The 60,059-nt window shown below is 40.5% G+C and overlaps 3 protein-coding genes and 2 pseudogenes across 3 annotated transcripts; 3 read left to right on the top strand and 2 right to left on the bottom strand.

Moving 5' to 3' along the window:
• The first annotated feature begins 12,265 nt into the window (after positions 1 to 12,265).
• On the top strand, positions 12,266 to 13,257 carry LOC138093188 (olfactory receptor 4C5-like; annotated as a pseudogene).
• A 7,692-nt stretch (positions 13,258 to 20,949) lies between these two features.
• On the top strand, positions 20,950 to 21,869 carry LOC138092626 (olfactory receptor 4C45-like; annotated as a pseudogene).
• A 9,126-nt stretch (positions 21,870 to 30,995) lies between these two features.
• LOC138092407 (olfactory receptor 4C3-like) lies at positions 30,996 to 31,907 on the top strand. The gene has a single exon (XM_068988271.1). It carries the CDS (start codon positions 30,999 to 31,001, stop codon positions 31,905 to 31,907), a length of 909 nt encoding a protein of 302 aa, XP_068844372.1. The 5' UTR covers positions 30,996 to 30,998.
• A 6,774-nt stretch (positions 31,908 to 38,681) lies between these two features.
• On the bottom strand, positions 38,682 to 39,611 carry LOC138092515 (olfactory receptor 4C45-like). Its single transcript, XM_068988498.1, has one exon. It carries the CDS (start codon positions 39,609 to 39,611, stop codon positions 38,682 to 38,684), a length of 930 nt encoding a protein of 309 aa, XP_068844599.1.
• A 5,683-nt stretch (positions 39,612 to 45,294) lies between these two features.
• LOC138092432 (olfactory receptor 4C3D) lies at positions 45,295 to 46,203 on the bottom strand. Its single transcript, XM_068988321.1, has one exon. It carries the CDS (start codon positions 46,201 to 46,203, stop codon positions 45,295 to 45,297), a length of 909 nt encoding a protein of 302 aa, XP_068844422.1.
• Positions 46,204 to 60,059: the final 13,856 nt, after the last annotated feature.

The following is a 60,059-nucleotide window of genomic DNA, read 5'->3' as shown; positions in this document are numbered from 1 at the left end:
TTAACTTTCATCTCTTATCTTCAGCAATATGTGTCTTGACTCTCTAAGTGAAAGGTCTAAGTCTTAGGTCAGGGATGCAAAAGTTCAGTTATAATGCAGGGACTACATCCACTTCAACAGAAATAAGATCTTGCCTGGTTAGAAGATCCAAGAAAGTTTGAAAATAATCAGAATAAAAAGTGCCTCAGAACTTGGGGTTTAATGTGCATCCCCAACCACAGCAAAGGGTACATTTTCCTTTGTAAATGCTATAAATTTATACATTCTTAATTTGGAATTGAATATGAGCTGACAAATTCCTTCAAAAAACATAATCTAAATGCTGACATTCCCCCTCAGTTCCATGCGGACTTAAAAATTGTCTTCAGAATCCACAGATTGTAATCCTATTCTGGATAAATTATAAATAAATGCATATACAGGAAGGAGAACAAATATTTCTGCTAAAGATCCCAGGGTATCGAAAAGTAATCCCCCATAAAATATCAGAGAATAAATCTTTAATGATTTTCACTGTAAAAATCCCTTGAAAAAAAGCAGCACTATAAAAACTCAATTAAAAAAAACAGCAATTCTAGTTCACTTACCGTGGTTTCCTGTAGTTAAGAAGAATGCCCAGGGTATTTAGAAATACGAAATAACCATTACTTGTAATGTCAAATCATGCATATTTCTCAAGTCCCCAATGCCTGGATAATTCTACAGAAAGCATCTCTGTCAAGATGATACAAATTTATTTAAATACATTCAGCATGCTCCAATACCTTGGAAAATCAAGTCAAAAGAAAAGAAAATGCTATATTGAATTTGAAACCTAAAGTCTTAGGTACTACGAGGAATCTTCTGATCTTCAGAACCTAGTCTATGGATATAGAAGAAAAGACACAAATATTTCTGTTACCTAATAAGCCCTTCTTAGGCTTCTCTTAAAACGAGGAAACATCGTCTCCATGAATCTTAGTGTTTAGAGAGGATACTGAGAACATCAAAGAACCAACCTTTGTATTTAAGGCATTATCCTCCCAGGAATTAATTATCTCTGTTTTTTTAAGATTTTGCCTAGAAGCAGATATTTGGGAGAATTCATCCATGAACAACACATTTTCACCTGATTGGGTCTTTCCCTGCATTTTAACAGCCTGCATTCTTGGTCTGGAAAACTATGTGATAAAGTGCTCTTCATGCAAGCCCTCGGGTATCAAGAGCTGAGGCACGAAGGACTCTAAATGATGCCACTATGGTGTTTCATCCAGGTGGAATATCCCTAAGAAAATGTACTTACTGACCGAGGTCACCAGAGGAGGTTGAGATACATATAGGTTCAAGACTATTACATCTTGAGTAACTGACTGCTTAATCATTATAAAATGTCTCTTGGTCTATAGCAACAATTTATGGCCTAAAGTTTATTTTGTCCTATATTTGCATTGCCTGTTCTTTCACCTCTCTTTTTGTTACTATTTCCATAATATATATTTCTTGCCACTTTCACTTTCCACTTATCTGTGTCTTTGAATTATGAAGCTTGTAGAGAACATATATATGAATCACGATTTTGTCCATTCTGCCAATCTCTGCCTATTAGTTGGAGTGCTAAACCATTTCTATTTTATATAATTACTGGTAAGATAGGATTTACATCTTACATCCACTCCTGTAGTCCTTTCCCCTTTCCACGCCTTCATCCTCTCTCCTGTGCCAGGTCTATAAAATTCTGGGAAACTTTTGCTCAGGGCTCCCTCAACAATGAGACGACTCCCATATCCGTGCTAATCCACCTGACTCTTGACTACATAATGTTTCATGGGGGATAATGGAACAGGGGGAAGATGACACTTACACTAGTTTTAACCTGTCACTTATACTATGTCAGCAAATGATTAAGGCTTCTGCTTTCGTTTGTGGCTTATTAATTTATTCACTCCTCTGTCATCTGACAACTCAGTTCTCTCTTCCGCTCAGCCGAGCCCTGGAGTCTATATATAAAATTATAATATCTGTGAATAACGATGGTCTTATATTTTACTTCCCCATCTTTATACCTTTCATCTTATTTTCCTGTTGTATTGTACTGGATGGGCTTCCCAGACGGTGCTAGTGGTAAAGAACCCACCTTCCAATGCAGGAGACCCAAGAGATGCAGGGCTAATCTCTGGGTCAAGAAGACCTCCTGGAGGAGAGCATGGCAAGCCACCCCAGTATTCCCGCCTGGAGAACCCCATGGAAAGAGGAGCCTGGTGGGCTATAGCCCATAGGGTTGCAAAGAGTAGGACACGACTGAGGCGACTTAGCACATTATATTGGATAAGACCACCAATACTATATTAAATATAGTATTTAATATATCCAATGCTATATTAAATTTCTGAGACTTTTCAGAAAACCATGCCCCAGAAATCCACAGATTCTATCCCTCTGACTCCTGGTCAAGCCATTACATTAAAATCACTCATAATTATTCATCTCCTGCATATATCATTTATAGAACAGAAAAAAACAGATGGCCACCTGCCAGACTGCTAATACATGGTATCATCAAATGAGGTGTAGTCATTTTTAAAAGAAGCATTTCAGTTAACCAAATATTTCACCACACACTTGTTCATAAGGATGCATGAGTTTGATAACTGTTTTATCTCCTGCCACAACTAAAGCTTAAACTTTATGAAAGGTATCAATATATTGATTATATAACAATTCATAGATTATTAACTAACTCTAGTCCCTCTTCTAACAAATCAACTATCATCAGATGAATATCATGGTGAGATTTTAATCGAATGTCCTAACATGTTTGATTATCAAAATCAGTATTGTCACAGACTTCACTGAAATCAAATTAAACCTACCAGTTATTCCTCTATTAACCCAAAAAACAGGTACATTATGATTTATTTTTTGGCTCCCTTTTTAGCAACAATTTTAAGATCTGGCTAATCAAGGCTATGGTTTTTCCTGTGGTCATGTATGGATGTGAGAGTTGGACTGTGAAGAAGGCTGAGCGCTGAAGAACTGATGCTTTTGAACTGTGGTGTTGGAGAAGACTCTTGAGAGTCCCTTGGACTGCAAGGAAATCCAACCAGTCCATTCTGAAGGAGATCAACCCTGGGATTTCTTTGGAAGGAATGATGCTAAAGCTGAAACTCCAGTACTTTGGCCACCTCATGTGAAGAGTTGACTTATTGGAAAAGACTCTGATGCTGGGAGAGATTGGGGGCAGGAGGAGAAGGGGACGACAGAGAATGAGATGGCTGGATGGCATTACGGACTCGATGGTTGTGAGTCTGAGTGAACTCCGGGAGATGGTGATGAACAGGGAGGCCTGGCGTGCTGCGATTCATGGGGTCGCAAAGAGTCGGACACGACTGAGTGACTGATCTGATCTGATCTTTCTGTTGAATTAATTTTCACTCAGACCCCCTCATTTGATATGATCCAGGGTTCCCCTTATCTTCCAGTTATCGTAAGGCCCATTTTGCAGACTCTATTACGAATCCATCGGATACTTAGTAAAAATCAGTACAATCCATCTGATGCCACTACCATTATAATCCACTTCTCGTTCCACAAAGAACAGCACTCTTAATTCTATTTGTTGAGTAGATTTACATTTTCCTCTCCAGTGAATTGGTTTCTATGCTGCTACTTACCAGACTGAGAGACGGCTTTTCACTCTTGAGCCACCATTCGTAAATAATACTGATTTGGGGCATCCTCCAATAACTGATCATAGGGAGGGACTCCTTCAGCCATGAGGTTTCGATATGCTTCAGGAGGCCCTAATGTAGGGCTCGAGGGCGAACCAGCCATTGCTCACACATGCAGTGACTGCTGCGTTCACATAGTCTTACATTTGATTTCCTATCTGATAAAATGACTCTTCTGCTCATTTCCCAACATACTAGAATGATTATCTGACATAATTCGGGGTATTTTAGATCTCAATAATGCATGTCCTTCAGTAAGAAAAAGCAGTTTCAGGTGAAGTTCAATTACAAGCTAGCAAATCACCCTTCAGTGTGTTCTTTTTAGTGTTTTAGCTAACTGCTCAGTCCAAAATCCCACTGATTACCCGTAACTGGCAATTCTGGCATTCCCCTGCGAAAAAGCATTATTCAGAAAAGAAAATAAATTGCCTTCAAGACTCTTATTAGGAACAGAAAAGCAGCACTCTGAAGTGTACCCACCTGTGGAGAAAAGGGAGCCCTCCTACTAAGTTCCTGGGAACGTACGTTGGTGCAGCCACTGTGGAAAGTAGGATGGAGGCGTCTCAAAGAAACACGACTAGAGTTGCCACAGGACACAGCAATCCCACTTCCGAGCATATACTCAGACAAAACGAATTCGAAAAGATACAGGCTCTCCTACGCTCATAGCAACACTATTTCCAACAGCCAGTACAAGGAAACAGCCTAAATGTCCATGAACAGAGAAATGCATAAAGAAAGATCTGGTACATATATGCAGCAGAATATTATTCAACCTTCAAAACGAATGAAACAATGCCATCTGCAGCAACATGGATGGACCTAGAGATTGTAATACTAAGAAAAGTAAGTCAGAAAGAGAAACACAAATACCATACGACATCACTTATATGTGGACTCTAAACTATGACACCAAGAAATGCGTGGGTATATGTATACGTATAATTGCTTCACTTTGCTATACACCTGAAACTAACACAACCTTGTGAATCATCTATACGCCAATAAAAATTTTAATTAAAAAAATTACAGATGACACGAATGAACAAAACTACAAGACAGAAACAGACTCAGAGACTTAGATAACAGAGCTGTGGTTGCCAGGGGGGACGGTGGGTAGGGGAGGGAAGGAGCAGAATGGGAGTTCAGGATTAGCAGAGGCAAACTGTTATAAACAGGATGGATAAACAAGGTCATACTATTTAGCACCAGGAACTATATTCAATATCTTGTGACAAATCATAATGGAAAAGAATATATATATATATATATATATATATATATATATATATATAGCCACTTTGCTGTACAGAAGAAATTAACACAATATTGTAAATCAACTAAATTTCAATCAAAATATTTTAAAAGAATATCCATAGCTTTTTTTCTTAGCTATAATTATGTCACATGCCTATCCCTAAGTTTATCACTAGAAAGGAGAAAAACAGTCATAATTACTTAAACTAATTCAGATTCACACTATGAACTGGGGTTGGACCACAGTTTCCCCAAACACATGGCCACCTGGCACCAGAACAAAGGGAGCTTTGGTTGAAAGAAAGAAGATGAGAAATAACTACTCTGTGGACAACTGTCTGCCATACCTAATACGCCTCTATTAATTACTCCCTTCTCACTCCTGTATTTATAACTTTCTCTCTCCTTCCCTTCCCCCTCCCATTCCCTTCCCTTCCTCCTTCCTCTTCTCTTCCTCTCTCCCAATATCTCACCCTCCCTCATCTCCTCTCTTTTAGTTCTTTCCACTGGTATTCAAATATGACCAACTTTCTCCCATTTTGAAAAACACTCATCTTCAATCCCATATCCCAAGATATTACCTAAGTACCTAACTTGATTCTAATCAACCTATGAGGAACTATTATTATCTCTTTATAAGATAGTGGAAACTGAGGCACAGAGAAGTTTAATAACTTACCCAAGATTATACAGCTTAACCAGGATTCAATAAATGATGATCAATAGTATTATAGTAGTGGAGAAATGCAAAATTTTCTCTCAACTTATTTCAGGAAATTTTTTTATGCATAAAGCACTAATGGATAATTTTATATTCTATTTTTTGGTGTTACTCCCAATAACCCCTATTTATTTAAGCTGTCCTTAAGCTGTTTCGCAGGTTCTGGTAAGTTCAGTGATAAGCTGAAATCTTACAGTAAATAGAATTGATTATCAATACCCAGGTTCGTGTCTTTGGTATATTATTTCTCTAGGACTCCACCATGTCCCATTGATATAGAGAATATCCCTGGTCCTAGGTATGAATATCTGCTCAGTCTTTCCCTTCTACTCTGAAAGCATCAGGAAATTTCCAGAATGAAAACTCCCAACCGAGTGCTTAGGAAGACATCCCAGATAGGGGCCAAATGTGGAAAGGAAGATGGGAAATATTCTCTTTTCTCAATGGTCCTTTCTGATCAGTGCTACACAGGGGTCTGTCTGAGGAATATGTCCTTCCTGCCGCTGGTGGTGAAAGCAAAGCCTCAGAATAATGCACAGCTGGTCTGAATCACCACCTCCTCCCCCACCAATCCCAGTGCATGAAACTCATCACGGAATCAATGTCCAGTGCCCTACAATAACCTAATTGTTAGAGCTCAAGCTTAGAAATTAGACCAGCTTGTATTTCAATCCAACGTCTACTTATTAGCTTTTAGATCTTGGTCAAAAGATACTCAAAGTAAGCATCAATTTTCATTTACATAAAGTAGGGTTAATATATCCCACATGGAGATTATGTGAGAATTAGATGAAATACCACATGTAACACTGTGATGTAAATGCAGAGTGCTCAGTATCTGTCAGTTCTCATTGCATCCACATTTCCTGAATCTCCTACAACCTTTCTAGGACTCAACTACACTGTCAGATTTTTTAGTGAGAGATGGCTGAACATCCATAGATTTCTGAACTATAATGACTTATGAATCAGTATTCAATACTTTAAAACTTAACTTTCCTTCTTTCTTAATTTCTGCATTAAGAAATTCTACCAACCAGACTCTACCAACCGTTAAGAATAAAGAAGCCATGTACGTGAGTTGAGACAATTCTTTGCAGAAACTTGAATCAGTCAAGCTGTGTGCTCTGGTTTCCTATACAGAAAGTGACAACAGACACCAATGAGCTTTTGCTTTACACCAAGCACCGTTGTAAGCACTTTACATGTGCTAACTCATAGAATCCCCACAATATCCTGTGACAGGTACTCCTATCGCCCTCTTCTTACAAGTGTGAGAACTCAGGTATAAAGAAAGAGGCTGAGGAACTTGCCCAAGATCACACAGTTAGCAAACAGAAGAGGCAGCAAAACTCTTACAGTTAATCATGATTCACTATTCTATTACTAAAAGCAGTTTCTCTAGGCTGGCAGTTGCTCAGTCGTGCCTGACTCTTTGCAATCCCAAGGACTGTAGCCCCCTAGGCTCCTCTGTCCATGGAATTCTCCAGGCGAGAATACTGGATTGGGTTGCCATTCCCTTCTCCAGGGCACCTTCTCAACTCAAGGACTGAACCCAAATCCCCTGCGTTGCAGGCAAATTCTTTACCATCTGAGCTGCTCTAGCCTACATGCCTTTATCTACAGGGCATTAGATATTTCCACATGTTGTCTTCCTCAATCCCTCCTCCAACTCTGTGAGTGAAAGTGAAGTCGCTCAGTCGTGTCCGACTCTTTGCAACCCCGTAGACACCTCCTCCATCCATGGGATTTTGTGAGACAGGTATGAATAAGACTGTTTTGCTGATGGACAGAGGCCTGGCATGCTGCAGTTCATGGGGTTGCAAAGAGTTGGACACAACTGAGTGACTGAACTGAACTGAACTGATGAACACTAGGGAGCTCATGCATCCATTATCCCATGACTAGGACCTCTGTGCCTTGGGTCCCAGAGTCCAAGATCATTTTCTAAACACAGTCAGAGGGGCTGCAAACCCAGCCCAGATGCCTGTCCCTCGTCTCCTTAATCACAGATGCCATGGCCACAAGAGAGAACAGATAAACTGGTGTGGCTGCCATCTTGGTTGAAGCTGCTAGTTCTAAACCTCTGGGAGTTGAGAAATCAGAGATTCCCTAACTCCTTGCACTCGAGTAATACTTATTTAAATATTTCCCTGTCACCACACTTGAAAGTGTTGGTAAAGGTGAACCCAGGAAGACCATATAAGCGTAACCATCCCCAGATCACAGAAGCTGTGTGGTTTTGAGCCTCCAAAACATTTGGATCCAGACTCCTAGGAACCAAAGAAGATATCTATAGGCTGAGCAAAGGCTTGGTGAGAAAAAGATTTGAAAGAGCTAACCTCAGAGAACTGCTACTTCTAATCAGCTTTTATTCGTTGCTGATTTTATGGTGCTTGCAATTCCTAATTTTTCTACTTTAACAGAGTGCTATTTCGAGGGCTTTAAGTCAGGATAGATCTCAGGTCAAGTGGCTCTTTTTAATACACTTCCTCTGGGCACAAGAAAGACTAACAAATGGCATAAATGGAAATTTCCTCCAATGGTTAGGCTTTTTTCCCATCACTTTCCTTTGAAGCCTAACACTTTGGAAGGTCTCAGAATAAAGAAATGTGTTATCTGAGCCAAGATGTGTGTGCCTCACTCACATAATGGTATGAGCCAATAAAGCAAACCTAAAACCCAGTCCATGAACTCAGCATTATTTAAGAATTCTCTTTCAGCAGTCATTTTCAAATCATTAAGTAAGGAAAAGGAAAATTCCATTTAAGACAAAAAGTGAATAAACCTTTAAAGCAGCAGTTGTTGATAGGTCAATGATCGCTCTACAAGTAACACCTCGTTGTGAAATGAGCGTGTCACTTATTTCCCAAATGGATCTGGAGAGGTAAGTACAATCTGTGGTCTCTCGATCACGTTTTCTCAAGGTGATACCTTGTTGTTGCTGTTCAGTCACCATGTCCAACTCTTTGCGACCCCAACGAGCACGCCAGTCTTCTCTGTCCTTCAACATCTCCCAGAAAGTGCCCAAGTTCATGTCCACTGAATCGGTGATGCCAACCATCTCATACTAGGGAATTCAAATTACAGGTGAGTTAGGTTTAAACACTTCGGTATTCATACCTGGAGAATCCTATGGACGGAGGAGCCTGGTGGGCTGCTGTCCATGGGGTCACACAGAGTCGGACACGACTGAAGCAACTTAGCATGCATGCACGCATTGGAGAAGGAAATGGCAGCCCACTCCAGTGCTCTTGCCTGGAGAATCCCGGGGACAGAGGAGCCTGGCGGGCTGCCGTCTATGGGGTGGCAGAGTCGGACACGACTGAAGCGACTTAGCAGCAGCAGCAGTAGGTTTAAACATCTCTTTTTACTGTCACAGACTTTTATAAATAGTGACCAACATACTGAGAAAAGGAGTCACACAGAATATTATCTCTTTTATTAAATTATTTTTCTTATTATAAAGGTAATATATTCTCTTTGTAGGAAATTCAGATCAGAAAAATTTTAAAAGAATACAAAATTTATCTTAAATCCATAATCCAAATAAGCATTACTAGTCTTTAGAGCATTTCTTTCAGGTACTTTTCTATGTTTATATGTCATTTTGGACCATTTAGATCATAATAAAGAAGTTGCCTAGTATCTTGTGTTTTCTACTTAATATTATGGTGGAAGAATTTTTTCACACCATTAGTTTTTCTTGTAAATAACCTCAATGTTCACCTGATATTTCATAACTATAATTGGCTTCATTGTTCCTCTTTATGTAGACACTTGAATTGTTTTCAAAGTTTCATTATCATACAAAATATTAAATATAGCCTGCATGCACAGTTTTTGTCCATAATCTTTATACAGAATAGAGTCCGAAGAATAAGGAGTACCGGATCAAGGGGCATGACCAATTAAAAAGCCCTTGTTATACAAAGGCAAACTTCTTTCCAGAATATGTTAAATCAACACAGTACTAATATAACTATCATAAAGTTTTGCTCATTTTCCAATTTAAAGTATTTCACTGTTTTTAAATTGCATTTCCTTGATGGCTTATGAAATAGGGATTTTTTTAAGGGATCTAATGTTCTTTTCTAAGAATTTTCTTTTTATTAAAAACTTTTCGTACTTTCTATAATTGTGTAGGTAGAACTTTTTTTGTAAAAACTACATCTATGATAATGGTTATCTATCATACTTGTTGCAAATAGTTTTCCAATGTGTTCTATACCTTTATGTAGTTAAATCTGTTAGCTTTGTCCTAGTTTTTATAGCACTGAATTTTGCTTAAAATGCTCTTCCCCACCTAGAGATTAGATATATATATATATATATATATATATATATTTGTTCTTTTGAATTTCTGTTTTTGAAGAAATCTGTTTTATTGAAAGTCTTTAATGCATGCTACCCTTTTTTCTCTATCTCTTTTTATTTTATTTGATGATGGCATAAAAGATAGGCTTTATTTGAAAATATCTATTCAGTTGTTAAAAAATCTTTTATGAACTACACATAATATTTCTTCAAATTTTCTTTAAAAATAATGGCCTTTTACAGTTTGACCATACTTGCCTCTTATTGAGCTTATCTGCTCATTTATTTTATTCATATTTTTAAAACTCTAAAAAACCATTTGAATTCATTTATAGCCTACTAGTTTTCTATTATTTAATATATTGATTTCTGCATTCAACTTTTTCTGAATACAATTAGTTGCTTTTCTAACCTCTTGAGTTGATTACTTAATTCACTTATTTTCTCTCTTTATTTGTGTTCTCTCTAAATACTGTAATTATCAAGTATTTCAAGGATAAGAATAATGATATGTCTGTTTCTTCACTTTTATGCTCATCAAAAATTTGGAGTACGTGGAAAGTTATGCATTTTACTTTTAGTTTAGCATTTTGACCTATATAATAATAATATTCAATTCCTCCATACTATCTGTTATTTTTCTCAATTTGTATATGAAAAAGTTTAGGTGCAGTAAGAGTAAGGTCTGTACATAACATCACATAGCTACTAATCAGTGAAAACAGAATTTAGAAATACCTGACTGCACAGAACACATACTGGTAAACAAATTATAATGCTTTAGTTTCCTTACCTTAAGAGTGCCAGTTTTCTAAAGAGATCTAGAGAATTTTTCATAGTCCTCCCTAAACTGAGCTTGATTTACAAAATTCTTCTGAAACCTAAACATGATAAAAAAAATTCTCCAACTATAAAGAAAGCTGAGCACCGAAGAATTAATGCTTTTGAACTGTGGTGTTGGAGAAGACTCTTGAGAGTCCCTTGGACTGCAAGGAGATCCAACCAGTCCATCCTAAAGGGGATCAGTCCTGGGTGTTCATTGGAAGGACTGATGTTGAAGCTGAAACTCCAATACTCTGGCCACCTGATGCGAAGAGCTGACTCATTGGAAAAAAACCCTGATGCTGGGAAAGATTGAGGGCAGGAGGAGAAGGGGACAACAGAAGATGAGATGGTTGGATGGCATCACCGACTCAATGGACATGGGTTTGGGTAGACTCCGGGTGGTGGTGATGGACAGGGAGGCCTGCGTGCTGCTGTTTATGGGGCTGCAAAGAGTCAGACATGACTGAGCAGATGAACTGAACTGAGTGACTCATAATGTTTCAAATAAATCTGGGGGATATTGTGTTCAGCTCAGTTCAGTTCAGTCACATCATGCTATTTTATCCATTTCAGAATATTCATTTTTCTTCTTGTGTGATGGTATCTTAGAAAGTTTGAATGTAATATAAATTCACAAATATAACTGCCAGTTATACCTCGAAAGTGAAAGTACAGTTGCTGAGTCATGTCCAATTCTTTGTGAACCCGTGGACTGTAGCTCGCCAGGTTCCTCTGTCCATGGGAGTCTCCAGATAGGAATACTGGAGTGTGCTGCCATTTCTTTCTCCAGGGGCTCTTCCTCAGCCAGGGACTGAACCAGGGTCTCCTGCATTGCAGGTGGATTCTTTACCACCTGAGCCACCAGGGAAGCCCTCAGTTATACCTTGTTAAGAAGTATACCTTAGGTAAAGAAGCTATACCTTACTGGAGCCTTAAGGATTCAATCAGTTCAGTTTTTTCTGAGGTGAGACTACATTACCCCTAATTTTGAGTTGAATTTACCTGATGTTTTATATTCATCCTGGAACTAGTTAAAAGTAAGAATAATAAATTCTGCAGCTTAATCTCAGCACAAGTGACTAGCGAAGGGAAACAAGGGAGTAAATTCTCATGAACTCAAGCGTCTGCTCCTTTGTACGGGTCCTCTTTTTATTCCTCTTTTCCTGCAGGAGAAAATACATGGGCATTTTGGGGGGAATACCCATCAATGTACAATTATAGAAAGATGCCTGGAATGTCAACAGTGATGAAACTGTGTTTGCATGTGTGGGTGAGTAGGGCTGTGTGTGTGAGAGAGAGAGAAGACAGTTATGTGTTCATTTTGTGGCTAATAATAATATGGCCCAAGTTTAAGTCTTGGGTTTATCTACTTCATGTTTTTATAAGTCTTACAAAAAAGTAATTCTGAGAAAATTTACTGAGATTGGTCTAAATTGATCCTCACAATTGTAACCCCTGTGCTATTCTCAGAGAAATCAGTTATCTCAATGCCAGACTGGATTCATGGAGCAAATGAACAATGCGACGGAATTCCTCCTGCTTGGCCTGACACAGAGCCCAGATGTACAGAAACTCTTGTTCGCTCTGTTTACCCTCATCTACTTTTTTCACTGTGGCCGGCAACCTACTCATCATTGTGACAGTCACCACTAGCAGAGCCTTAGGTTCCCCCACGTATTTTTTTCCTGTCTTTCTTGTCCTTCATAGACTGCTGCTGCTCTTCTACCATGGCCCCCCAGATGATATTTGACTTACTTGCTCAAAAGAAAGCCATCTCCTTCAGTGGGTGTATGACTCAGCTCTTTGCAGAGCATTTCTTTGGAGGAGTTGAGATCCTCTTGCTCACGGTGATGGCCTATGACCGCTTTGTGGCTATCTGCAAGCCACACAATGAACAGGCAAGTGCGTGGCCTCCTGGTAGCCATGCCTGGGGCTGGAGGATTTCTTTATGCTCTGATCCAAATTCTTTTTATAGTCTGGTTGCCCTTCTGTGGCCCCAGTGTCACTGACCATTTCATCTGTGACCTTTTCCCTCTGCTGAAACGCTCCTGCATGGACACTCACATCTGTGGTCTTTTTGTTGCTGCCAACAGTGGGCTGATGTGTATGCTCATCTCTTCTATTCTTATCACCTCCTTTGTGCTCATCCTTTGCTCTCTAGGAACACACAGCACTGCAGGACAGCAGAAAGCTCTCTCCACTTGCACCTCCCATGTTACTGCAGTGGTCCTGTTCTTTGTACCCTGTATGTTTGCATACCTTCGGCCCATGATCATTTTCCCTATTGATAAAGTGGTGGCTGTATTTTATACCATGGTAACACCCATATTAAACCCTTTCATCTACACCCTCAGAAACTCAGAGGTGCAAAATTCCATGGAGAAGCTCTGGAGCCAAAGAGTAAGCTTGGGTAACAACTTTTGTGAGTAGAGAAGATAAAACAAAATGTATTCATAGCTTAAGAACAAGTGTGACTAATAGGAAGGGTAATGATTTTGAAGTTAAAATGTGTGACTTTAAGGATATTATTCACCCCTTGCTTTCTGGACCCTTTCTGGTTCATCTTTCATAAAATGTCACAGTTTGATTAAATGATGACTACAGCTTTTTAATTAGAAATTTCTTTGCTTCTATAAATTACTATTAATCAAGGGGATGGTGTTTTAAAAAATAATTACTTTTTAACTTTATTTTCTCAGGTTTTTTTTGGCTACACCAAGTCTTCGTGGTTGCACGCGGGCTTTGTCTGGTAGCAGCGAGTGAGGGCTTCTCTCTAGCTGAGGAGCTCGGGCTTCTCACTGCAGCCACTTCTCTAACTTCAGAGCAGGGGCTCTGTGTGTGAGGGCTTCCATGGTCATCATGCATGGCTTTTGCAGTTGTGGCACACAGCTTTAGTTGCTTCTTAGCATGTGGGACCTTCCCGGATCAGAGATTGAACCCATATTCCCTGCAGTGGCAGGTGGATTCTCAACCTCTGGACTACCAGGGAAGCCCTCAAAGGGGCATTGTTAATGAACTTAAAGAATCACAGAGGATGGGAAAACTTTGAGTTACTGCATTCAGTAGAATTCTCTGTAAAGCTTCAGATATAGAGTGTATAACCAATAGGCCAAATAATTAAAATATCTAAACAGTAAGTCCTAACAACCAAAATTTTTTTAATGAAGTTTTAGTCCAAAGTGCTGTAGGCAAGGTAGAGCTGTTATTGTGAGAGATAACGACCAACGAGAAAAGAACGAGTTATGAGAAATGAGAGTGACAGAAAGACAGGACTCGTTCCAAAATTACTACCAAGTGCTGCACAATTCCAGGGGCACCCTTTAGAGTGTAATCTGGGCTCTCCTCAAAATGAATTATTTTCTATGTCTAAAGCCAAGAAGGGATATAAAATTCTTCCAGGCACACTGTAGAGCCATCTTGCACACAATTTCCCAGGCAGTGTTTCGTGGAGCACTGTTTTTGTAAAATATATTCAAAATAGTTTTGGAGGATGCCGATTTGTGCTTTAGCTAATGGATAGAGAAGTATCCGGCACAAACAAAAATGAACTTGGTGATAGGTGAGTAATCCAGTCAGAAAGTGTGCACATTCAAATTTGAATGGGAAATTTTAGACCAATTGCAAACCAATGAGATGGAAAATCATGTGAGATAGAGACACAGAACAAGTCTAAAGGAAGGAACCCCGGTAAAAGAACCCAAATTGGGGCCAGGTCCCAAGTCCTGCATATCCTAGAAAGCCCCTCCTACCTTCAGAAGGATTTGATTTAACCCAAATGACTCCACAGGCATGCCTCAGGTATTCACTGCATATATATCAGTATTCAATGGTTTAGCGAGTAACTTATTCCAAATGGGAGACTGTGCTGTCGCTCAGTTGTGTCTGACCCTGTGACCTCACAGACTGTGGTCTGCCAGTCTCTTCTGTCCATGGGATTTTCCAGTCTAGAAGACTGGAGTGGATTGCCATTCCCTTCTCCAGGGGAAATTCCCGACCTAATGACTGAGCCTGCATCTCTTGTGTCTCCTCTGTTGGCAGGTGGACCCACTGCACCACCTGGGAAGCCCCTGAAATGGGAGATTGGTTTCTTTGCTGATCACTAAGAATCCAAATGTTACTACCATATTTTCCAGCCCCTTTGTTTTTAAACAGGAAGTGATGTGTGTCACAGTTAGGCTGAAACATTGAGAAGTCAGTATGCTCCTCGCCAGGACTTTTTCAGTTTCCTTTTTCCTGCTGCAGCAAGCCTGGAAGACACACACTGAGATGGCAGGGCCACCCAGTGAAGCAAGCTGCGTTAACGAGTAGCTGTCTGGAAGAGCGCTGTCCTAGAGGAGCAACTATCTCTCAGTGAATTAGGCCTGGACAGAACACGAAAGTGTGAGTGTTGAGCCACTGAGAGTTCAGGATTCATTTGTTGCCCAGCAACATGGTCCTATCCTGACTAGTTACATTGAACCATTTCATCTTTTAAAAGACTTATAAATATCAAGGAGAGAAAAGGTCTCCACTACTCTTGCAATTATCTTCATCCTCTAAGCACAGAATGAATAAATGTCAATCTTTACAGAACCAAGTCTAAACAGAGCATTTTCTTCAGTGCAATGCATTACATTAACAGAAGCTTCTAAACCAGAAATTCATACCCCATCACGTCTTTCCCTCCACCTGAAATACAAGGTGATCTTGGAGAAAATTATTAACTAGCTATTGCTGCTTTGTCAGTCAGTCGGGTCTGACTGTGAACCCATGGGCTGACTGTAGCCCTCCAGGCTCCTCTGTCGTGGGATTTTCCAGGCAAGAATACTTAAGTGGATGGCCATTTCTTCCTCCAGGGGATCTTCCCAACCCAGGCATCTAACCTGAGTCTCCTGCAGCTCCTACGTTGGCAGGTAGATTCTTTACCACTGAGCCACCTGGGAAGCCCATTATTAACTAGGAGCGCCAACAAAAATTTCAACTCTTAATGTGAACTATGTCTTCAAAACTTGTTAAGCAAATGTTCTGGCTGTTCCAAACAGTTCCTTCTTCCAACACATTCTCTTTAGTATATGTTCTAAATTTTCACTGATTTCTACAAACTTTATCCCCACAAAATTTCCATGCATCTCAGGAGGATGCTATGCTCCCCACTTCTCAGGAAAAACCAGGACCAAAACAGAATCTTTCTCTTAATCTCAAGCCTCCTCGTCAATAATTGTATCCATATCACCTTTTAGCCCTCTGTTGCAAGCTATTAATAGATATGCAAGGGTTCCTTTTTAGTTTTAATGTAGCTATGTGTGTTCTGCATGTAACTGCCTTCTCTCTTCTTAGAAATCTTAGTTTGTTCACTATCAAAATTTTAACCTTTGGTCATTAATCTTTATGCTCTAACCGAACCACCATTCACACACAATCTGGGGTCAAAACAAGGAAACAGTACCTTTGGCTCCAATCTATGGGATCACTTAAATCCCTTCTCAGTTATTCCTAACTTCACCCCTACTCCTCCTTCTCCCACCAAATTCTCATTATTAGTTTATTTCCCTTTCTGATACACCCTTCCTTCTATAAATTAGGAGACCAGCTCTTCCCATTGAATGTGCCATCTCTTCGCATGATTTCACCGTTCTATCAACTATCAGATCACACTCAAAGTGTCCTGTTGTTGTTCAGTCACCAAGTCATGTCCCCCTCTTTGAGATCCCATGGACTGACCTGAAGTATGCCTGGCCTCCCTGTCCCTCATTCTCTCAGAGTGTCTCTGGGTCTTGATAAATCTAAGGGATTGGGTCCCAGAAGAAGAAAAAAATAGGGATGATAACAAAAGCAGTTCCCTTCTGGTCTTCTCAAAATAAATTATCAATCAGAATTATAATTATTCTGTGTCATTGCTAGGAAGCTCCCACTATGGGTCAGTCATCCTGTGTCTGCTGGCATCCTCCTCCCAGGACAAAACCCCAGCCAACCAGTCAAGCTGATGGAATCCATGTTCTGTATATGTGAATAAGTGCTTCTCTAAATCCCAAGGACTCTGACATTTTCCCCAAAGATAGTCTCTCAATAGGGCATTGTTCTGTGGATAGAGAGCATAACCATTCCTGCTCCTGATCAATTCCTCAGGTAGAGGAACATCCTGAACTCAAAATGCCCAGTGAAATACATCACTCCAGATGATTCTTGGCAAGGTTGCAATCAACTCCACATCAGAGTCTGAAAAAGAGGAAACAGAAGCAAAGCTCTCCTACTTACAGTGTTTTTCTTCATTTGTGTACAGGGGTATTTTACAACAAGTATGGCTGAGTGTGATTTTCTCAGTCACTTCTGCACAGAAGCATAATCCTTTATGTCCTCAAGATTCCCCATCACAGGGTAGGAAGCAAACTGCTATTGTCCCGAACAGATTATAATAGATTGACACCTGGTTTGTCATGAAAAAAAAGTTATATAATGATGACCAGGACGTGGAGGGAGGGAGGAATGAGAAATAATTATTTAATGAATATGGAGTTTCAGTCTGAGAAGCTGAAACATCATGAAGATGGTTGGTGAGGTGTTTACACAACAATGTGAAGGTATTTAATGCCACTCAAGTGTTTACTTAAAATGGTAAATTTCATTCTGTATGTATTTTATGACAATTAAAAAAAAATCAGAGAGTGGGACAGTCTGAGGGTGAAGGTGTCCGCTAACAGAAGCAACATCGTCAACTGTTGAGAACAGAACTGAAGGCAGTGCTTCTTTCTCTGCCCTGAACTCCAGGAATGCCTCCGTTTGGTTTAAAGTTAAAGGTAGGTGAGAAAAAAAAGATGATTCTGTGCAGAGTTCCAGCCAGCTCTTCATCACTCGAAGCTGAGGGAGAGAAGACTATAGTGGAGCGTCCTTCCCGTAGTTTCTATTCTTTCGCTCGGGATGTCTCTATACACGAGTGCTTGGCTGAGCATGACTTTTTTCAAAGGTTACTCTGAGAAAGCATAGAGAGCAGTAAAATCGCTATACATCCCCGTGGTTCCCTCTGTGTGTGGCAGAGCTACAAGCTCTATAAAACATCGTGAGACTGTCACCTAGGGACTCATCCCAGAGATAGTTTATATGTTTGTGGCTTTTAAATTATTCGAAGTCTGGGGGCTGGGAAGCTGCTAGTTAAGTCTCCTCGGTCAGTCACTAATAAACATGTCACAATGTCCAAGGGTAATCTGGCCCACACTGGCATTTCTACTTTCAGGGTAACCGTATCGTACCAAACACTCATGTTTTCAGAGAGAAATCCATTCTCTGAACTCTGACCTATGCCTAAAACCACCCCAAATATCCTTTGGCAAGGTCACCAACGTCAAACTGAGCAACAAAATCCTAATATCAAGCTTTGCTCTTACCTTACCTAAGTTTCATCCTAAACTATAACCAGAAGTGTGTGTGTGAGTCAGTCATGTCTGACTCTTTGCAACCTCATAGACTGTAGCCCACAAGTCTCCTCTGTCCATGGAATTCTCCACGCAAGAGTACTGGAGTGGATAGCCATTCTCTTCTCCAGGGGACCTTCCCAACCCAGGGATCAACAACATCTCCTGCATTGCAGGCAGATTCTTTACCACCTGAGCCACCAAGGAAGCCCATAACCAGAAGTATATATTTAACCAAAGCTCAACTGCATTTCTAAAGCTGGTCTCTAATGTTGTTTGTGGGAGTCAAACAGGAGCAAAAAAAAAAAAAAAAATGTCCTTGGCTGATGCTTTAGCAAAGATTCCAACAGCGCCAATTACTAATCCTCTGAGGACTTGGGAGGTCAATGTATTACCAAACCCTGAGCTTTTTTGAAAGTCTATTTAAACATTTCTCTGGAGTCAATGAAGAAAGAATTACAAACAAGGGCCTTGAAGTAAATAACAGCTACAGACCCACGCATCAACAAGGTGAAGATCCGTTTGGGAAACTCTGCTCCCAAGGTTAGTACGAGTTAGAAGAATGGCTTAAATCAGGAATAAAAGGAGTTCAATCCATGGGTTAGGAAGATCCCCTGGAAAAGGAAATGGCACCCACTCCAGTATTCTTGCCTGGGGAATTCCATGGGTAGAGGAGCCTTGTGGGCTACAATCCATCGGGTCGCAAAGAGTTGAACACAACTAAGCGACTAACACTTTCACTTTCACATACATTCTACAATTTCATATACAAGTTTTTTTCTTACTTTGAAGAATCAAATTTGAATAGTTTGATGTATACATTTGAATAATATATGTTTTGAAGATGCATTTATAATCTCATAAGAAGGCTGGAAAGTGAGTTAAAATTAAATGTGAAAGCTATCAAAGTTTCCTAACTAAAACAGCTTGTTTTCTGAGTAAATCCAGAAAATGGGAGAGTTGTCTAGAGACATAAGAATTCCACTGTCCTCCTTGTTAGTTGACAGTCTATTTGCAGCTGTGGGGCAAATGCTTGGTGGGAAGAAAGCGATGTCTGGGTTTAATCTAGAAACTGAGGAATCCACAACCAACTGATCCAAGTTAGTGATGGCTAGTTCTCTTCCCCCAAATTTAAGATGGTTAACTTAGCCAATTTCATTTCACCGAAATAATATTTGTAGTTAGATTCTGTAAATTAAAACTTAGCCTTTCTCTCTAAAAATGAATTTGGACACAATGATGTGGAAATGTCAATAGAAAATATTGTATGGAATGTTCCCAGCCAAGATGCTGTTGAGAATCACTAAAGTCACTTTTACAAGATTGGGATTAACATTTATGTCTCAGCACCCCACTCCAGTACTCTTGCCTGGAAAATCCCATGGACAGAGGAGCCTGGTAGGCTGCAGTCCATGGCGTCACTAGGAGTCAGACACGACTGAGCGACTTCACTTTCACTTTTCACTTTCATGCATTGGAGAAGGAAATGGCAACCCACTCCAGTGTTCTTGCCTGGAGAATCCCAGGGACGGGGGAGCCTGGTGGGCTGCTGTCTCTGGGGTCACACAGAGTCGGACATGACTGAATCTACTTAGCAGCAGCAGCAGCAGCAGGGAAAGAAGAGAAAAAGAAAGATAACGAATAAAATAGCTTATGATCTTGGTTACAACAATGTGTAGTCTATCTTGAAAACCTATATACAGGCTCACTCCCCAGGAAAATAATGCATTCTTATATATATTCAATATTTTTACATTAGGAATGAAAATTTCAAGTTCATCTTAATTGATAAAAACTTATTCCAGAAGGGGAAATTGTATTATTTCAGGTGGTCTTAACATTTTTGTCTGGTCAATAGGAAACTTAGGAAAACTTCTTGACTTATATCATCTCATAGCAAACTGTGAGTAGGGTAATATAGCTAATCCAGAGCATTATTCTATATGCGGTGAAAGGACAATTGCACAGAAAGCTCATTTTAGAAATATTGAGACCTTTTCAGGGAACTTCGCACCACTTACATGTTCACACTCAAAGATGTGGAAAGAGTGAGCGTAACTATCTTGTTGAGCCAGACACAACATCCAGGGCCGCTGAGTGAATGCTGCTCAAAGAGATGTTATAAAGAGAGTTTCTTGGCATATTGAGAGACAAAAACTCCATCTGCAGCTCTGTCTGTGTGTGTGCATGTGCGTTAATTTGAAAAAAGGGAATAATGGGTCACAGAACACAGCTGGCATGGAGTAAGGTGTGACTGGTACTTTCCATGTCTGATACAAAGTTAATTTTTAAAATATTGTGTCCATATACCTATGAATATTCATTCCAATAGACAAGCATTAATGTAACTTTAAAAAGAATTGTCAATGAAACTTGTCCCCCAGAGTAAAAGAAGGCCATCTGTGAGACATTCAGAGCTAAAAAGAAAATTTAGAAGCTAACTGCATGTCAATATTCATAAGAAATATCTTGCTTTTATTGTGGTATTTGTAAGGTATTGTCACAATATACTTAAATGATATGAATCAGGAGAAGTTTACACTCCTCCCATTCTTGTTTACCACTCTCTATAAAATATCAGAGGTAAGTGAAAGGAGCAGCGCCACCAGTCCCAGGGACCCAGGCTAAAGAGATGATGGAATTTTTTCTATAGAATTTAAAATGTCATCACTCAGAAATATTGTGATCTCTCCAGATCAACTATGTGCTTACAACTCAAGATGAACTGAGGGAAAGGATGAGCAATGTAACAGAATTCGTCCTACTGGGCCTGACCCAGGATCCAGGACTGCAGACACTCTTATTTGCTATGCTTTTAATCATCTACTTGCTCACACTGGCGGGTAACCTGCTCATCTCTGTCACCGTCTTCACCAGCCCAGCCCTCGGTTCTCCCATGTACTTTTTCCTGTCCTATTTGTCCATGATAGATGGTTTCTACTCTTCCTCCATAGCACCCAAGTTGCTCTTTGACTTGGTCTCTGGAAAGAACACCATCTCCTTCAGTGGCTGCATGACTCAGGTCTTTGCTGAACATTTCTTTGCAGGAGCCGAGATTGTCTTGTTGGTTGTCATGGCCTATGACCGCTATGTGGCCATCTGTAAGCCCCTGCACTACATGACTGTCATGAGTCGACCTGTGTGTGCGCTCCTGGTTGGAATGGCTGGGGCTTTAGGCTTTCTCCATGGGTGGGATCCAGATTGTGTTCATGGTTCAGTTACCATTCTGTGGCCCCAACGTCATCGACTATTTTGTGTGATTTAATACCTCTCCTGGAACTGGCCTGCTCGGACACGCACACTGTGGGACCCCTGATTCCTGCCAACAGTGGGTCCCTGTGTTTGCTAGCTTTCTTGATGCTGGTTGCTTCCTATGTTGTCATCCTGGGCTCCCTGAGGACTCAGAGCTCTGAAGGGCGTCGCAAAGCCCTGTCCACCTGTGCGTCTCATGTCATGGTTGTCATCTTGTTCTTTGTGCCTTGTTCGTTCCTCTACCTAAGACCCACGGCCTCCTTCCCGACTGACAAAGCTGTGGCTGTGTTTTGCACCATAGAAACTCCTTTGCTGAATCCGTTAATCTACACCCTGAGAAATGCAGAAGTGAAAAATGTCATGAAGAAACTCTGGGGACAAATAATGAAAACTGATGATGAATAAACCTTGTGTGAGTATTTAGGCAAAAAAAAGAAAAATCTAGTGATATTTTACAGAAATTTTCTCCCCTTCTTAATTGATTGAACTGGGATGACTCTCCTGTCTGGATCAATTTTCTCTAGGGGCTCATACACTGTTAGCCAGGGTTGATATTCAGAAGGCATAGTACACACAGTGCTGAGAGCCCACGATAGTCTTAGGAGGCCCTGAAATGTTTTAATTTCTTTTACAACAGAAAGAAAGAAATTAATATAATCTAAATGCAGCTTAGATTATAGTCATCTATACAACCAGGGGACTTCCCTGGTGGCTCAGACGGTTAAGAGTCTGTCTACAATGTGGGAGACCTGGGTTTGATCCCTGAGTTGGAAAGATCCCCTGGAGAAGGAAATGGCAATCCACTCCAGTACTATCGCCTGGAAAATCCCATGGACAGAGGAGCCCGGTAGGCTACAGTCCATGGTGTCGCAAAGAGTCGGACACGACTGAGCCTTCTACGGGTAGAATTTGTGTAATGTGTGTAATGGCTATACAACAATGCAGTGAGAAAAGATAATTTTTAACATTTTGATGGAGGAGAAGACCCAAGAGGAAGAAAGTACCAAGGGTCCACAAAAGTCACAATGTTGCCCTGAGTGTGGGTATGAAACAGATCAACAGCAATATTCGTGAACACTCATTATACCCAGCAGCAGAGCTAGAATGAAGTTTTATGTTAAAAGAGGAAAGACAACTACAAATGAAAAAAGGACAGAACGGTAGGAAATAAGTTTTCAAAAAGTACATTTATACACTTTTTCTGATCTTTCTAGGTTTGAGAGGTTTATAAATAAAGTAAACACAGCAATAAAAAGAAATTTTTACTTATCACAATCCCAAAAAGATAACATTTGTGCACAAAAGTACTTTTTGAAAATTACATTTCATCATTCCCTGTAGTATACAAGAGTTTACAAAAAGAATTAGAAACAGAATTGGATGGCAAAAAAATAAACATAGTTGATAAAGCCCATAGAGCTAAGTCTGCTTAGACATTAACGAAAAGATCTACACATTAAAGTCTCCTTTTAGACACAGACAAAGGAAAAGAAGGCTCTGAAGACAAAATAGCAGCTATAGGAAATTTCCAGTGATTTAAGAACAAGTCATGGAACTGTCATGGAACAGCACAAAATCACAAATTTGAGCTAAAGAATCTATACCATGTACATAATGAAATTCTAAGAGATTCAAAAATAGAGATTAAGTGCTTTGGACAAAAGATGCTTAATCTCTCTTATTGTCTCCAGCATTAATTATTCCAGTAAATGTTAGCAAATTGTTTCACCTCTCTATTTTTTTCACCTTTAAAATAAAAAAAAAAAAAAAATAGAATTTCCAAGGTGGCTCAGTAGGAAAGAATCTGCCTGCCAAGCAGGAGATACAGTTTCGATCCCTGGGTTGGGAAGATCCGCTGGAGAAGGAGGACTTGGCAACTCTTTAGAGTTCTTGCCTGAGAGATCCCATGGACAGAGGAGCTTGGTGGGCTACAGGCCATGGGGCCGCAAAGAGTCAGGCACAACATCGCAGCTACGCAACAACAACAAATAGGAAAATAACATTACATGCTTCCTTAAATTGTGCCAATTAAATGACTTCAAGTGGAAAACTGAGTCAGCTGAAAATTAACAAAAATTGCTTGGACTTCGCTTCAACTTTTAGAGATTCCACAAGAGCATAAACTATGCTGGGGACAGTGGTTCCTAACAGAGGAGTCCGAGAGCACCTTGCTGTTAGTCACTAACCAGGATGTCAGGGAGACCAAACATCCATCCCATCCATTCACTTCACTGCAAAATGTGTCATCTCAGCCAACAGGCAGTTCTCTGAATACTTAGAGCTAGTCCCTCACCAACGCCCTATTCTGGGATTAAACTGCACTTAAATATCTCTATAGTGACAAATGGGAGGGCCGGTAGGATCAGCTATGAGCTGTTTGAAAGTGAAAGTCACTCAGTTGTGTCTGACTCTTTGTGACCTCATGGACTATATAGTTTGCGGAATTCTCCAGGCCAGAATACTGGAGTAGGTAGCCAGTTCCCTCCTCCAGGGGATCTTCCCAACCCAGCGATTGAATCCATGTGTACCTAATTGCAGGTGGCTTCTTTATCGGCTGAACCACCAGGGAAGCCCAAGAATACTAGAGTGGGGAGCCTATCCGTTCTCCAGGGGATCTGTCCAACCCAGGAATCAAACCGGGGTCTCCTGCATTGCAGGCGGATTCTTTACCAGCTGAGCTGCCAGGGAAGCTTGAGCAGCACTTATTTCAGAAGCTCTCACTGATAATGAATCCTTTTATCCTGTTTTCATCCTCTGGAAGAAAGAAAAAAAGGGAGAGCTCAGCTGGAATGACCAAGAGATCAATCTCTGTACAGAGTTTGTAATTTATGGGGAAGACTTCAGAAACTTGTTTTCAGCAGAGTTCCCAACCAGGAATTTGAAAATAAGGTGATGCCAGCATTGCATTTCTAATGTTCTTAAGATTTTATTACCAGGTTAGCTCCCACAGTATTTTTTTGTTTTACTTTACAATATTGTATTGGTTTTGCCATACATCAACATGAATCCGCCACTGGTGTACATGAGTTCCCAATCCTGAACCCCTCTCCCACCTCCCTCCCCATACCATCTCTCTGGGTCATCCCAGTGAACCAGCCCCAAGCATTCAGTATCATGCATCGAACCTAGACTGGCGATTCATTTCTTACATGGTAGTATACATGTTTCAATGCCATTCTCCCAAATCATCCCACCCTCTCCCTCTCCCTCAGAGTCCAAAAGACTGTTCTATACATCTGTGTCTCTTTTGCTGTCTCACATACAGGGTTATCGTTACCATCTTTCTAAATTCCATATATATGTGTTAGTATACTGTATTGGTGTTTTTCTTTCTGGCTTACTTCACTCTGTATAATAGGCTCCAGTTTCATCCACCTCATTAGAACTGATTCTAATGTATTCTTTTCAATGGCTGAGTAATACTCCATTGTGTATATGTACCACAGCTTTCTTATCCATTCATCTGCTGATGGTATCTAGGTTGCTTCCATGTCCTGGCTATTCTAAACAGTGCTGAGATGAACATTGGGGTACACGTGTCTCTTTCAATTCTGGTTTCCTCGGTGTGTATGCCCAGCAGTGGGATTGCTGGGTCAGAAGGCAGTTCTATTTCCAGTTTTTTAAGGAATCTCCACACTGTTCTCCATAGTGGCTGTACTAGTTTGCATTCCCACCAACAGTGGAAGAGGGTTCCCTTTTCTCCACACCTTCTCCAGCATTTATTGCTTGTAGACTTTTGGATCACAGCCATTATGACTGGCATGAAATGGTACCTCATTGTGGTTTTGATTTGCATTTCTCTGATAATGAGTGATGTTGAGCATCTTTTCGTGTGTTTGTTAGCCATCTGTATGTCTTCTTTGGAGAAATGTCTATTTAGTTCTTTGGCCCATTTTTTGATTGGGTCGTTTATTTTTCTGGAATTGAGCTGCAGGAGTTGCTTGTATATTTTTGAGATTAGTTGTTTGTCAGTTGCTTCATTTGCTATTATTTTCTCCCATTCAGAAGGCTGTCTTTTCACCTTGCTTATAGTTTCCTTTGTTGTGCAGAAGCTTTTAATTTTAATTAGATCCCATTTGTTTATTTTTGCTTTTATTTCCAGTATCCTGGGAGGTGGGCCATAGAGGATCCTGCTGTGATTTATGTCAGAGAGTGTTTCGCCTATGTTCTCCTCTAGGAGTTTTACAGTTTCTGGTCTTACGTTTAGATCTTTAATCCATTTTGAGTTTATTTTTGTGTATGGTGTTAGAGAGTGATCTAGTTTCATTCTTTTACAAGTGGTTGACCAGTTTTCCCAGCACCACTTGTTAAAGAGATTGTCTTTACTCCATTGTATATTCTTGCCTCCTTTGTCAAAGACAAGGTGTCCATAGGTGCGTGGATTTATCTCTGGGCTTTCTATTTTATTCCATTGATCTATATTTCTGTCTTTGTGCCAGTACCATACTGTCTTGATGACTGTGGCTTTGTAATAGAGCCTGAAGTCAGGCAGGTTGATTCCTCCAGTTCCATTCTTCTTTCTCAAGATTACTTTGGCTATTCGAGGTTTTTTGTATTTCCATACAAATTGTGAAACTATTTGTTCTAGCTCTGTGAAAAATACCGCTGGCAGCTTGATAGGGATTGCATTGAATCTATAGATTCCTTTGGGTAGTATACTCATTTTCACTGTATTGATTCTTCTGATCCATGAACATGGTATATTTCTCCATTAGTGTCCTCTTTGATTTCTTTCACCAGTGTTTTGTAGTTTTCTATATATAGGTCTTTAGTTTCTTTAGGTAGATATATTCCTAAGTATTTTATTCTTTTGGTTGCAATGGTGAATGGAATTGTTTCCTTAATTTCTCTTTCTATTTTCTCATTATTAGTGTATAGGAGTGTAAGGGATTTCTGTGTGTTGATTTTATATCCTGCAACTTTACTATATTCAGTGATTAGCTCTAGTAATTTTCTGCTGGAGACTTTAGGGTTTTCTATGTAGAGGATCATGACATCTGCAAACATCTCAATGTATTTATAAAGGCTTTAAACAATAGATATTTTGCCATAGTCTCCTATGAGTGATTATATATATATATATATGCAACTGTGTATTTAAAAACTCAAAATTATCTTTTAAACATCTAGTAGTAGTTCCCAAGAAACATGGAATGTCACAGGATGATGTAGAAAAAAGGATGATGATGGTGATGATGATACTGGTAATGCTGATGACAATAGCTGTTTACTGAGCCCTTTCTGTAAATAAAGTCTTGACCTGAGCACTCATTCTATGTGTTTGGGAGGCAACAGATTTCTGACCTTAATTTATGACTTTCTTTACGTCTCAAGCCAAGAAAACCTCTGTCTAAAATATTTCTTTATTTGAACATAATGGTGAACCTACCCTTCAGTTCAGTTCAGTTCAGTCGCTCAGTCGTGTCTGACTTTTATGACCCCATGAATTGCACCACGCCATGCCTCCCTGTCCATCACCAGCTCCCAGAGTTCACTCAGATTCATGTCCATCGAGTAAGTGATGCCATCCAGCCATCTCATCCTGGGTCGTCCCCTTCTTCTCCTGCACTCAATCCCTCCTAGCATCAAAGTCTTTTCCAATGAGTCAACTCTTCACACGAGGTGGCCAAAGTACTGGAGTTTCAGCTTTAGCATCATTCCTTCCAAGGAAATCCCAGGGCTGATCTCCTTCAGAATGGACTGGTTGTATCTCCTTGCAGTCCAAGGGACTCCCAAGAGTCTTCTCCAACACCACAGTTCAAAAGCATCAATTCTTCAGCACTCAGCCTTCTTCACAGTCCAACTCCCACATCCATACATGACCACTAGAAAAACCATAGCCTTGACTAGATGGACCTTAGTCAGCAAAGTAATGTCTCTGCTTTTGAATATGCTATCTAGGTTGGTCATAACTTTTCTTCCAAGGAGTAACCTACCCTTAGGATGAGGTAAACATCAAAAAATCAATGCTAGTGTTAAAAAAATAATAATTATGACAGGTTTTTTAAATTTGTGTGTTTACTCTGTGCAAAGAGCTTTTCTTTTGCTATTTAATTCTTATTAAAGGCCAGTAAGTACAGTAATACTGATATTTACCTAACATTGTTGTATGTAATATATGGCCTCCCCGGTGGCTCAGCGGTAAAGAATCACATGCAATGCAGGAGATTAGGGTTCAGTCCCTGTGTTGGAAAAATCCTCTGGAGAAGGACATGGCAAACCACCCCAGTATTCCTGCCTGGAGAATTCCATGGACAGAGGAGCCTGTGGATTACAGTCCATGGGGTCACAAAGAGTCAGACACAACTTAGGGATTAAATGACAAAGGATACTACATGTGAATGCACCTAGGACCTGCACTTAGAACACGAAGATCATCAATGAATGCTATTAATTTTTGTCCTTGTTGTCCAGTCATCAATTTTCCTAAAGACACTAACCCTCCAATGTCTGTTCCTGAAATATCCTAACTCCCTTTTCCTCCTGACAACTTGTGGACTCTCTCTAGACACTAGAAGGACACTGGGCACTTTTAGGAAGTAAAGTGAAAGTCTCTTCCTTGTGAGACCAAAACTGCATTCAAAGGGACTAATTAATGATGGCACCACACTGTGATATAACCTGTGAATGAGGCAAAAACCAAGCCCCAGAACTGTTTCAGCAAGTGATGCTGTGGGGAGAGGATTAGTCTTCAGAGAAACCTAGCAGTGATAATCACCATGTTATCACACTCACCTTATAAGTCACCCTTTTCAGTGGCAAGAGAAAAATTTTCTGAGACCATGTTGATGAGCATTGTTAGCAGAAAGCAGAGACAACAAGCCAGCTATTTCATTCTGAGGCTTTTCTCCCTAATGTGAACCACAGCATTTTTTGGGGGGGAGGGGAGCTTCTCAATGATAGAGAAAGTAGATATTGGATTATCTACTACTATCAATTATCTACTATTGGTGGTGGTGACGTCAGAAAGCACAGAGCCTGGAGTGCTGAGTGACCTGGGTTCCAGCTGTGCCTCCACCACGAACCATCAGTTCAACTTTGGACCATCTGCACCTCATCTTTCTGAGTCTTAAATCCACCACCTTTAAAACAGAGACAACTGGAAAGGATGATTTTAAATGCCATAGGGTTTTTCAGGAAATAAGAGGGAAATGGATAATGGAACAAATTCTCAGCTGCTTGTGAATGAATGATGCCCTTTGGAGTTTTCTCCTAATACTAGTCTAAGGAACTTTCAGCTCAGATGCACTCCTGCAATCAACAGCACTTCCCCAGTGTGAGATCTGCCTAAATGAGAAAAGCAATTTTAATCTCATGCAGGAGCTTAAGGACATGAAACAGTGATATTTGGGTTGATATGCTTGGAGCTGGTCTAGATGACACTTTAATAACTTGCCCAGGTCCACCATTTCATGATGTTAGGATGTAAAAGAACAAAAACAAAGACAACACACCTGATGACATACTCGTGTCCTCAGATCCAGTAAATGTAAGTTGTGGTCCTTGGCATTGATGACGGTGACTTCAGCGATACCATTGTTGGAGTGGGTGTCATATCCAGGCTCTGTACAAACACTTGCTCTGTTTTCACTGACTGCTCGTTGCAGACTCAGGGTGTAGCAGTACTCTTATTTTCATTTTATAGATAAGAACATTGAGGCTTTGAGAAATTGCCCATGATTATACGGAAAATAAATGGTACTGGAAATATTCAAACTTAAGTGAGTTTTTGTGTCAGGATACTATGGTGAAGCCCACAGACTCTATAGCAGAACTGCCTGGACGCAAGTCTTAACTCTGCAATTTATTAGCTGACTATGCTTCTGTAAGTTTCTAAATGTGTCTCTCACTTTGTTCCTCTGAAGAAATGAGGAGAAAAATGATGCTCTATCTTGTGGGAATGTTATGAGGATTAAATGAGCTTATATATTTAAAGCACTTAGGACAGCACTTGCAAAGAGGAAATGTTACACAGGTGGCACTTAGCACTGCCATTCATGCTCTTGGCCATAACGTTCTCCTCTGAAAAGGTCGTAATCAGATTTGTTTCCTGCAGAAACTGCATTTGCCTTTGTAACCAAGCTTAGAAAGAAACTGTGCAGCTTCCTGATCAATACAAGAATCTTCTCTCCAGCATTTCTTATATTTGCACATCTCTTCCTCTGACACTCAATGATTCTCCTTTCATTCATATCATACTGAGCATCAAATCCTCAGCAAGTTGGGAGATTTAGATACTTTAGGAAGATTTACGTTTCCAGGAAAATAATAGATGGTTGGTGGGTGGGATGAGTGACAGTTTTCGTTTAATCAAAATTTAGACTAGCACAGTGGAGAAGGCAATGGCACCCCACTCCAGTACTCTTGCCTGGAAAATCACATGGACAGAGGAGCCTGGTAGGCTGCAGTCCATGGGGTCGCCAAGAGTCGGACACGACTGAGTTCACTTTCACTTTCCACTTTCATACATTGGAGGAGGAAATGGCAGCCCACTTCAGTGTTCTTGCCTGGAGAATCCCAGGGACGGGGGACCCTGGTGGGCTGCCGTCTATGGGGTCACACAGAGTCGGACACGACTGAAGTGACTTAGCATCAGCAGCAGACTAGCACAGACATTTCCTTAATATAATTAGGAGAATAAAGCATGTGTAGGAATATTTTGTCAGATGAGATTCTAATTTACAAGGACGTTGGTTAAGAAAGAGTATCTCTTCTTCCTCCTCCTGTAGCTTCCTTTATGTAGTGAATCGGCAGATAATCATTTAATAGAATCTTTCACTGCTGGTCACTTTTATTTTTACTTTGACTCATCCCTGTAGACTGTAGAAGGACTGGAAGCCTTTAACTAGAAGGATGTCACCAGGTCCAGAGAAAGTAAAGCCCAGACATACATATAATGTGTAAAGCAAGGGGAAGAGTAATTTAACTTCTTATACTTGATACTGCCCGCAGCACAAGCAGAAGTGGGAGCAAATGAACAAGGAGAGAAACAGAGAACTTGGGCGTCTCCAGCTGCAACCAAGTCAATGTCTCCCTACCCTACTTCAGTTTGCTTTGCATCAATTTCTGTTACTATTGGAAGTGCAACAGAAAATGTAGCAAACCTCATTGCAAGGAAGAAGAAAGAGTTAATTCAAAGGGCATGAATTATGCATGCAGAGATTTCAGAAGATCCTAAGTATTCATGGGTTTCTTGAGAGCCATTGTATCCATGTGGAACCCTGCTGAAAACTGTCAGAGATGTTTTCTGGTCAAATTAGAAAATCGATGTCCACCAAATGTTCCATTTTAACAAAATAAATTCTAGATAATTAAATAATTATTTTCATATAATGACTTAGATATCTATTACCCAGTGATGCTAAAGTGAACAGACATGCTTACATGGATGAACTGGTACACAAATTTTGGAACAGAACAGGTTAAGAGGGATGAAGAGAAATGGATTTGGCTAAAGGAAATCTCATAACATTTTGTTTCTCTCTTGACTTTATAGGCAATGCTGTACTTGCATCCTCAGTGTCCTTGGACTCTATGGAAATACCACACAATATCACAGAATTTTTCATGCTGGGACTCTCACAGAACCCAGAAGTACAAAGAGCTCTCTTTGTGGCCTTTTTGACCATATATGGGATCACAGTTTGTGGCAATATTCTCATCGTGATCACCATCACCTATAGTCCCACGCTGGTTTCCCCCATGTATTTTTTCCTGGCCAACTTGTCCTTTATTGATACCTGTTATTCTTCCTCTATGGCCCCTAGACTCATAGCTGACTCCTTGTATGAGGGGAGGGCCATATCCTATGAGGGTTGCATGGCTCAGCTCTTTGGAGCTCATTTTTTTGGAGGTGCTGAGATCATCCTGCTCACGGTGATGGCCTATGACCGCTACGTGGCCGTCTGCAAGCCCCTGCACTACACAGCCCTCATGACCAGGCATCTCTGTGCCCTGCTGGTGGGGCTGGCCTGGCTGGGGGGCTTCCTGCATTCCATGCTTCAGCTCCTGCTGGTCCTGCAGTTGCCCTTCTGTGGGCCTAACGTGATCAATCACTTTGTCTGTGACTTGTACCCCTTGCTGGAGCTTGCCTGCACCGACACCTATGTCATCGGCCTGCTGGTGGTGGCCAACAGTGGCGTGATCTGCCTGTTGAACTTCCTCCTGCTGGCTGCCTCCTACCTGGTCATCCTGCGCTCCTTGAGGTCCCACAGTGCAGAGGGGAGGCGCAGAGCCCTCTCCACCTGCGGGGCCCACTTCACGGTTGTTGCCTTGTTTTTCGTGCCCTGTATATTTATTTACATGCGGCCGTCATCTACTTTATCTATAGACAAAAACATGGCAGTATTTTATGGTGTCCTGACTCCTATGTTAAATCCACTCATTTACACTCTGAGAAATGAAGAGGTAAAAAATGCCTTGACAAAGTTCTTCACTCAGTAAGATCTTAAATGTAGCTAATAAGTTGGAAAGTAGGAAATAAATGGCTTTATTTTAGAAAGAGGAACAAACCAAAACCTGTTACTTATTGCCATATACATCTTAATCCATCTTATCCATTCTTTCATCTTCACAGACATTATTGATTTACTTAGACTTTATTGATTTACTTTCATATGAATTACCTAATTTGATAATAAAACAATTATATAAAATGCATATGGCATGAATGATTATTATAACTGTTTTAGAAATGAAGAAACCATATCTACTGATGTGGTTAATTGATTCATTAAAATTATCTAGCTTTGAACTGCCTGAAACAAAACTCAGAATCAGTTATTTTTATCCATCTTACTGATCTTTAAATGCAACCTATGCTGACATCACTGGAGTCTGTATGATAATCAGCTGAGTTATAGAAATGAGAGGCAAAACCCTTAAAGCAAGTAACTTCACTCATAGCCATATGTAGTAGTCTGTGTGCATACAAGTCTGGCTTCTCTTCCTTCTCAACACCGTTTATAGCACCAGCAGCACAGCTACTACAACACAGCAGAGGATACGATCTCAGTTCTGCAGACAGATCAACCTGGGTGTGAGTCTCATTTCCCATACTTCTTCATGGCACAAACTAGAGCAAGTGACAAAACCTTTATAAGCCTCTGGTGCTTGTCTTGAAAATAGACATAAAATAAACACGTCCAAAACATTATCATAAGAATTAAATTAAACAATCTATGTAAAGTTTTTATCCAATTTACGGCACATATGGCCCCCTAAATTTAGCTGCTATTTCTACTTCAACCTTCTGTAACCTTCCATAAAGAGGCTGCTTTCTTTCACTTTTCTATATCTATTTAAAGTTTGAAACACATACTTCATTTAGAACAGAATGGCTTATTTTTCAGCCAATGACGGAAAGTGATATTTCCTTATATATTTACTGACTCTGTTTCAAACTCTGAGGGAGCCTAGTGTTTTGGAGTTTAAAACATGCATCCATGTTCATTTCATTCCTTTCCTGGAATGAGAGGACTGAAACTCTGACCGCATCCATCCCAAGATGCACCCTTTAGAAGTGTGGACGCCTATAATTTACAATAAGCTTATACCTTGTTTAACAAATAATTTGTAATTCACTGTGCCACAAATATCCATTTTTTACACTAAAAAAGAAAAAACAAAAAAACTAGAAATTAGTATGGAAAAATAATTTTCCTTCTACAGGTATTCAAAATCAGTCTCCAAGAACCATTAAGTTCAAGAGATAATTAGGAAATAGTTATTGCTTTACCCTGAACTTCTATCCATAACAAAAACAACAGTTGCCGAATTCTTAGGCAAAATATTGTCTTTCTTAACTTTACCACATTTTGATGATGTCGTTAATAATAGCTAAGTATAGCAGACCTTGAGCCTTTACCAATTCATTTTTGCTGTTAGATTATAAACATATAACTGAGCTAATTTTCCAATTAACTACAAAATATGAAATCATTGGGAGGGTTACTAAAAAGTAGCCAAGCCAGCTTCCCACAGTTAAATCTCAGGAAGCTTTCTAGAAAAGAATACTTTTGAAATTCAAAAACTGTATTTTTATTACAGTTAAAATAGCAAATAGCCAAAAGGACTGATATAGTGCCCTCTTGTTTTTTTTGTTCAAGTCGTGATTAACAGTGGCTCAACCATCTTATGAATACTGCTCATTTTTGAAAAATTTCAACCTGTTGGAATAAACACATCAGTAAATACCACCAGAAGTTTTCTAGATGATTTATAAATTATTGCTGATCTTGTCTACAAAGGAAGTGTTATCTCCAAGACTATGTAAAATATTTTTCCTCCTAAACACATATCTCTTTTAGAATTTAGAAAATAAGACTGGCAACACACACATATCTGTGCGTGTGTGTGTGTGTGTGAGAGAGAGAGAGAGAGAGAGAGAGAGAGACAGACAGAGGGAGTGTAAATCCACTTATAAGCCCACTATCTAGAGGTAATCACCATCAACAATTTGGTAAATATCCTTTTAATCATCAGCATCTTTTTCTTCTGTTCTACTTATTCCTTCAGCTATTTCTACAAACTTGGTTAAGCTTCCACCGTTCTAAAAGTTACTCTCTGGGACTAAATTGTTTTTTTGTTTAGTTTACAAGCCATGTTAGGCAACAAACATTTCTGATCCTCAGTTTGTGCATCCAACAATGTGCAGTTTAGGGACTTCCCTGAGGGTCCAGTGGCTAAGACTCCACGATCCTATTGCAGGGGGCCCAGATTCAATCCCTGGTCAGGGAACTAAGATACCCGAAGCCCAAAAGCCACAGCCACTGAGCCATAGGGCTCTCGTGCCCACAGGTCAGGACTAGGGAAGCCCACGTGCCTGAAGCAAGACCCAGTTCAGTTCGGTTCAGTCACTCAGTCGTGTGCTACTCTTCGCGGCACGCCAGGCCTCCTTGTCCATCACCAACCCCCGGAGTTCACCCAAACTCGTGTTCATAAAGTTGGTGATGCCATCCAACCATCTCATCCTCTGTCGTCTCCTTCTCTGCCTGCCTTCAATCTTTCCCAGCATCACGGTCTTTACCAATGAGTCAGTTCTTCGCCTGAGGTGGCCAATTCAACATCAGTCCTTCCAAAGAACACCCAAGACTGATCTCCTTTAGGATGGACTGGTTGGATCTCCTTGCAGTCCAAGGGACTCTCAAGAGTCTTCTCCAACACCACAATTCAAAAGCATCAATTCTTCTGCACTCAGCTTTCTTTATAGTCCAATTCTCACATCCATACGTGACCACTGGAAAAACCATAGCTTTGACCAGATGGACCTTTGTTGGCAAAGTAATGTCTTTGCTTTTATTTTTTTTTATTTTAAATTTTTATTTTTACTTTATTTTACTTTACAATACTGTATTGGTTTTGTCATACATTAACATGAATCCACCACGGGTATACATGTGTTCCCAAACATGAACCCCCCTCCCACCTCCCTCCCCATAACATCTCTCTGGGTCATCCCCATGCACCAGCCCTAAGCATCCTGTATCCTGCATTGGACATAGACTGGCGATTCGTTTCTTACATGATAGTATACATGTTACAATGCCATTCTCCCAAATCATCCCACCCTCTCCCTCTCCCTCAGAGTCCAAAAGTCCGCTCTACACATCTGTGTCTCTTTTGCTGTCTTGTATACAGGGTCATCATTGCCATCTATACGTTGTCTAGGTTGGTCATAGCTTTCTTCCAAGGAGTAAGCATCTTTTAATTTCATGCCTGCAGTCACCATCTGCAATGAATTTTGAGCCCCCAAAAATAAAGTCTGTCACTGTTTCCATTGTTTCCCATCTATTTGCCATGAAGTGATGGGACCATATGCAATGATCTTAGTTTTCTAAAGGTTGAGTCTTAAGCCAAGTTTTTCACTCTCTTCTTTTGCCAAAATAAATATTTTTTAATTTTTTTAATTCAATTTAATTTTTAGTTTTAAAAAAATTTAATTAAAACATTTAAAAAGCAGGGCAATCTCATCCTTATGATCTTATGAAAGGAGATTGACTATGAAGAGCATTGTATCTGACAGGTGATAGGAGTCTAACGAATTGTCAAATAAAAAGAAAAAAAAAACTGTATCTGGCATTATTATTCCACTGGTCATGGTTACATGGCTATTGCTCAGGACTTAATAAAAAGTTTACCATCTCTCTTGAACTCCCCTACCTCAAGCAGAATATTATTTTATTTATTTATATATATATTTTAATGGACAACAGCAGAATGAATACATATTCATATCAAATATATTTGCTAATTTAAAAAATTAACAAAGGAAAGTACTACAAGTGGGAGTAGTTTATACATAACAATTGTTATGTATGTAGTGCAGATGGAGAAGAAAATAATGTCAAAGGAATTTCCTATTACATGGGAATCAAAAATTTCTGGAATCACCACCCAGTCACTAGTTGGTTCTTCTCAGACTTGTGCATTTCAGGTCTGTGAAAGAAAGTCCACTTTCCAGTTGGTTATCACATGAAGGCCAAAAGGTTTCAAGAAGAGAATTCTAAAGATTCAAGGGAAACATGAGAAATTTAGTTTATTGGCTGTTTATGTTAGGGGGGTACAAAATGGTTTTGGTAAACCCTAAGGCTGTGGGTCACATAGGCTTAGATATAATTCTCATTCAGCCAAACTTTAGATAACTGATCTCTAGCAATGTAATTAACCTCTCTGACACTTCATTTCCTAACATATGAAATGGGAATATTAATATGACTGCAATTATTGAGCTGTAGTGAAAATTAAATAAAACAAACATAAACCACTTTGCACAGGGTGAAAACATAAGAAAAGCTGTCATAATTTTTAACACTAGCATTGATTTATTTACCTTCACACCACCCTTAACATAGGTCCACCATTATGTTCAGGTGAAGAAATATTTAAGACAGAGATAAGTTCCACAGTTTGAGACAAATTAAAGAAAGACATAAATTAAGATCACAAATCTGCTTCCTCCAAAACATAAAACGAATGAGTGCTCAGATGAAGACTTTATTCACAGAAAGGGCTCAGTAAACAGCTATCATTATCATCACTATTATCTTTGTTTTTACATCATCCTGTTTCATTCCAGCTTTCTTGGGGACTACGACTAGATGTTTAAAAGATATATGTGATTTTTTTTTTTAAACCCAGAGTTGCTCACATATATTTACAAAATGATCACTCATAGGAGGTTATGGCAAAATAAAATATCTATTTTTTAAAGCCTTTATATATGCAGTGAGATCTAACCTGATAATAAAGTCCAAAGAACATGGGAAATGCAAAGCCAGCATCGCCTGATATTCAAATCCTTGGTTGAGAAATCTCATGAAAACAAGTTTCTGAGCTCTCCCTCAGAAATCGCAAGCTCTGTACAGAGATCGGCCTTTCCCTTTATTCCAGAGAGCTGTCCCTTTCCTCTTTATTCCAGAGGACGGGATCAGGACAGGATCCACCATCAGTGAGAGCTTCTGAAATAGCTACTCAAGTATCTCAACGCTGATTCCATCAGCTCTCCCACTTGTCACTGTAGAGATATTTAAGGGCATTTTAATCTCAGAAGAGGAAGTTGGTGAAGGACTAGCTCTCAGTATTCAGAGACCTGCTCACTGGCTGACATGACACATTTTGCAGTGAAGTGAGGCTGGAATGAACATCTGGTCTCCCTGTGGTCGTGCTTAGTGAATAACAGTAGTGCTTTCTGGACTCCACTGGCAGGAACCACTATCACCAGCATCCCTTAGGCTCTGGTGGCATCTCTGAAGGCTACGACAATGTCTGAGCAATTTTAGATTTTCAGCAGACTCATTTTCCCAATTTAGTCATTTAATCCTCACAACTTAAGCAAGTGCATAATGTTAGTTCCCTTTTACAGATGAAAATACAACAACAAAAAAAGAAAAAGCAGAGAGGTGAAGCATCTTGCTGATACTGACAAAGCTGATTCACACTGTAGACAAGATGAGAAATCAAGACGTTTTAAGCCAAAGCTCTTAGCTCGGATTTCAAAACGACTGACTGTGTGATTGCTGCCAAGCTCTGGGGCACACATTCTTGTCCTTGGTCACTTAGTCATGTCCCACTCTTTGTGACGCCATGGACTGTAGCCCACCAGACTCCTCTGTCCATAGGATTTCCCAGACAGGAGTACTGCAGCGGGTTGCCTTTCCTTCTCCAAGGGATCTTTCTAAACCAAGAACTGAATCCACGTTTCTGGCTTGGTAGACAGAACCTTTATTACCCCATCACCAGCGAAAACATCTATGACATATACTTGTTTTTAAATCACTGGTAATTTCCCATGAGTTGCTTCATTTTCAGAGTCTTCTTTTCCTTTGTTGGAGTCTAAAACTACTTTAATGTACAGGTATTTTCTGCCTTAACTCTACAGACTTTATAAATGATGTTTCTTTTATGCTCTCCAATATTCTATTTCCAATTCTTTTTGTGAACTATGGTATACTACAGGGAATGATGGAAATGCAATTTTTAAAAACTACTTCGGTCTGCAAATCCTCTCTTCTTGGGAATGTGATAAGTAAAAAGTTGGTTTTTTAAATTATTGTAGTGGGAGAACATTTATAAACCTCTCAAACCCGGGTGATCAGAAAAAGTATACTTTGATAAATGTACTTTTAGAAGACTTTCTTTACTGTTCTACATTTTTTTCATGTATAGTCACTTTCTCTCCTTTAAAATAAAGCTTCACTTTAGCCATAGTTCTTGGTATAATGAGTGTTCAAGAATGTTGCTGTTGATCTGTTTCATACCCACAATCAGAGCAACATTATGACTTTTCTGAGCCCTTGGTACTTTCATCCTCATGGACCATTTCCTCCATAAAATATTAAAAATCATACTTTCTGACTGCATTCTTATATAGATGACTATAATCCAAGTTGAATTTAAATTATATTAATTTTTTCTTGCTGTTTTAAAATTAAATCATTTCAGGGGCTCTTAAAACTACTGTGGATTCATGTTGATGTGTGGCAGAACCAATACAATATTATAAAGTAATTAGCCTCCAATTAAAATAAATAAATTTAAATTTAAAAAAAAAAACTTGTGGGCTGTAGGCACTGTGTCGACTATGCCTTAATGGATAGCAACCCTGGCTTACAATATGTGAGCCCCTGAAAAAAACCTGATCCAGACTAATACAGGAAATAAATTTCTATAAAATATCACTAGTGTTTTTTTTTTTAATCTGAATACTCCACACAAGGTTTATTCATCATCAGTTTTCATTATTTGTCCCCAGAGTTTCTTCATGACATTTTTCACTTCTGCATTTCTCAGGGTGTAGATTAAAGGATTCAGCAAAGGAGTTACTATGGTACAAAACACAGCCACAGCTTTGTCAGTGGGGAAGGAGGCCGTGGGTCTTAGGTAGAGGAACGAACAAGGCACAAAGAACAAGATGACAACCATGACATGAGACGCACAGGTGGACAGGGCTTTGCGATGCCCTTCAGAGCTCTGAGTCCTCAGGGAGCCCAGGATGACAACATAGGAAGCAACCAGCATCAAGAAAGCTAGCAAACACAGGGACCCACTGTTGGCAGATATCAGGGGTCCCACAGTGTGCGTGTCCGAGCAGGCCAGTTCCAGGAGAGGTATTAAATCACACATAAAATGGTCGATGACATTGGGGCCACAGAATGGTAACTGAACCATGAACACAATCTGGATCCCTCCATGGAGAAAGCCTAAAGCCCCAGCCATTCCAACCAGGAGCGCACACACAGGTCGGCTCATGACAGTCATGTAGTGCAGGGGCTTACAGATGGCCACATAGCGGTCATAGGCCATGACAACCAACAAGACAATCTCGGCTCCTGCAAAGAAATGTTCAGCAAAGACCTGAGTCATGCAGCCACTGAAGGAGATGGTGTTCTTTCCAGAGACCAAGTCAAAGAGCAACTTGGGTGCTATGGAGGAAGAGTAGAAACCATCTATCATGGACAAATAGGACAGGAAAAAGTACATGGGAGAACCGAGGGCTGGGCTGGTGAAGACGGTGACGGAGATGAGCAGGTTACCCGCCAGTGTGAGCAAGTAGATGATTAAAAGCACAGCAAATAAGAGTGTCTGCAGTCCTGGATCCTGGGTCAGGCCCAGTAGGATGAATTCTGTTACATTGCTCATCCTTTCCATCAATTCATCTTGGTCCATCTGGAAAGATCACAATTTTTCTGAATGATGGTCTCAAATTCAATATAAAATAATTCATATGTACAGAATCAGTCTATTTGGTGATACATAAATACTAACCATAGTTTTCCAAAGTGACTTTGTAGTTTTCAACAGCATCTTTTTGGAAACATCGTTGTTGTTTGCTCACTAAGTCATGTCTATCTGTTTTGTGACCCCATTAACTGTAGCCCGCCTGGCTCCTTTGACCATGGGCTTTCCCAGACCAGAATACTGGAGTGGGTTTTCCTTCTACAAGTGCCACTTCCTTCTACAAGGGATCTTCCCAACCCTGGGATCAAGCCCACGTCTCCTGCATTGGCAGGCACATCCATCTACCACTGAGCACCAGGGAAGGCTTTTGGGAACATTATAGTATTTCTTAGTGATATTTTCTCATCATTACATCCAAATTCATTCTCAGAAAGTTTAACCTTCAATTCACATAATCTAACTACAAAAATTATTTCAGTGAAACAAAATTGGCTAAATTAAGTTAACCTTTCTTAAATGGCAGAAAAAAAGAATTAGTTATCACTAACCTGGATTAGTTAACTGCAGATTCTTCACTTTTTAAATTAACCACAGTCATTGTTTTCTTCCCACCAGGCATCTGCCCCACAGCTGCAAATAGGCTGTGTATAACTATCAAGAGGAACACTGGAGTTCTTTGTCTCTAGACAGCTCTCTCATTTTCAGGATTTACTCAGAAAATGAACTGTTAGTTAAGAAAGTGGTAGCTGTACAATTTAATTTTGACTCGACTCACTTTCTTGGCTTCTTGTGAGGTTATAAATGCATCTTCAAACATGCATTATAAACAATTCTTCAAATCAGGAAAAACTAGTATATGGCATTACAGAATGTATAAGTAAGTCAAATCCATTTGATTGGACATGGTTTTCTCAAATCAATTCTGCCAAAGAGTCCTTGGGAGCAGTGAGTCCCGAACAGATTTCAGCTTGTTGACTGATGGCTGTGTGGTTATTTATTTCAAGGCCCTCCTTTGCAATTCTTTCTTCATTGACTCTAGAGAAGTGCTTAACTATATTTTCACAAAGTGCAGGGTTTGGTACATTGATCTGTCAAGTCCTCAGAGGATTAGTAATTGGCCCTGTTGGAATCTTTGCTGATGTATCAGCCAAGGACTTTCCTTTGCCCCTATCTGGCTCCCACAAACAATAATTAGAGGCCAGAAATGCAGTTGAATTGTGGTTAAACACATGCCTCTGGCTACAGTTAAGGCTGAGACTTGGTAAGGTAAGTGCAAAGTTTGGTGACAGGGCTTTGTTCCTCATTTTGGCATTGGCGATCCTGGCAGAGGATATATGGGGTGATTTCAGGCATAGGTCAGAGATCAGAGAATAAATTTCTCTCTGAAAATATGAATGTTCAAAAGGGTATGGTTGCTCTGAGAATGGAAATGACAGTCTTCAAAGTTATGCGCCAGCTTATCCTGGACATCATGACATTTTTATGAGTGACTCACTGAGGAGACATAGATGACAGGATTCCCAGTTCCCAAACACCGAGTAATTTAAAAGTCATAAACATATAAACTTCCTCTGGGATGAGTACCTAGGTGACAGATTCTCATGGTTTCTGCGGTATTCTCATGGCATTCTCTCTACTCAGAGAGAGAATCATGGGAACTTACGGTAAATCCTAGGCTTTCACAGAGTAGCCATTGAGAAAATCACACCCAGCTAGTCTCTCATGAATAAAGATGTCCAGAGGCAGAGAACAGAAACACTACAGAAAGGAGGCTCCTCTACTGTCTTCTGTCCCTCCGCTTCTGAAGCGATGAAGAGCCAGCTGGAACCCTGCGCAGAATCACCTTTCCTTGCTAACAGCCTTTACCTTTAAACCAAATGAACGCATTCCTGAAGTTCAGAAGCCATGCACTCAGCTCCGTCCGCCACAGTTAACAACTTTGCTCCTGTTTGCTGCCAACCTCACTCAAAGTCTGTCCCTCCCCCTTGATTATTTTATTGTCTTACAATACACATACCATGAAATTTACCATTTTAAGTGCAGAGTTCAGTGGCATTTAATACATTTATTAATACATTGTCACGTAAACATCTTCACAAGTTTTTCATCTTCTCAGATTGAAACTCCACATTCGTTAAATAATTGCTTCTCATTCCTGCCTTCCTCCAGCCCCTAGAAACCGTAATTTTGCTCTCTTTGTCTCCAAGAGTTTTATTATTTTATACAATTAAATAAATTGAATTATGCAGTATTTGTCCTTCTATCACTGACTTATTTTACTTATAATAATGACCTGAGTGTTCATCCATGTTGCTACAAATGGCAGGATTTCCTTCTTTTTAAAGTCTGAATGATTTTCCACATAAGTATACACCACATTAGAAAATCCATTCATCTACTGATGGAAATTTAGGTTGTTTCCGCATCCTGGCTGTTGTGAATAATGCTGATAGTGAAAAGTGAAAGTTGTTCAGTCATGTCTGACTCTTTGAGACCCCATGGACTATACAGTAAATGGAATTCTCCAGGTCAGAATATTAGAGTGGGCAGCCTTTCCCTTCTCCAGGGGATCTTTCCAATCCAGGGATTGAACTCAAGTCTCCCACATTGCAGGGGGATTCTTTACCAGCTGAGTCACCAGGGAAGCCCAAGAACACTGGAGTGGGTAGCCTATCCCTTCTCCAGTGGATCTTCCCAACCAAGGAATTGAACTGGGGTCTCCTGCACTGCAGGTGGATTCTTTACCAACTGAGCTATCAGGGAAGCCCAAAAGTGAAAGTGAAAGTCACTCAGTCATGTCCAATTCCTTGAGACCCCATGGACTGTATAGTCCATGGAATTTTCCAGGCCAGATTATTAGAGTGGGCAACTTTTCCTTTCTCCAGGGGATCTTCCCAGCCCAGGGATTGAACAATGCTGAAATGAACTTAATAGTGCAAATACTTCCTTGAGATCCTAATTTAAATTGTTTTGAATAAATATCCAGAAGTGGGATTATAGGACATACGGTATTTCTAACTTTGATTTTTTGAGGAAACCCCCTCCTGTTTTCCAAAGGGTCTGTACCAGTTTATATTCCCATTGACAGTAAGACTAAAGTCCCCATTTCTCCACATCCATGCCAACTCTTTTGTTTTACATAATGGATGTTCTAACCGTGAGGGGATATCTCACTGTGGTTTGGATTTGCATTTCCCTGATGATTAATGTTGTTGAACATCTTTTTATATACTTGTTATTCAAATGTATGTCTCCTTTGTAGAAATACATATTCAAGTCCTTTGCCCATTTAAAAATGAAGCTATTTTTGAGCACGTGAACACTAGGTTAAAGTGAAAGTGAAATCACTCAGTCGCGTCCAACTCTTTGCAACCCCGTGGACTGTAGCCTACCAGGCTCCTCCGTCCGTGGGATTTTCCAGGCATGAGTACTGGAGTGGGGTGCCATTTCCTTCTCCAGGGGACCTTCCCGACCCAGGGATTGAACCTGGGTCTCCTGCATTGCAGGCAGACCCTGTACCCTCTGAGCCACCAGGGAAGCCCTTTAGGTACTAGATACCTAAGTTATTACATGAAAATAATAATTTAATTACCTAAATTTATTTTGTTTCTACTGAATCAGAACATTTGGCAGACATTGATTTTTCTAGTTCAACCTGAGTACATCTCTGACCATTTTCAGCAGGGTTCCACATAGATACAATAGCCCTTGAGCAACCCATGAATAGGATTTCCTGAAATCTCTGTATGCATAGTCCATACTTTTTGAGTTAATTCTTCTGCTATGCAATGAGGTTTTCTACATGTTCTGTTTTGTTTCCAATAGTGACACAAATTAATGGAAAGTAAGCTGAAGTCAAATGGGGAGACAGTGACTTGGCTGTAGCTGGGGACTTGCCCAGCTTCTCCTTTACCCCCACTTGCTCGTTTACCCCGACTTCTGCCTGTGCTGTAGACAGTATCCTGCGTAAGAAGTTAAATTACTCTTTCCCCTTGCTTTACACATTATATATACTTCTGGGTTTTGCTTTTCTTCAACCTGGAGAAACCCTTCTAGTTAAAGGCTACCCATCCTTCTATAGTCTAAAAGGATGAATCAATGTTAAAAAAAAAAAAAAAGTTTTGTGATTGTCAGTGAAAGAGTCTATTAAATGACTATCTGCCTATTCACTTAAGGAAAGGAAGAAGAAGCAATGCCCTGTCTTAAGCAATGGCCTTGTAAATTAGAATCTCATCTGGCAAAATATTCCTACCTACCCTTTATTCTCCTTATATTTAGGAAATGCCTGTGTTTATCTAAGTTTTGATAAAATAAAAACTGTCCCACCCACCAGCAGTCTACTATTTTCCTGGAAACATGAGTCTCCTTAAAGTAGTTAAATATCTCAACCTGCTGAGAATCTGATGATCAGTATGATGAGATGGTTGGATGGCATCGCCGACTCGGACATGAATTTGAGCAAAGTCCGGGAGCTGGTACGGGAACTCCCAGGGAAGCCTGACATGCTGCAGTCTATGGGGTCACAAAGAATTAGACACAACTGAGCGATTGAACTAAGCTGAATGATAAGAAGTGGGACCTCTCTAGTGGCTCAGTGGTAAAGAACCTGCCTGCCAATGCTGGAGATTTAAGAGACGTGGGTTCAGTCTCTGGGTGGGGAAGATCCCCTGAAGGAGGAAATGGCACCCCACTCCAATATTCTCACCTGGATTTTCCCATGAAAGAGGAGCTTGGCTGGCCCCAGTCCATAGGGTTGCAAGTGTCAGACACAACTGAGTGTCTGAGCTGTGGAGCAGTGTGTGCTAGTACCAGATCAATGCTCGATAAACCATACACCATGTAGGGGTGGGGGGGGGGGGGTTGCAAGTGTGTGGTCACATGTGCACACCAGACATTTGTTTCAGAATTTCACACCACATTAGTTAGTATACAATCATGCTTAGGTTTCAGTGTATAAACCTATTCTATACACTTCCACGACTTTAGTTCAGTCAATCTTAATTGTATTCCCTGTTTTCTCAAAGTGTCATCACACTATAGATTCTTTCTGATATCACTGTCAGTATAAATCAGGTGCAGGTGAAAGTACTCTGATGTGCAGAGTTGGAGGACCAGGTTAGTAACATTTCAATTAGGAGATTTTGCTCATGACTGAGGAAGGCTCCATCTCAAACACAAGTTGGGAAGAAAAATGTGGTGCTTCCATGCTCTGCAGTTTAGGACAAACTTAGGGAGCTTCCCTGGTGGCTCAGAGGTTAAAGCGTTTGCCTCCAATGTGGGAGACCAGGGTTCGATCTCTGGGTCAGGAAGATTCCCCTGGAGAAGGAAATGGCAACTCACTCCAGTATTCTTGCCTAGAGAATCCCATGCACGGAGGATGGTGGGCTACAGTCCACGGGGTCACAAAGTGTCGGACACGACTGAGCAACTTCACTTTCACTTAAGAATTAAAAACATGAAGGGGCATATACTCACTTGCATGGTCAACAACACAGGCTATGGATATACTAGGCATAATTTCAAACTTTCAAATCCGCTTTATTCTGAAATTTTTTGCTGATTTCTCAACTTTCACAAAGACAGTAAGAATTCTTCTCTGAGAGTGACTGGTCATTTCTTTCCCTGGGTTCCCGTATCCTCCAGCCACAATTGCTCATTTTTTCCAGAGGTTTTTCAGGGCATTTTTCACCTCTGCATTTCTCAGGGTATAAATCAGGGGGTTGAACATGGGTGTCAAAATACAGTAAAACACAGCCACGATTTTGTCAATGGACAAAGTAGATGACGGCCGCATGTAAATAAATATACAGGGCACGAAGAACAAGGCAACAACCGTGAAGTGGGCCCCGCAGGTGGAGAGGGCTCTGCGCCTCCCCTCTGCACTGTGGGACCTCAAGGAGCGCAGGATGACCAGGTAGGAGGCAGCCAGCAGGAGGAAGTTCAACAGGCAGATCACGCCACTGTTGGCCACCACCAGCAGGCCGATGACATAGGTGTCGGTGCAGGCAAGCTCCAGCAAGGGGTACAAGTCACAGACAAAGTGATTGATCACGTTAGGCCCACAGAAGGGCAACTGCAGGACCAGCAGGAGCTGAAGCATGGAATGCAGGAAGCCCCCCAGCCAAGCCAGCCCCACCAGCAGGGCACAGAGATGCCTGGTCATGAGGGCTGTGTAGTGCAGGGGCTTGCAGATGGCCACGTAGCGGTCATAGGCCATCACCGTGAGCAGGATGATCTCAGCACCTCCCAGTAAATGGGCAACAAAGAATTGAGCCAGGCAGCCCTCAAAAGTGATGGCTCTCCCCACATACAAGGAGTCAGCAACAAGTTTGGGAGTCATACATGAGGAATAGCAAGTATCAATAAAAGACAAACATGAGAGGAAAAAGTACATAGGCGAGCCCAAGGTGGGGCTGAAGATAACGGTGATCATGATAAGCAGGTTGCCTCCAACAGAGACCAGGTAGACAATCAAGAAGAACACAAGCAAAGCCCTCTGCACCTTGGGGTTTTGGGAGAGTCCCAGGATGAAAAACTCCGTGACATTTCTTGGACTATCCATGAACCGTGAGCTGCCAAAAGAACTTGGGTCCAAAAGGTTTACCAAGAAAAAATTGTTACTACCTCTTATAAGACATTTCAAAAATAAAAAATGGGGGAATGCAATGTGCAATACAATCAAACCAAATCCCGAACCCCAAAGCAAAAACATACATATTATTTTCTACACTTCAAATCAGTAATTTTCCCAAAGTACAAAGCTAAATCACAGGCAAAATAACTCTGCAAAATATTACATCTCTTGCTTTGTAACCATTAAGAATAAGTTCTCATTTTTTTACATTGATATCTTCAAGAAGTCTTTTATAATAAAAATTATATATATATAATATATATAATTATATATATATTATATATATATATATACATATATGAGTTCATTAAAAATAGCCAGTTATGGGAAAATCATCTTCCTAAATATTTTTCACAGCCACACTTCCAACTCCCAATTGTACTGGTCAATGCACCTGGTTATCTTCTATACTTCCTCCACCATCCACTATAACCATGGAAATCATCCTTGACTTTTTCCTTCACTAGTCCATCTTATAATACCAAAATGAATCACTGCAACTTTTCAAATCTTATTCCTTAACCTTCATCCATTCATTCATCCATTCATTATTCATTCATTTATTTATTCCATAAACATTTTTGAGTACCTACTACACTGTGGGCTTCCCTGGTGGCTCAGACAGTAAAGAATCTGCCTGCAATGAGGGAGACCCAGGTTCGATCCCTGGGTTGGGAAGATTCCCTGGAGAAGGGAATGGCTGCCCCACTCCAGTATTCTTGCTTAGAGAATCCATGGACATAACAGCCTGGCAGGTTCTCAAAGGGTCAAACACACCTGAGTAACAAACGCTTTCACTTCACTGTCACCATACCCAACCACAGTTCTCAGCACCAGATTTAGACTAATTAGCAAAGTAAGCTGATGGTTGCTACAATAACATCATAGCCGGTATCTCCATCATTTTCCTCACCCAGACACCTGCTCAGTGGTCCACGCTTCAAGCACAATGAAATTTATAAAACTTACTCATTCAATCATGTCATTATCCAGTTTAAAATTCTTCAAAGACTTCTCTTTATTTTTTTTTAATTAATTTTTTTTTAATTTTAAAATCTTTAATTCTTACATGTGTTCCCAAACATGAAACCCCCTCCCACCTCCCTCCCCATAACATCTCTGTGGGTCATCCCCATGCACCAGCCCCAAGCATGCTGTATCCTGCGTCAGACATAGACTGGCGATTCAATTCTTACATGATAGTATACATGATAGAATGCCATTCTCCCAAATCATCCCACCCTCGCCCTCTCTCTCTGAGTCCAAAAGTCCATTATACACCGCTGTGTCTTTTTTCTGTCTTGCATACAGGGTCGTCATTGCCATCTTTCTAAATCCCATATATATGTGTTAGTATACTGTATTGGTGTTTTTCTTTCTGGCTTACTTCACTCTGTATAATCAGCTCCAGTTTCATCCATCTCATCAGAACTGATTCAATTATTCAAGATAAAATCTAAGCATTTTAGTCTCATTACAAGTCCCTGGACCCTGCAAACCCATCCATGTTATCCTTCAGCTCCCCTCCCTGTTCACTACTGTGGACTACCCTAAATTTCTGACCGAGTCATGCTCATTCACACCTCATTGCCTTCCACGTGTCATTCCATCACCCCACCTACTGCCCCATCCTACATACCATTCCCATTTCTACTGACTGACTCTTAAACATCCTTCAAAATTTCCACAAGGAAAATGATCTCTTCCCTCACCTTAGTCTAGATTATAAGAACTTCCACTGTCCACCTACATCATCTCCACCCTGGACTTTTGCACACTATGCTGTGTTGGTCGTCCTGCACTCTCCCACCCTACATTAGGAGTAGCTTGAAAGCAGGAATTTTTTGTGCTAGGAATCCTCACTGCCACACCTGGGGTAGTGTTCAATGAACATCTGTTGAATGACTAAAAATCTAAAATCAAAAAAATATAGGAAACATAAAATACCTGGATCTAAGAAGGTTGATTGGAGAAGGAAATGGCAACCCACTCCAGTGTTCTTGCCTGGAGAATCCCAGGGACGGGGGAGCCTGGTGGTCTGCCGTCTATGGGGTCACACAGAGTCGGACACGACTGCAGCAGCAGTAAGAAGGTTGATAGCTTCCTATTAGAATTTCTATTACATTCTAACACAGCAGGTGACAGAACCAATAGAATTCTTAACAGGTCATCTGGTCTGTATTTCTGCATCATCTGGTCTTTCCATCTGGTCCGTATTTCTGCATCATCTGGTCTTTCTTCCCCCCGCTTTGATGATATGTGTGTTAAATGCCTAAATAGGGTTTTTTAAAGTTCCTGCTGAGAGGGAAAAAAAATGCAGTGAGAAATTATCTATGATTTCATAATCTCTTCTTTGACTCGGAAATCTCCCACAATCCTCAGTGACCCAGGTTCAAAAACTGGATGAGGGATTTCATCTATTTATGGGCTATAATGGACTTCTTAAATCATCACTTCCTATTTTTTCTGCTTAAAAACCTATTAAGAGTGTTTGTCACAATTTGACCCACACATCTTTGGTTTTGACCTTGACATACTAAGTAAGCAGCCCAAGTCACAGAAGCTAGGTTGTGGGATACTGAACACAGACCCCATAGGTTCCTACCCTCAGCCTATAAGCCCTCCTACACCATAAAGGGTCCTCTGAGAAGCCAGAATACAAAGTCCATGGAGCGGACAGAGGAACAGAAGACAGACACAGCTGCTCGCTCAGGTTTTTGCCAAGGTTGTGTATCAGCAAATCTTCTAAGGAAAAGGTGGGGGGAGTAATTACAAAAATAAATCTGGATGATTAGACAAAGTCTAGAAAACATTTAAAGGAGATTAAAATATAACTCTTAGTGCTGCCATCAAAAAGGAAAATTCTCAATTTTCTAGTGCATTTTCCTTCCACTCTTTCTTCCATATATGGATTTTTGTTCACTTCTCACTTATCCTTTTGAAATCATGCAATCTATGTAACATATAATCTTGATTAACATTATAATTTAAACATTTCCCATATCATTATAAACTCTTTAAACATTATTTTTTTATTTTTTTAATTTATTTATTTTAATTGGAGGTTAATTACTTTACAATATTGTATTGGTTTTGCCATACATCAGCATGAATCTGCCACAGGTATACACGTGGTCCCCATCCTGAACCCCCTTCCCTCCTCCCTCTCTGTACCATCCCTCTGGGTCATCTCAGTGCACCAGCCCCAAGCATCCAGTATCATGCATCGGACCTGGACTGGTGATTCATTTCATATATGATGAATCTAACAATAAGTCATTGTTTCTAATACCATGAAAACCTCAACATGCATTAATTTATTTCTGGGTTCCTAGGATAATTTCTCAAATGAATACAATGTGAAAGCATGAACATGTTAGTCACTCAGTCATGTCGACTCTTTGCAACCCCATGGACTGTACCCAGGCAGGCTCCTCTGTCCATGGAATTCTCCAGGCAAGAATACTGGAGTGGGTTGCCATTCTCCTCTCCAGCGGATCTTCTCAACACAGGGATCGAACCCGCATTTCCTACATTATAGGCAGATTCTTTACCGTTTGAGCTATCAGGGAAGCCCCATATGTACAATAGAGCATTACAGATATTATAAAGACTTTTGCTGTCTCTAACCAAAAGGGTACCACTCCCAATTTACACAGCTATCACCAAAATGTATTAGATTCTTTCTTTCTTTCACCCAGGCCAGCAATGGATATTGCAATTTATTTATTTATTGCTAAATTTTATCTTTCTTTTTTTCTTTTTGTTTGACCACTGCTGATGGTAAACAGCTTCTTGTGTTTTTCTATCAAATGTATTCTCTTTTTGGAAATTGTTAAAGTTGTAAAGAGCAATTTGGAATGAACTTAGAAGTAATCTAGTAGGTGACTGATGTTGCCCAATCTTAGACTCTCAGGTGCAAACTCTTAAAATTCCTTGCCAAGCCGGTTTTGGAATTGGTTGAGAAAAATTCATGTCCATATAACTGACCTCTTTGAATATGTAACTCAGCATTTTATTATGCACCATATCATTTCATCATGAGACTGAAAAGCAAATTTTATTTTCTCCTTCATAGATGATGAAATTAAATGTCAGTGAAATTTCTTCTCATACTTACTATCCCAAGGCTAGCAAGTGATAAAATAGAATTTGACCACAGCTACATCTAATGTCAAATTCACACTTTTCATTGCATCATTCTATTAGGTTAGAAAACTGATTGAGTTTCATAATTCTTTCTTTCCTAGGTAACACCATTTGGTGTTAACAGTGTCTGACTGAGTCAGGAGGGCTGGGTTCTAGTCCTAACTTAGCCAAGAGGTAACTGTGAGATTTCTTGAAATTCACTTCACCTTCCTGGGCCATTATATTCTCACTTGTAAAGTGAGGGAAACTGAAGGTAAAGAGTATTATCAAGACATAGAGAACAAACATGAGGACATGAAGGGGGCAAAGGGGGGGTGGGGTAAATTGGGAGGTTGGAACTGACATATATACACTACTATATATAAAATATATAACTAGTGAGAACCTATACTATAGCACAGGGGGGGAGAATGTTCAATTAGTTTGTAGGACATATATTAAGTTAACCTTAAAAATGCATTCCAATATACACTGAGTGCAGACAGATACTGTTTGATTCTACATATATGAGATACCTAGGCTTCCTTGGTGGCTCAGGTGGTAAAGAATCTGCCGGCAATGTGGGAGACCCAGGTTCAATCCTGGGTTGGGAAGATCCCCTGGAATGGCAACCAACTCCAGCATTCTTGCCTGGGAAATCCCATGGACAGAGGAAGGAGTCTGGCAGGCTACAAGTCTGAAAGAAGGACTTGACTTATTCTACATGCACCTTGAAAGATGAGCTATAGGAAATCATAAGGGAAATGTCATATTCAAATTATCTGTAAGCCATGTAAAGCTGGAGTTCATTCACAGCTCCTGAGATTCACAGGAGGTTTGAAAAGCCCACCCGCAATTATTAAACCCAAAAATACATTCTCTTGGTAGCCAGGAAGAAATGGATCTAGCTACAATTTAGCAATGAGAGAATTTATCTTCCATGTTCCACTCTCCTTGCAGACATATCAACCCAAGGCACAGGGAGAAACTAACAAATTGGGACCACCACTCCGAACATGTGTTGTAGTCTTCTGGTTATATGGCAGGTCATGGGGAGACACATTATAGGGAACCCATCATCTCAGGAAAACTATAACCTGTGATTGAGGTTTCAAGAAAATTTTGCCTAAATAGAAAGCCTCACTCACCCAGCCTAAGTTTAGTAACAAAGAACAGTAGTCTGTTGTTGTAAAAAAAAAAAAAAAAAAAAAAAGTTCAAATTTACACACAAGAGGGAAAAATCTTAGTCAAAGGATGGAGGGAAGAGAGGCATTTTCTACAAACAGGAGCTTCTGGGAAGGAGGAGTCAGAGAAAGAGCAATCAAGGAAGAGAGATGGTTTGGGGCTTTTTTGTTTGTTTGTTTACGGAGGGTAAGAACAAGCATGTATTGATGTTTAATTGTCACTGGTTAGAAGGAAATGGCAACCCACTCCAGTAATCTTGCCTGGAGAATTCCATGAACAGAGGAACCTAGCAGGCTACAGTCCATGGGGTTGCAAAGAGTCAGGCACGACTGAGTGACTATCACTCACCCTGTAGTAAACTCTTTACAAGCATCATCTCACTCAATCTCCACAATAATCCTTAAGATACATGTGCCATCTTTATAATGAAGAATCCATGTCAAAGACAGTTGGCATGCTCAAGCTTACTTCTCATGACCAGCAAGTAGCCCAGTCTGGATTTTAATTGAAGCTATCTATTTGAATACACATCAGGGGTTTGAAACGGAATGACCCTGAAGTATTAAATGGTCAGTTGTGATCAACTGGAAATAGCAATGGATTCTGCCAAAATGCCCAGATGTTCACTCTGGGTAAAAAGGAAATTTACAGGCTGAAACATCATTAAACCAGAAGATTCATAGCTGGGGCCCAGAACTTAAAAATATATTACACGGAGGAATTCAACCAGGTCCAAAGACCAGCCTGTCCTCTTTTAAAAACTGGGGAAGAAAAGAAGTATCAGCCCTTTTATGCTTTGTTATAATAAAGACTGAGACATAGGGTCCAAAAGAACAAAATTTAAAAAGCTCAAAATTTTAAATTCAGGGCTTCCCTGGTGGCTCAGTGGTGGAGAATCTGCCTGCCAATGCAGGCAGATTGTGTTGGGTTCAATCCCCAACCCAGGAAGATCCCACATGCCACAGAGTGACTATGCCCACACACCCCAACTATTGGACCTGTGCTCTGGAACCCAGAAACTGCAGCATCTGAGCCTACACCCTGGAGCCTGTGCTCTGATACAGGAGAGGCCACCGCAATGGGAGGCCTGCTCACAGCGGCTAGGGATTAGCCCGTGCAGCAACAAAGACCCAGCACCGCCAAAAATAAATAAATACATAAAATTATTTTTTAAAAAACTTAATTCCTTTAAAAAAAATAAACTCAGGAATGCTAATGGACACAAGTAATCCAAAGAATATTTTCATTCAAAAAGGAAAAAAAAATTACAGTATTAAGCCAGCAAGGAGCAAATTAGTGTATTCTAAAATCCCTAACAGTGGTCATAACATTCCCAGTCTCTTTTGGATCAGCTTTCATACAGAGTTCCACATCTTAGCAGATGAGCACTAACACTTCCTATAATTAATCAAATCAAATTAAAATAGAGCTGACATATGGGAAGAGCCTTAGATTCCCTATTCATTTACTCATTCATTCATTTATTCAACAGGTATTATTTTAAGTATTGGGCTAGGTGATCAGGAAGCAGCAGAGGAAATCAACTTGATTCCTCTTCTCACAGAGTGTGTGGTATTCAGTGCTGTGACAGGCATTTGCCCAGGGATTGTAGGAGCACGAGGATGAGTCCCACCCCAACCTGGAGGCAAAGAGTGGGAAAACTAAATTACTCACAAGTGCTAAACTTAGTTCCCTCGGCACTAAGCACTCTCAGCTTCTCACTGCACAGATATACTCAACTCTCACCTGGGAACCTTGCCACTGCCACCCTATGGCCCCTGGAAGACAGCCCCACAAGTCTACCATCCAAGTCCATACCAAGTCTATGTTCCACAGTTTCTCCACCCATCCAGCTCTCCTAGTCATGGGACCCCTTCATTTCAAGTTCTGCAATGCCCTCCTCTATAACTAAGCTCCAATCTCTGACATCCAAGTTGTTGATTAGGGCCCATACATTTCAACACACTGATCGTAATTGACACTTCCAGCCTCATCCATAATTGCGAGAGTCATACACAAAGAAAGTCAAAAGAACTTTTTTTACAGAATGCTGCAGAATTCCAGAAGAAGGTGCTGTGGAATTGCCAGGTAAACTCACTGATCCTCGCAGATAACGGTAGCTGAAAATATATTTTAAAGAGAAGCTGAATCTCTTTCAGAAAGAGCTTGAGAAATTTTGTATTATCTTGCATCCTTATAATGAGGGGCTGGCAGAGGAGAGGTAGAGAAGTCATGCAAAAGAAATTTATAACAATTCTGAATGGGTGTGGGGCTCACTACCCTGGACTGGGCTGTTCTACATCTGGTTCTGATGACAAGTTCTTAATACTATTAGGTCCTCAGATTCTGAAATAGCCATTAACCCAAGGAGATCCCAGCTCTTCCACTCAGACAGTTTGAGCCTCAGTTTCTTCATTTGTAAAATAGGGATGCCAATAATTATTCTCTACCTGCTGTGGATAAGATCAGATTATAAAAATTAATGAACAGATTATAGACATTGCAAAGCTTCAGGAAAAAAGTTGTTGATTATTATTACTTACATATTGTTATTTTTTCTTAATTCAAACCTTGAAAACAGGTATACAATAAGATTTTGGAAACTTTAATCAAAATTTAGAAAAATGAACTTAGGTTCATTACAAACTATCAAATGAGTTGTTTCATTGTCTGTTTCCAACAGAAATGATAGGAACTTTCAATTAAATAGAAAAGATACCAACAATGCAGGAAAAACTTACTTGTACAGCAAGGTTGAAGGACTTGAATAATGTGTAGTTTATTTTCTTGCTTGGATATTTCTCTAGAAAAAGTCTTAAAGGCTAGAAATTTCAGAAATGTGAGCTGAAGTTTTGGATTCTGCCTGTAAGCGTGGTTCCCAGCATCTCTCTTGTGACAGTCACCACAGCAGTGAACTCACTTAAAGCTGGTCGAGACCTGCCGGCTCTCTGGAGTCAGAGTGGGGAAGCGAGAGGCGGCACCACCACGCTTTAGACGTCCCAGTCCTGAAGCCCTGATGTCTGACTGCTTGGATGCAACCACTAAATGTATAACACCCACCAGAACGGGAACATCTTCATCTCATTGTCCTGGAAACAGGAACAATTGAAAGGAACAGACTCCCTCCTCCCAGGCAGCTGGAAAAAGCTGGCAACGGACCAGGAAGTTAAACATTTCAGTCCTGTGAGACCCTGTCTCAGAGGCTACCACATCCACTGGGTGTGGACCAGGACCAGCACGTGGAAATACAGAGAAGAGGACAAACATGGCCACAGGTGCTGGACCTGTGGCCCCAGGCTGCCCAGCCCTCGATGGTCACTCTCTGTTATTAATGCTGTTCCAATAGAGCAGCTTAACACTCTACCTTGGATTCCTGCAGAAAGTCATTCTGGAGCATCTGGGTTTCTGCTCCAGGTTTCTCCCTTTAGGCAACTTATTTGACATTTAACCGTCTCTGCTTCAGTTTCCTCACCTGAAAAATGGGGCTAAAATAGTGTTTACTTGGGAATCAACTACACAGAAACTTGTTAAAGAGGGCAGATTTTAAATATTCTCACCACACATCCAAAAAAGTGATAAGGAAATGGAGGTGTTAACTGACCTATTGTGGTCATCATGTCACAAAATACATATATAAATATACTGAATTTAGTGTGTGTGTGTGTGTGTATATATATATGTATATATATATATATATATATATATCAAGTCATCACATTGTATACCTTAAACTTACATATGCTATATGTCAATACTATCTTGATGAAGCTGGGGAAAAAACGATGCCTACCTCATAAGGTCATTATGAGGATAAGATGAGAGTTCATATAAAATGCTTAGAGCAATGCCTGGCAGCCAGTAACTGCTATGTAAGTGTTTGCTATCACTGCTACTGTTACTAACACCATCATCATTATTATCGTCAGCGTTGCTCTTCCCTAACCACGCGCTCAGGCTTCGCTGGCGGCTCAGCGGTGAAGAATCTCCCTGCCAGTGCAGGAGACGCAGGTTTGATCCCTGAGTCAGGAAGATCCCCTGGAGAAGGAATAGGCAACCCACTCCACTCTTCTTGCCCGGGAAATCCCAGGGACAAAGGAGCCTAGTGGGCTACAGTCCATGGGGTCACAAACAGTCGGACACGGCTGAGCAGCTAAGCAATAATAACAACAACCATGTGCATCTCACCACCTCTGTGCCACTCCAGCAACTTCATTGCAGCACATGGACACTCGACTGAATCATATGACACGAAGATAACATAAAGAAAGTTTAGTAATATAAAGGAAATTCCGATGACCTAGAAGGGGTGAAACAGGGGCAGGGGAGGGGAGGCTCAAGAGGAAGGGATCCATACTTATGGCTGATTCACGTTGTCGTATGGCAGAAACCAACCCAACATTGTAAAGCAATTATCCTCCAATTAAAAATAAATAGAACAAAATAAAGGAAATCCTTAATATCAGGCACCGGTGCTCTCAGCGGCACCAACCACACGAATTCCGTCCTAGGGGGTCTCTAGATCAGGTCACCCCCATCTCTTGAGGGGGCTTCTTCCAGCCCCATCACAGCTGCTGGATCTCCTCTTCCCTCTACCCAGAGCCCCACATGTCTACCTCCAGTGCTTTGTAGAGAGAGAAAGAATCGGTTAGCATCCTTACAACTTCTTCACTTAAAATAATCAGCCTTTTATTTTACTATTTTATACTTTATTCTGTTACTAGTATATTTTGTTAGGTACGACTAACCTAAACAGTGCAGCTTAAATCTCCTCTGTTTCAACTTCTCTTTAGAGATTCAGAGACCTAGATTTGTAAAGAGTCAAATGAAAATGGAAATCTTTTTCTTAAAAAATCAGTGGTACCCACTCCAAATATGAGTTTTGTCATCGTCTTTAGTATGTTGAAAGACTTATTAAGGCTCATTTTTTATAGCGTGAAACTGAAAATCTTCTAAAATGCTCCCTTCACCTCCCCTAGTGGCCATAGACCACCTAGAGGCCCTCTTCCTTCTGTGACTTTTTCAGCATCGCCACTCTCAAACGATGGCCTCTAAGGCTTGGCTCTAAACCTTAGCATGCTATCACACGGTGCCGCCTGCTTCACACATTTGTCTCTTTCCTCCTCCTGTTGGCCGTTTTTTACCCAGAGGGTACATTAGGGAACTGTAAAAATGAAACTATAAGCCATCCATTATTTTTTATTGAAATAGTGGGATATAAAATCTGGTAAGGACATTTGAAAGTTTATAAATCTAACTTCTCATTTTAAAGAAAAGAGATGTGCAACTCAGAAAAGGTAATGAAAGTGTAAGGAAATGGTGGAAATTAAGAGCTAGGATCCATCTCAGAAAATCTACAGCCTTGTCAAAGTCACCATACCACTCTGACCTTCATCCCATTGGCTCATCCTTCCATCCAAGAGGAACTGACACATTTGAGCTGGACATTGTATACAATGGGGTTTCAGGTTAAGGAGGGTCAGATAGGAAAACACAAACACACACACACACACACACACACACACACACACACACACACACACACACACACACACACACACACACACGGCTTCCTCCCCCATGGCATGGTCTATCTAGAAAGCATAATGACTCCTTTGGGGGGATATGATTTGGGATCAGGGAGATTTTTCGGATTGCAACATTATAACCCAGGGGCACCTTGGAGTTAAACACTGTTAAAAGCAGAGATATTACTTTGCCAACAAAGGTCCGTCTAGTCAAGGCTATTGTTTTTCCAGTGGTCATGTATGGATGTGAGAGTTGGACTCTAAAGAAAGCTGAGCGCCAAAGAATTGATGCTTTTGAACTGTGGTGTTGAAGAAGACTCTTGAGAGTCTCTTGGACTGCAAGGAGATCCAACAAGTCCATCCTAAAGGAGCTCAGTCCTGAGTGTTCATTGGAAGGACTGATGTTGAAGCTGAAACTTCAATACTTTGGCCACCTGATGTGAAGAGCTGACTCATTCAAAAAGACCCTGATGCTGGGAAAGATTGAAGACAGGAGGAAAAGGGGACAACAGAGGATGAGATGGGTGGATGGCATCACTGACTCAATGGACATGAGTTTGAGTAGACTGTGGGAGTTGGTGATGGACAGGGAGGCATGGCGTGCTGTGGTCCATGGGGTCACAAAGAGTCAGACACCACTGAGCGACTGAACCAAACTGAACTGAACTGAATAGTAAGAATTGTGCTTTCTCATATTTGTGCATTGAATTTTGCAAAGGATTTGCTCATCCATTAACACATTTTTTGATCAGAATGTTGTGTATTAATAGAAGGCAGGGCAGATGTGATTATCAGTGTTCATTCATTCTGTAATACACTGCTGCCTTAATCATTAATTCAGCTCAGAGGTCCAAGTCTCCTCACTTCAGAAATTCTCCCAGTAAGGGTGTTCCTCCACCACTGGCGCAGTAACCGTGCTGCATTCACCCTCTGGGCACCGCGTAGCTGGGGGCATCGTGGGGAGGTGTCCAGAGGCTAGAAAGATGGCGGTCAGTGCTGTGCTGAGTGGCAGCACAGCAAGAGTTCTATCCAGGACAGCTCCTGGTCTCATGAATAGTGCTCCTCGGAATGGTCCATTCATCTAGTCCTTCCTAGGTGCCCCTATGCCTACCTCTCCCATTCTTCACTTTATCAAATAAATACATTAGCAACTCTATTATCTGTGTTAATTGTCATTGGCTAGAAATGCTGTTATAGTACAAAATAGCCCAAAATTCAGTGGCCTAACCCCAGTGACCACAGCCTTGTTTAATTCAATGAAACTAAGCCATGCCATGTGGGACGACCCAAGATGGCTGTGACATGGTGGAGACGTCTGACAGAATGTGGTCCACTGGAGAAGGGAATGGCAAACCACTTCAGTATTCTTGCCTTGAGAACCCCATGAACAGTATGAAAATGCAAAAAAGATAGGACACTGAAAGATGAACTCCCCAGGTCAGTAGATGCCCAAAATTCTACTGGAGATCAGTGGAGAAATAACTCCAGAAAGAATGAAGGGATGGACGGGGAGGGAGGAGGGAGGGGGGTTCAGGATGGGGAACAGGTGTATGCCTGCAGCGGATTCATGTTGATGTATGGCAAAACCAATACAATATTGTAAAGTAATTAACCTCCAATTAAAATAAATAAATTTATATTTAAAAAAAAAATGAAGGGATGGAGCCAAAGCAAAAGCAACACCCAGTGGTGAATGGGACTGGTGATGGAAGCAGGGTCCGATGCTGTAAAGAGCAATATTGCATAGGAACCTGAAATGTTAGGTCCATGAATCAAGGCAAATTGGAAGTGGTCAAACAGGAGATGAGAAGTGTGAACCTCGACATTCTAGGAATCAGCAAACTAAAATGGACTGGAATGGGTGAATTTAACTCAGATGACCATTATATCTACTACTGCGGGAAAATCCCTTAGAGGCAATGGAGTAGCCATCATAGTCAACAAAAGAGTCTGAAATGCAGTACTTGGATGCAATCTCAAAAATGACAGAATGATCTCTGTTCGTTTCCAAGAAAACCATTCAATATCACAGTAATTCAAGTCTATGCCCCAACCAGTAATGCTGAAGAAGCTGAAGTTGAATGGTTCTATGAAGACCTACAAGACCTTCTAGAACAAACACCCCCCAAAAAATGTCCTTTTCATTATAGGGGACTGGAATGCAAAAGTAGGAAGTCAAGAAACACCTGGAGTAACAGGCAAATTTGGCCTTGGATTACAGAATGAAACAGGGCAAAGGCTAATAAGAGTTCTGCCAAGAGAACACACTGGTCATAGCAAACACCCTCTTCCAACAACACAAGAGAAGACTCTACACAGGGACATCACCAGATGGTCAACACCAAAATCAGATTGATTATATTCTTTGCAACCAGAGATGGAGAAGCTCTATACAGTCAGCAAAAACAAGACTGGGAGCTGACTGTGGCTCAGATCATGAACTCCTTATTGCCAAATACAGACTGAAATTGAAGAAAGTGGAGAAAAATACTAGCCCATTCAGGTGTGATCTAAATAAAATCCCTTATGATTATACAGTGGAAGTGAGAAATAGATTTAAGGGACTAGATCTGATAGACAGAGTGCCTGATGAACTATGGATGGAGGTTCATGACATTGTACAGGAAACAGGGATGAAGGCCATCCCCATGGAAAAGAAATGCAAAAAAGCAAAATGGCTGTCTGAGGAGGACTTACAAAGAGCTGTGAAAAGAAGGGAAGTAAAAAAGCAAAGCAGAAAAAGAAAGATATTCCCATTTGAATGCAAAGTTCCAAAGAATAGCAACGAAAGATAAGAAAGCCTTCCTCAGCGATCATGCAAAGAAATAGAGGAAAAGAACAAAATATGAAAGACTAGAGATCTCTTCAAGAAAATTAGAGATACCAAGGGAACATTTCATGCAAAGATGGGATCGATAAAGGACAGAAATGGTAGGGACCTAACAG

Source organism: Capricornis sumatraensis, chromosome 16 (assembly GCF_032405125.1).
Source record: "Capricornis sumatraensis isolate serow.1 chromosome 16, serow.2, whole genome shotgun sequence".
NCBI classification, from domain to species: Eukaryota; Metazoa; Chordata; class Mammalia; order Artiodactyla; family Bovidae; genus Capricornis; species Capricornis sumatraensis.
Note: the sequence above shows the minus strand (reverse complement) of the source record. Positions and strands in the feature narration are given on the sequence as shown.

Excerpts from the sequence above, each read along its gene's own strand:
- LOC138092407 (XM_068988271.1), top strand. The coding sequence starts at position 30,999 with ATGGAAATACCACACAATATCACAGAATTTTTCATGCTGGGACTCTCA.
- LOC138092515 (XM_068988498.1), bottom strand. The coding sequence starts at position 39,611 with ATGGAAAGGATGAGCAATGTAACAGAATTCATCCTACTGGGCCTGACC.
- LOC138092432 (XM_068988321.1), bottom strand. The coding sequence starts at position 46,203 with ATGGATAGTCCAAGAAATGTCACGGAGTTTTTCATCCTGGGACTCTCC.